The 72089-nt window shown below is 45.0% G+C and overlaps 1 protein-coding gene across 14 annotated transcripts; it reads left to right on the forward strand.

The window, feature by feature from the left end:
• The first annotated feature begins 7309 nt into the window (after window positions 1-7309).
• On the forward strand, window positions 7310-57442 carry LOC123993280 (janus kinase and microtubule-interacting protein 1-like). Of its 14 annotated transcripts, XM_046295223.1 has the most exons (32): window positions 7310-7823; window positions 26689-26992; window positions 27429-27761; window positions 28056-28217; window positions 29028-29237; window positions 29477-29593; window positions 29741-29887; window positions 30714-30866; window positions 31544-31606; window positions 33990-34118; window positions 34420-34479; window positions 34569-34697; window positions 34923-35006; window positions 36071-36133; window positions 36255-36353; window positions 37431-37532; window positions 37617-37670; window positions 37815-37880; window positions 37978-38046; window positions 38195-38272; window positions 41798-42004; window positions 43538-43603; window positions 43778-43853; window positions 43937-44598; window positions 48794-48904; window positions 49187-52088; window positions 52203-53755; window positions 53850-53951; window positions 54318-54333; window positions 54652-54714; window positions 54911-55026; window positions 56738-57442. In XM_046295223.1, the coding sequence occupies exons 2-23, from the start codon at window positions 26837-26839 to the stop codon at window positions 43826-43828; spliced, it is 2598 nt and encodes an 865-aa protein (XP_046151179.1). In that variant the 5' UTR covers window positions 7310-7823; window positions 26689-26836; the 3' UTR covers window positions 43829-43853; window positions 43937-44598; window positions 48794-48904; window positions 49187-52088; window positions 52203-53755; window positions 53850-53951; window positions 54318-54333; window positions 54652-54714; window positions 54911-55026; window positions 56738-57442. The 14 variants fall into 14 exon arrangements, with proteins under 14 accessions (XP_046151179.1, XP_046151182.1, XP_046151181.1 ...); XM_046295226.1 differs by lacking the exon at window positions 54318-54333 and having other exon boundaries at window positions 53850-53988; XM_046295225.1 differs by lacking the exon at window positions 54318-54333 and having other exon boundaries at window positions 52203-52315; window positions 53373-53988.
• Window positions 57443-72089: the final 14647 nt, after the last annotated feature.

Below are 72089 nucleotides of genomic sequence, written 5' to 3' on the forward strand. Positions count from 1 at the left end.
ATGAAACCTTATTTCTATATTAGTGCAATCTAGTTGGAGGGGATGAGGGTATTTCCTGCTGTGGCACTTTCCATTCAAACTGTTAAACACACCCACATACACATTTTTCCATGTATTGGGTAATAATCTCAAGCCCGAGGTTTAGAATAATTTGCTTCTTATGAGGCCAATCCCTTTCATTGTGCTAATCTCCATCAGGGTGTTATTTGCGGGACAGCAGTGCTGGAGTTGGCATCAAGTTAATGGCTCATGGTAGAGATCACAGTCGTGTTTAAGGCCAGACAAAAGAGCTCATAGAAGGGTAAGAGAGTCTCATCCTTTCCTTATCCCTGTCGGGTGGTGACTGATTTAAGATGATAGGACAGGATCAAGCCTCATGTTAGGCAATCACAGTATTGATGTCATCTATTATACAGTTCATTAAGTTCAGTGGTCAGGGAGGACTGGAGGTGAAGAAAAAGATCAGACTATGATAACAGAAATATTACCTTTTTGTTTATATATACAGTACCAGTCAAAAGTTTCGGGACACTTACTCATACAAGGGTTTTTCTTTATTTGTACTATGTTCTACATTGTAGAATAATAGTGAATAGATCAAAACTATGAAATAACACATGAAATAATGTAGTAACCAAAAATATATTTTACATTTGAAATTCTTCAAAGTAGCCTTGATGATAGTTTTGCACACTCTTGGCATTCTCTCAACCAGCTTCATGAGGAATACTTTTCCAATATTCTTGAAGGAGTTCCCACATATGCTGAGTACTTGTTGGCTGCTTTTCCTTCACACATACCATCTCAATTGGGTTGAGGTCAGGTGATTGTGGAGGCCAGGTCATCAAATACAGTACCACCACTCTGCTTATTGATCAAACTACCCAACCCGAAGGTGTGTTTTACCTTTATTTAACTAGGCAAGTCAGTTCAGAACAAATTCTTACTTTACAATGACTACCTACCCCGGCCAAACCCTCCGCTAACCCGGACAACACTGGGCCAATTGTGCACCGCCCTATGGGATTATGATGCAGCCCGGAATAAAACCAGGGTATGTAGGGTCTAGCACTGAGATGCAGTGCCTTAGACCACTGCGCCACTCGGGAGGTCATTGTCCTGTTCGGGGAAAAAATGATAGTCCCACTAAGCGCAAACCAGACGGGATGGCATATCCCCGAAGAATGCTGTGGTAGCCATGCTGGTTCCTTGAATTCCAAATAAATAACTGACAGTATCACCAGCAAAGCACCATCACACCTCCATGCTTCACGGTGGGAACCACACTTGCTGAGTTCATCCGTTCACCTACTCTGCTTCTCACAGAAACACAGCGGTTGGAACCACAAATCTCACATTTAGACATATTTCCAACAGTCTAATGTCTATTTCCAATGTTTCTTGGCCCAAGCAAGTCTCTTCTTCTTATTGGTGTCCTTTAGTAGTGGGTTCTTTGCAGCAATTTGACCATGAAGGCCTGATTCACGCAGTCTCCTCTGAACAGTTGATGTTGAGATGTGTCTGTTACTTGAACTCTGAAGCATTTATTTGGGCTGCAATTTCTGAGGTGCAGTTAACCCTAATGAACTTATCCTCAGCAGCAGAGATAACACTGGGTCTTCCTTTCCTGTGGCAGTCCTCATGCGAGCCAGTTTCATCATAGTGCTTGATGGTTTTGCGACTGCACTTGAGGACACTTCATGTCTTAAAGTAATGATGGACTGTCATTTCTCTTTGCTAATTTGAGCTGTTCTTCCCATAATATGGACTTGATCTTTTACCAAATAGGGCTATCTTCTGTATACCACTCCTACCTTGTCACAATACAACTGATTGGCTGGTTGAGAGAATGCCAGGAGTGTGCAAACATTTCATCAGGGCAAAGGGTGGATACTTTGAAGAATCTCAAATATAAAATATATTTTGATTTGTTTAACATGTTCTTGGTTACTACATGAATCCATATGTGCTATGTCATAGTTTTGATGTCTTCACTATTCTGACTGGTACTGTAAATATATAAAGTGAGTTACGGTATTCACTGTACGGATCTACCAGTACTGATCTCCTCCAGGTAACACGCCTCTAAAGAAACAAGCTCCATCCATTGTTGCCTTGACAAAGTGATGATAAGGAGAGACGCACAGGAAGAAGGGAAACGCAGGTAACCATAGCAACCGACCAGGGTTTGGTGTTAGAGCGGACAGTGACGGGGTAGTTAAATATATGTATCCATTACCAACATTCTAGGGAATGCGCCCCTAGTGTCCACTACCCACCCTTTGAAGTTCCCTTTGTAAGGAAGGGAGCTGTTATTCAGAATGGAACAAAGCCTGGGTGCCACAGCAGCAGTGGTAGCTTGTGACTGAGATGCTGCCTTGATAATGATGGATAGGATTTACATAGTGCTATTCCAAGTGCTCAGAGAGCTTTATATTGTAACCGGACACCCAGCTGAGGCTGTGCGCCAACGTGAGATGTTGCTTGCTGTTAGATCGCCGATGCGGCGAGCAGCCTCACTTCTCCATATTGATCTGCTTCTATTTTTAGGCTCTGGGAGATGTGAGGATGATGATGATGAAGATGAGAATAAAGGATGAAGCCAGGGAAACAGAAGGGCCACACTAAACAAGGGGCCGTCGGTTGGCAGCTTTTCATGTCTGTTTTTTGTTCTGTTTGTAGATTTGAGTGTTTCTTTGTTTCTGGGGCGATTTTGTTTGTTTTGTGCGATGAGTCAGTTCTTGCAGCCAGGGGTCTTTTGTAAACTGTTGCTACACACAAGCTATGTTTGTTGCTAGTGAGTGTGTGCTTTAGAGTGTAGCTTCGTTAGCAGCTAAAAAACATTAAAAACATTATTTCCATGACATAGACTGACCAGGTGAATCCGGGTGAAAGCTATGATCCCTTATTGATGTCACTTGTTAAATCCACTTCAATCGGTGTAGATGAAGGGGAGGATATAGGTTAAAGAAGGATTTTCAAGCCTTGGCACCAATTGAGACATGGATTGTGTATGTGTGCCATTGAGAGGGTAAATGGACAAGACAAAATATTGAAGTGCCTTTGAACGGGACATGGTAGTAGGTGCCAGTGGTGTAAAGTACTTAAGTAAAAATACTTGAAAGTACTACTTATGTAGTTTTTTTTAGGTATCTACTTTACTATTTATATGTTTAACTACTTTTACTTCACTACATTCCTAAAGGAAATGATGTATGTTTTACTCCATACATTTTCCCTTTTGAATGCTTAGCAGGACAGGAAAATGGTCTAATTCACACTCTTATCAAGAGAACAACCCTGGTTATCCCTACTGCCTCTGATCTGGCAGACTCACTTTGTTTGTAAATTATATCTTAGTGTTTGAGCGTGCCCCTGGCTATCTATACATTTTAAAAACAAGAAAATTAAGCGGTGTGGTTTCCTTAACATAAGACATTTTAAATGATTTATACTTTTGATACTTAACTATATTTAGCAATTACGCTTACTTTTGATACTTAAGTATATTTAAAAGCAAATACTTTTACTCAAGTAGTATTTTACTGGGTGACTCACTTTTACTTTAGTCATTTTCTATTAAGGTATCTTTACTTTTGCTCAAGCATGACAATTGGGTACTTTTTACATCACTGGTAGGTGCCAGGAACTGAAACTCTGCTGGGTTTTTCACACTCAACAGTTTCCCGTGTGTATCAAGAATGGTCCACCACCCAAAGGACATCCAGCCAACTTGACACAACTTTGGGAGGCATTGGAGTCAGTGGTAATTTTAGCATATAAATCTTGATGGGGCAAACTCCCAAAATGTTTTTTTAGATGCATGCAAGCAAATCCACAACACAACACTAAACAGTGCATTAATTGCACTATAACAGTGACAAACGGTTCCCACAAACTGTTAGAGCCTACATAAAGCTGTCCCAACAGCAGGCCTTTCTTTTCAGCACCATAGAGGGAATCCTTACAACTGCTACACCTGGCTGTCAGCAGTCTGGCAGTGAAACAGTTCATTCAACCTCATTTACTGCCTTTTCAAAAAACATAGCTGATATAGCAGACTTGCTTAAAAAAGTGTAGTTTCTATTGACAATTGAGATCTACTGTACATAAGGGAATGATGAGCGGATGAGTTAATCCGTCATTTCAATTAAGACATTTATGAGCGAGCTTGGAAGGGCGTAGTCAATATAACTATTTGTTCAGCACTTTTGAAATGTACAGCACGTAATTCAGAACCTGGCCCGGCCTTACAGTATTCTCCTTGTACACCAAGTCAGAACCGTAGGATAAATAAAGGGGGCATATTAACAGACAATGAAAGCTCTTACAATATTTGATGATTACATTTCTCTAAAACAGGCTACAGCCTACATATGCACCACCAAGTCAGAACAGTATACTAAGTTATGAGGGTGAAAAGGACCAAAGCTAGTTTTTTTTCCAGAGTTCCCAGTTGTCTTCAACTCACTGAAGTCTGAGATTTCCCATTTCCGAGTTTTCAGTTGTTTTGAATGCGTCAGAAGTCATGCTGGATTGACAGCATGGCCAATGTATTCAACCTTTTCTGGACCATGGTGTTGCGAGTGACTGTTTATTGTTTTAAGCTTGGAAAAAAGACCCTTAAACCCAGACTAGAATAGTGATTGCTTTACAAAGCTTGCAGTTAGCCACCGATTCCTTCCAATCCACTCATTGTTGAATTTGCAATTTCCAACTTGTTGTGTAATGTTTATGTCCAATGGCCGATGAGCACCGATACATTTAATCTATAATTTCTCTTCATATGATTAGGATTGTAATGATTTGCCAGTATATTGTCGACTTGATTCATGATGATAACTGCTTGTCTAGCTTGCTAGCTAAGATTTTGAAAGTATGATGCTGACATGATTAGTCCAATCAAAGCTACGTGATTTGACGTCATTTTATCTCTGGCCAATGACCTTGAGCCTTCTTGGATGGGCACTTCTAATGTAAATCTATGGCAGAACCCAAGGGGCCTGAATTATCGAGCTCTCCCTATAGATTTTGCGGTGACGTAGTGTCCCCATGAGTGGCAGAACACTTAGCCAATCACGGCTCAACTAGAGAACATTACCAACCCCTACGCTCTGTATTTTCCGCTGGCTGCCCCACCACCACAGAAAGCACTGAGCTCGGCTGAAACATCTGCATTTTGGAGCTGCTTCATTCAAGAAAGCAACTCTATATTCGGACGGTGTTCTCAATGTTTTGTACACTCAGTGTATAGTCTACATAACACAATGTACAGACTGTGTTAAATGTTTGCCTAGTATGCTAATAAACACACTGCAACAGTTGTTTACTTTCCTACAGCTGAAGCAAATATACCCTTTCCATCCTGAGCCCACATTTAGTTCCTTCCTTGCACTGGCCACACAGCAGCTTTTCATCTAGATATTCTGAGTCTGTGTTATGACGCTGGCTGTGGAAGGTATAAAAGTGTATTTGTAAAGTAAAGAACAGTACTGGAATGTGTAATGGAACAGTTCTGTTACCACGGTTCTGTCCTCATCCACCGTTCCTCACAGACAGATATGTTTACATTCCGTCCGGTATTTCAATGGACAGGAACAAATAAATAAATGGCACCCCAACCACTTTCTATACCAATATGTACTCTGTGCAGTGTGTTTTGAGTTATGTTCTGTGTGTGTTTTGGCTGCTGCTTTGGGTAAGGATGTGGAACATCAGACTCACGTAGTCTGTGTAATAGAGGGTGAGTCATGCCTACGAAGGCTCATTTACTACACATGAAGCATTACATCACTACTGGCAGGCTGTGACAGTGTGGGACTAGGATCAACATTGGGAAAAGGCGATGTTTCGGAGCCTGTACTGTACTGCCTGAGAACATGGACATGGACATGAGAGAGAAGAGAGAGAGAGAGAGAGAGAGAGAGAGAGAGAGAGAGAGAGAGAGAGTGGGAAGGGAGGATCACTATCAGTAGCTTCATTTGATGATCTAAATCTCCATATAACTCAATCTCTCGCAGGTCCCATCTGAGCCCTTCAGACTGTCTGTCACTAAAGAAGCTGGTTCCTAATTAGTTTAAATTGTTAATCCTCATGAATATATTTAAGCTCATACTGTCACACACATGAATTCTTAAGCTGGTTATGTAAAGTTTATTAAGACAGAGGCTTGTTTCTACACTCCACTCCTTTCAGTACAGCCATAGGAAAATATAATAGCTATAGCATCCATCACCAATATTTCTACACTGACTACGGCCTCAAACACCCATCCCATCCAACAGCAGACCGATTCATAAAATGATGAAAAGCAACACTCGCTATTAGTCAGTCTCTCTCTGCCTGCCCCGCATTCAAATCATCCCTCCAAAGCCCCTTCCTTATCAGTCTGTTATGCAGCTTTCACCCAGACAGCCCAATTCTGATATTTTTCACTAAGTTATCTTATATACCAATCAGATCAGCTCTGAAGAATATCTGATGTGAAAAGATCTGATGTAACTATTCAAAAGAACGATTAGTGGGGAAAAAAAGATCAGAATTGGTCTGTCTGTGTAAACGCAGACTCATTGTGCTGTTCTCAGCATCAGGCCTAGCCTACCAACCACACTCACCCTCCCAACATCCTATGGCCCTGCAGCGATGGACTACATATGCTGCCACTAACGTGTGCAGTGGAGTCTGTTAGTGTGTCTGTGCTTGTGTATGTCTGTGTGTTGAATGCCACTCAGACAGACCACAGCAGTAGGCAGAGAGAGAGAGAGAGAGAGACAGGCAGCTGGGCGTGAGTAATGCATCCATCCAGGCCCAGGGAATCTGGGTCACAGTCACACTACTGTGGGACTTCAGGCAGACACTATTATTTACTCTCACTAGATACTTATACTGCTGGGTGATGTTCACTAATGCAAACACTCCTCCTATACACGCATACAGATAGTCAGCCCGGTTACTCTGTGGGATGGGTAGTCTATAGCTGCATTGACTGCCCACTCCTGATTGACATTGGAATAAGCATTCACCAGATGGAGGAGCAAAGAATGGACTAGGGAAGGAAGTGGAACAGTGCCTAAGCAAAAACGTTTTTTTTCTCTCACATTTCTCACATTCAGTCCACTTCAAAGGGTCAGAGGTTAATTGGGTATCATCATTATTCAATAGCCTATTATTAGGATAGAGGACTGGTTCTGTGCATTATTAGGCACATCTTAAAGACAAGGGGGATAGCATCATATATGCGTAATTGCATAGCTTATTGCCAGACCACCAGGCGTCCTGCTATGACGGTGCACGCTTCTCCCGCACGCTCTTCCCGTGCGGTGTCATTCCTGAACACGCAGTCAGGTGTCGCGTGTCTTTTGCGTTACCGGCGACGTCCATGATTTTCCCACGTCCACGTAGCGTTGTTTTTTTTATCTCCCATTTTATCACCGGGAGAGCTGAGCTGCTGGATGAAATGTTTTGAGAGAAAACTGACGTCGTGTAGGCGTGGTGTGTGCCAGCGTGCAGAGAGAAGCCCACCGCAGAACCGTTAATCCAGTCCGGACACCACGTTTTAGTGGAATTTAGCCTACATTTGGCCAAACTTTACCATCCGCTGCTATTTATAAAGGGATTCATTCATAGCAGACTATTTGAGAGGATAAGTTTGTAACTCGCCTGCTCGATGGAAAAAAGAGAACGCCCAGCACAGCATCTCACATCGAGGTGAGAGTGCGCTTTATAAACCGACGCCGAGGCACCGCTGCCATAGTGAATGAGAACCAGCAACGTTTAACCAGACCGACAAGAATACCTCTCACTTGATGACTGACACCATTTAAGTAAGTTTATGTTGGCCAGCCCGATAGCTCTGTAGGCAAATTTGTGAATTTGTGTGACGTGCGCAAACTGACAGGCAGGCTGTGGCTTCTGCAACATCCTCTGATATCCGGGTAGCGCTGCCAGTCATCACATAACTCTATACTTCCGTCTTTAAATTGTATCTTCTTTACACGGAGTCCGTGTAACATTGTAATATTGTGTCTAGCCGGCTGATGTTGCAACATGGCCATGACAGATTGCTGATCTTCAGCTTTTTAGAGCCATCTTGGCCGTGCATATGGATGTTGTGGTCTGCGGCAGGGCTGGCCATAGACATTTGGGGGGGCCCTAGACGAAATTTGGTGGTGGTTAAATAGCTGATGTGCTAGGGACATGTCCATCTCCAACATTACATGTCCATCTGACATGGCCATTTACTCTAGCCTACGGTACTGTAATATTGCCTGAGTACTGTAAAATTGCTTGAAACAACTGGACGCATGAACATAATTTCTCCAAGTGGACACAACATATGTGTCCCGCTTACATCACTAATGATGGTGATTAGAAGGTGCGATGCACAGGTGCTTTGGGCACCTAAACCCAGATTTGTCATCAAATGTGACTCTTTGCTAATTGGATCTTTTAGAGCAACAGCTGCCTGGACCATTTGCTCTCTTCACTGCCTCTCCTCCAACCCTCAAACTCCTGACCCCCAACCTCTGCCCTTTTATCCCTGCCCTTCTAATACATTTGGTATGGAGTCTAATGTGTGTCCCACTCCGCCTTGCCTTTCTCACTTTATCTCTCCTTGCTTTCAATGCTGGATCTGTATCCCTCTCCCTTTCTCACCCCTCACCTCTTACCCATCTCACCCCAGACCCCAGCCTTGAGTAGGGTAAGTGTGTTGGAGAAAACAAGAGATGGAGGCAGGTTTAATGAGGATACTGGATGCATTGTCATGTGTGTGAGGGGATGAGAGGCTGCTACTGCTATCGCTTCTGCTGCTACACACACACTCGGGCCAGGGCGATACCGGTATCGCAATTCTCGTTAGTAGCTCGGCTAGGAAACTAAACATGAAGTGGGTTTAACTTTAGGAAAACAGCCTGAATGTTGGAAACAAACATCCCTATGTTGTCATCCATAGTCACATTTGATTTGTTTTCCCAAGCTAAAGCACACAACCTTTTACATACAACAGGTTTTTAAAGAACCAAAGAGTTTGGTCTGCTTCATGTTTTCACTTTGGGAAAAAGCATTGGCACAGTGTTATCGTCCTGGCCCTGAACACACACACACACACACACTGCTGTTTAAATCCCACACATTGCTCTATTAAAATTCAGCATCGTACCATCATCACAGACAGTAGGTAGCAAGCAGTCCTTTTAATAGACTGCAATAGTATACTGTTGAGCCTTCTGTTCCCTCTCTTTACACAACACTGCAGCTCCCATCATGACTTGGACTGTTGTGAATATCGAGTTGTTTGTACTCACTAAAAACAAATGGTTCATTATAGCATATACCTCACGTTGGGTTATTGTAACCCAATGCATTGAGTAGATTCTTCAAAACCCAGCGCGTTGGGTTATTGTAACCCAATGCATTGAGTAGATTCTTCAAAACCCAGCGCGTTGGGTTATTGTAACCCAATGCATTGAGTAGATTCTTCAAAACCCAGCGCGTTGGGTTATCTAATCAACCCACAGTTGGGTTAACTATAACCCAATGTCACTGTGATTATTATGTTAAATCGTTGTATTTAATAACTTTATTTTAAACACATTCACATTGATACACCAAGGCAATCAACCCTTAACAACAACTGATTCCTGTGCGCAAACGATGTGGACGCCGATTTAAGGCAGCAGCCTCGCACCTCTGATTCAGAGGGGTTGGGTTAAATGCGGAAGACACATTTCGGTTGAATGCATTGTTGTGCAACTGACTAGGGTTCCCCTTTCCCTTCCCTTCCCTTTCCACTCAACACCCTCCCTATCAGTGGTGTAAAGTAACTAAGTAAAAAATACTTTGAAATCAAACTACTTCAGTAGTTCTTTCTTCTTCTGTACTTTACTATATATATTTTTGACAACTTTTACTCCAGAACATTCCTGAAGACAATATTTACATTTTTACTCAAATATGTTTTCCCTGACACCCAAAAGTACTCATTACGTTTCAAATGCTCAGGCAGGACGGCAATATTGGTACAATTCATGCACCTATTAATATAACGTGTTATCATCCCTACTGCCTCTGCTCTGGTGGACTCACTAAACACAAATAATGTGTTAGTAAATTGTGTTGGAGTGTGACCCTGACTGTTCGTAAATAGAAAAACAAGGAAATTGTGCCATCTGGTTTGATGTGTCGCGTTTACTTTGACTTTACTTTTGCTCAAGTATGACAATTAAGTACTTTTTCCACCATTGTAAATTAGTGCATTTAAAAACACATATTTTTAGGCTTTTACTCAAGTAGTAATTTACCGGGTGACTTTTACTTGAGTCATTTTCTGTTAAGGTATCTTTACTTTTACTCAAGTATGACAATAGAGTACTTTTTCCAACACTGCTCCCTATCCCTAATACATAAGATGTAAAATAAGTGTTGAAACAAGACCAATACACAGAGTTTCAAATGTCCAGCAAGTGTCCACTATATGCAATTACATTGAACCTTACACAGGTCTGTGAGCAGTGTAGCGTTCCCCCGAGCTGGCGGACAAATGGTTCTTGGCTCTGCCTTCCGGAGGTAGGCTATTGCTTGTTGACTCCAACCTTAAAAGTAACAACAAAGAAAGTTTAGCAGGTCTGTTAGAAATGCCTTTGTCACACCGTCTGGATAAGGGAAGCATTTCTATGCTCTACTGACAGTACAGGTGGACTGCATTGTAGAAATGATCATATTACAGTATGTGTACAGGTTGTGTTAAGGGTATATCATTTCCCCATCCATTTTTTATGACCATGGAGGCATCATGCCAGGAACCACCTTCAGGTCCACTTCGCCAAATGGGTCTATAGGGGAAAACGACATCAAACACATCTCAAATGAGTAAATATGCCTAGTTTTGGGTTGGCACATGCGCTCCAGCCAACATGTTGCAGATAGTGTTGAGTAGGTTAGTTTACATGATGATATTATTATGGATTAGAGCGAGAATATTTTGGTCAAGCATCGATCATCATGTCATCAGAGTAAGACCCTTGACATCTATTGGGAACGAGCATCAAGTGCATACCCTGCACTTTCACCACCCTGTGAAGTTGATCCTAACTTATTTCATCTCTAGCATAATAAACTGCATGGTTTCCTGAGTCGTAGTGGGAGGAGCACATGCCATGTCATCGCGTGACTCCAAGTTTACTTCAACTTGATGGTTATTATATCAATATTTGCGACTTAAAGGTGTTTTTACTGCCATTTCTTCCATAATTAATTTTACTGACTCATGTCAAATGAACACATTTTGTCGGAATTGATAAAATTGTATCGAAACATCCTGTTTCCGTCACAGTCGTTGTGATATTTGTTTCTACGGCATAACTTTACTCGTATACAAACTGTGGATGGAAACGTGGTTAATGTCCAAGAGTGAACAGATGTGTCAAAAACATGATTATTTTTATAGTTCTAGTATATTTGTCACATTGTCTTACCATTAGAAGGGTTTCAGCATCCTCTGCCAGGTCACTTTTCCTCTTCTCCCCCTATGGAAGGTCCAATCCTGGGCCTGGAGGCTGGCCAGACCTGTTCTGTAAGTCCACAATCTGCTCTCTCCCTCTCTGCTGCAGCTTTTATCACAGCACTGCCTGGTGTGTGTGTGTGTGAGTGAGTGAACAGTATGTGAGGAGTGTGCCCCTCTGTGTGTGTCTCCCATCCTTTCAGTGATGGCAAAATTACCCAATTGTCATACTTGAGTAAAAGTAAGATCTTTTCAAATAGAAAATGACTCAAGTGAAAGTCACCCAGTAAAATACTACTTGAGTAAAAGTCTCAAAAGTATTTGGTTTTGAATATACTTAAGTTTAAAAAGTAAATGTAATTGCTCAAATATACTTAAGTATCAAAAGTGAAAGTATAAATCATTTCAAATTCCTTATATTAAGCAAACCAGAAGGCACCATTTATTTTTTTATATATATATTTTTTTACAGATAGCCAGGGGCACACTCCAACACTCAGACATAATTTACAAACGAAACATGTGTTTAGTGAGTCTGCCAGATCAGAGGCTTTTCCTGTCCTGCTAAGCATTCAAAATGTTCCGAGTACTTTTGGGCATCAGGGAAAACTGATGGAGTTTAAAGTACATAATTGTCTTTAGGAATGTAGTGAAGTAAAAGTACTCAAATATAAATAGTAAATTACAGATACCCCAAAAACGACTTAAGTCGTACTGTTAAGTATTTTTACTTAAATACTTTACACCACTGAACCTTTTCATAGGTACATTTTAAACCCAGTCAGTGCGTAGTTAATGGGTGTTCTGTCTCACTTCAGTCACTTTGGTTATATTGATATTTAACCCAGCCGTGTATGTTCATGCGTGTGTGTGGGCTCTGTTGTGCAGACTGGCCTAGAGGTGGTCCATCTGTGTTTGGCTAATGAGCTCTGGACCAGTCTAAAGGCATCTGCCTTTATTGCCACGCTACTTTTGCACTGTTAAGCTGGTACTGCTGCCATATCTGTTCTCTAGCAACGACACCTTTACTACAAAGCACTACAGTACACTGTCAATCATGATGGTACATTGGGGCGGCAGGGTAGCCTAGTGGTTAGAGCATTGGACTAGTAACCGGAAGGTTGCAAGTTCAAATCCCCGAGCTGACAAGGTACAGATCTGTCCCTCTGCCCCTGAACAGGCAGTTAACCTACTGTTCCTCGGCCGTCATTGAAAATAAGAATTTGTTCTTAACTGACTTGCCTAGTTAAATTAAGGGCAAATAAAATAAATGAATAAAACATTGTATTGTACCACAACTAAAGCTCCCTCAGTACAATGTAGTGTGTAAAACAAAGTAAAGTCCTCAGGGACAGGAAACTCCGGAAGGAAGATGTTTGTAATAGTACTACATTTTTTGGCTTAAGTTCAGGTTGGTATTTGGCTGTTCGGAAGGGATTTTTTATAATGTATCACCTTTAGGCTGCTAATGTATTGTACTGTATGGTGGTGAGTGTTGGTGAGAGACTGTTTGGATAGCGATTCTGGTAGTATTGGATATTTGGTTCTGTTTGTTCCTAGTGTTACTGCTACTGAGTGAATCTTCAGGGGAGTTTTAAAGTGGAAGTCTGCCTCCTCTTAGTTGGTTGGTTATGAATCTCCTCAGAAGTATTTCCTCACCATGTCCCATTCTCCTGCTCTGTTGTGTTAATACGCTCTTTGTTGTTTTTGTTACGCAGATTGTCTCAGTGCCACATTTGACTAGCTAGGTCTCTGAGGAGCGGGTTCGTCCTTCACTCTGTTTCCCTTTCATACGACTTGACTGTTCAAACATGGAACTTTTGACCAATATTTCCCAATAGAGAGTGTATACATTTAATTGGGTGTATGAATTGGTTGTGCAGACTAGCGTGACAGTCATGTTAAATATACAGTACCAGTCAAATGTTTGGACACACCTACTCATTCAAGGGATTCTTCTTTTATTTGTACTATTTTCTACATTGTAGAATAATAGTGAAGACATCAAAACTATGGAATCACTTAGTAACCAAAAAAAATGGAATATATTTGAGATGCTTCAAAGTAACAAGAACAGCTCAAATAAGCATAGAGAAACGACAGTCCATCATTACTTCATATCTGCAGTCGCAAAAACTATCAAGCGCTATGATGAATCTGGCTCTTATGAGGACCGCCACAGGAAAGGAAGACCCAGACTTACCTCTGCTGCAGAGGATAACTTTATTAGAGTTAACTGCACCTCAAATTGCAGCCCAAATGAATGCTTCACAGAGTTAAAGTAACAGACATCTCAACATCAACTGTTCAGAGGAGACTGCGTGAATCAGGCCTTCATGGTCGAATTGCTGCAAAGAAACCAATACTAAAGAGCACCAATGATAAGAAGAGACTTGCTTGGGCCAAGAAACATGAACAATGGTGATTAGATCATTGGAAACCTGTTCTTTGGTCTGATGAGTCCAAATTTGCAATTTAAAATAAACATTGAATTTTTACATTTTTGTTACAACCACCGTGTGTGGGGGTGCTTTGCTGGTGACCCTGTCTGTGATTTATTACGAATTCAAGACACCTTTTAACCAGCATGGCTAGCACAGCATTCTACAGCGATACGACATCCCATCTGGTTTAGAGGTTGACCGATTAATTGGAATGGCCGATTAATTAGGGGCGATGTCAAGTTTTCATAACAATCGGTAATCTGCATTTTTGGACACCGATCATGGCCGATTACTTTGCACTCTACGAGGAGACTGCATGGCAGGCTGACTACCTGTTATGCGAGTGCAGCAAGGAGCTACGGTAAGGTGCTAGCTAGCATTAAACGTATCTTGTAAAAAAAACAATCAATCTTAACAATCACTAGTTAACTACACATGGTTGATGATATTACTAGTTTATCTAGCTTGTCCTGCGATGCATATAATCGATGCGGTGCCTGTTAATTTATCATTGAATCACAGCCTACTTCGCTAAATGGGTGATTTAACAAGCGCATTCGTGAAAAAAGCACTGTCGTGACACCAATGTGTACCTAACCATAAACATCAACGCCTTTCTTAAAATCAATACACAAGTATATATTTTTAAACCTGCATATTTAGTTAATATTTCCTGCTAACATGAATTTCTTTTAACTAGGGAAATTGTGTCACTTCTCTTACGTTCTGTGCAACAGAGTCAGGCTATATGCAGCAGTTTGGGCCGCCTGGCTCATTGCAAACTATGTGAAGACAAACTTCGCCAAACGGGGGATGACTTAACAAAAGCGCATTTGCGAAAAAAGCTCAATCGTTGCACGAATGTAACTAACCATAAACATCAATGCCTTTCTTAAAATCAATACAGAGGCAATATTAAAGTAGGGAAATTGTGTCACTTCTCTTGCGTTAATTGCACGCAGAGTCAGGGTGAAAGATTAGTGGAATCTGTGTGGGTTGCTGGACAGGTAGGATGACTGACAGTGAAGGTGAACAGGTGGTCACGTGTCAGGTGACAGAGGAATGTATGAGACTGAGGCAGGAATTCCTTTAACCATAAAGTGGTATATTTACTGGTAGTGTGGATTCATGGACGCACAGAACTTCTGGATCAGATGGATTTAGGGAAGAGAAAGCAGTGAGATCAGGCGATGGCAATTTCCTCCTTTTATAGAGTTGAGATCTGTAGGACATTTTCACCTGACCTAATTAAAGCGCCCCTGGCCCAGCTGAGTAAAATGGCAATTAATTAAAGGAGTATTCCACCAACTCCATGGGCCTTTTCTACAGCCACCCCGGAAATTTGTTAATTTCCACATTCCTCAAAAAGGCTCATTGCTCCCCATCCTCTGTCATCTCAGGGAGAGGAATCAGTCGGGCAACTGGCCGGATATATGTCCGGTTCTTCACCTGGATTTCCACTGATCTAACACGACCATCGGTCCCAGGCATGGTCTTAGTTATACGGCCCACCGGCCAGGAGGCTCGAGGCAGCTGAGGGTCCACCATCATTACTACTTGGCCAGTTTCCAGGCTGGCCATTTCTCTACGCCATTTCCCTCTGTGCTGTAGACTTGGTAGGTAATCCCGAATGAATCGGGCCCAAAAATGGTCAGCTAAGATTTGGCTGTGTCGCCACCGGCGTCTGCCTACGAGGTTGGTATCAGCATACATGGCTTGAGGAAGTGACTCATCTCGGCGTCCCATCAAGAGCATATTCGGTGTAACCGGATCGGGGTCAGCGATGTCTGCAGAGAGATATCCCAAGGGTTTGGAGTTCAGAATCCCTTCCACCTCTATCAGGACAGTCCTCAAGACCGTTTCAGTGACAGTTTGGTCCCCTAGTACGACTCGTAAGGCCGTCTTTACAGATTTGATCTCTCGCTTCCATGTTCCTCCAAAATGAGGAGCGCCTGGAGGGTTAAATTTGAATGAGATTTGTTGGTCCATCAGCTGATCCTGGAGGCTGGGTTCCATGGCTTGGAAGGCTTCCTCCAACCTGGCTTCTCCTGCCTTGAAGTTCGTACCTCTGTCAGCCAGGATCTCGTAGGGTTTCCCCCGTCGGGAGATAAACCGCCGTAGGGCCATGAGGAAGGCTTCCGTATCCAAACTCTCCAGTAGGTCCAGGTGGACACATCTGGTTGTCATACACTTGAATAGAATGCCCCAGCGCTTTTCCACACGACGACCTAACTTGATCATCAAGGGGCCGAAGCAATCTACTCCTGTTGACCAGAAGGGTGGTTTAAGGAGGCGCAAGCGAGCAGGGGGTAAATCTGCCATTTTGGGCACCGTAGCTCCGGCCCGCCATCTCTGACATTCTACGCAGGCGTATTGGTGCTTACGAATGGCTCCTCGTCCTCCAATTATCCAGTACTTCCGCCTCATCTCCCCATAGACCCTCTCTGGCCCTGGGTGGAGAAGCCGCTCATCATAACTCTTGATGAGGAGCCTGGTAAGAGGGTGTCTGGAGTCGAGGATAATTGGGTGGATAGCATCTGGGTCCAAAACCTCCGCTTGGCGCAGCCTCCCTCCGACTCTGATCACTCCAAGGATTGGATCATATTCTGGGGCAAGAGAGAGAAGACGGCTGCCCTTAGCCACTTCCCTACCGGCTTTCAGAGCTTTTAACTCCTCAGGGAAGCTAACTGCTTGTGCTTGCTGGAGGAGTAGTGTCTCTGCCGCGAGGAGGTAGGTATAGAAGCCACCCCATCTGAGGTCTGGTTTGTGGCTGTGATCAGATCCGGCAGTGTTTGGGATTGTGTTAGGTCAGGGAGAGCCGTTGTTGGTTCCGTAGAAATGCTGTAGCATTGGGCAGACTTCCTTAACTCATGAGCTTCAGTCGGTCGCGGAGGGGCCGCACGCCTGGGGGCTGTCGGCCACTCGTTCTCTGGTTGGGACAAGAATGGTGGTCCCAAGCTCCAGCGATGGGGTTTAGCCAATTCCTTAAGGGTTTTACCTCTAGTAATGTCATCAGCAGGATTGTTTATGCTATCAACATACCTCCAGTCCTGGACTTCTGTTAGGTCTTGGATTTCCGCAATGCGAGTCCCGACAAACACCTTATACCTGCAGGACTCCGACTTGAGCCATGTCAATACAGTGGTCGAATCACTCCAGTAGATGATCCTTTGGATTGGCAAGGTGAGCTCGGCTCGCAAGGTAGAGGCCAACTGGGCTCCGGAAAGGGCAGCACTGAGTTCCAGCCTAGGCATTGACAACTGCTTCTTGGGTGCGACCCTGGACCTGGCCATGACAAAGGAGACATGGGTGTGGCCTGCCTTATCCTCCTCTCTGATAGGAAACCGCCCCATAAGCTCGCTCCGAAGCGTCACAGAACACATGCAGTTCCAGGCATGATCCCAGTTGGTCAACACAGGATGGTACATAACATCTTGGCATTTGGACATCAGAGAGCTCCGTTAACTCAGTTTCCCAACAGATCCATCGTTCCACTAGGTCAGCTGGGTGGATTGGTTCATCCCAGTCCCTCTTGGTCTGCCACAGGTCCTGGACTAAGACTTTGGCCCGTGTTGTGTATGGCAGGATATACCCAAGGGGATCGTATTGACTGGCCAGGGTCCGATAGATGGTGCGCAGAGTGGGGGTTTCGGTACTCGGGGATGAGCGGTGCTTATACCCCAGGGTATCCGGTAGGCAGCTCCACCTCAGTCCTAGAGTGGGCTCTTCTGGGTTAGCACCAGACTGCGTTAGCCATAGTTCACTGCTACTGGACCTAGCTTGTGGCGGGAGGTGCTGGATAACCTCCACTCTGTTACTAGCCCACTGTCGGACCTCAAATCCCCCTTTGGACAGGAGATTCCGCACTTTATCAAGGAGTGATTTCGCTTCAGCCGTGGATGGGATGCTTTGTAAGCAGTTATCCACATAGAAGGCATTTTCCACTGAATCCAATACTTCTGGGTCACTGTCTGGATGCTCCCGTGCGTGTCTCTGCAGAGCGTATATGGCACAGCAAGGACTGCAGGTGGTGCCGAATGGGAGTACCTGCCATTCATAGATTGTGGGCTCTGCATCTCGTTCCATATTTCGCCATATGAACCGGAGCAGTGTGGTGTCGGAAGGCAGTAAACGAATCTGATGAAACATGGCTTTGATGTCTCCACTGATGGCTGTAGAGTGCTGCCGGAACCGGAGAAGGACACCGAGCAAGGAAGGACCTAAGGTTGGTCCGGGGAGTAGACAGTCATTCAGGCTTTGACCAGCTGCTTGGAATGAACAGTTGAAGACAAGTCTATACTTCCCACCATGTTGCTGGATAACATGGTGAGGGAGATACCAGGATTCACGGAGTGCGTTTCCCTCTTCATGAGCTGTCACTTCAGTGACGTAGCCTGCCTTCACAAGGTTATGAATCTCTCGGTTATGAACTTCTGCAAGCTCAGGATTCTTCACCAGGCGTCACTCTGTTCCACGCAGTAGTGGGAGTACAGCCCGTGTCGTGGTTGCCAGAGGAGGATGGTTGGGCACCCGTAGCAGTGGGGTTGCATACCTGCGAACGCCATCCATTTCAGTGGTGGTGGTGCTCTTCTCCAGGAGGTCTAATGCATAGGAGTCATTTTTCAAGCGAGTGACCTCCTGTAGCTTCCGGTTGGAGAAGGTGTCCATCTTCCATAGCATCTCAACATTCCGAAGGAGGTCAGTGGCTGCATCTGGATTGCTTCTGGTGAAGAGGACTTGCTGTGACTGTACAGCTTGGGTGGAGAGAAGTAGATGGGATGGACCTTGCACAGCCCAACCCAAGGATGTATGGACAGCAATGGGTCCTCCTTCTGGTCCAGCTCGTATAGGCTCAGTCGGGGTGACGAGATGTGGGTGGTCTGACCCAATCAGGATAAGTGGTGCTACTCTGGCCAGGTTAGGAAGAGGCAATCCTCGTAGATGAGGATATTGTTTCTGTAGAACACTTACCGGGCAGGAGTGCTCTGCGAGATTCAAGCCATCTGCCGTGAAGGCATTGGTGATGTTATAGGCCACGTCCCTGTTTCCTGAAGGTGAAATGCTAAAGGTTACAGCAGAGCCTTTCATTTGGATAACATCATGTCGCACCGTTCTGAGATTAAGGGTCTCGGGCGTCCCTTCCAGGTTAAGCTGACGGGTGGCCGCTGTGAGAATGATTGTTCTTTCTGACCCATCATCTAGAACGGCGAATGTATCAATGCTTCTCCCTTCACTTTGCAGAGTGACCTTGACCATCTTCAACATGACCCTTGGAGACCGGTTCTGCTGGTCGAGATACAGCTCCTTTGCAGCTCCTACCATGAGCATACTCTGCTCCTTCTTTGCTTGGGGAAATAGATCATGCAACACGGTGAGATGGATTTCTTCACAGCGGTTGCAGGGTTTCCTCAATGTGCAGGTCTCCACCTTATGGCTACGGGCACACTTGTAGCATCGCTCGCCTGAAGTGATCCAGGCCTTCAATTGAGTTTGAGTGAGCTTTTTTACTCTGGGGCATGAGCCAAGGAAGTGCCCCTTACTATTGCAATATGGGCAGTAAGGCTGGAATTTGATGTTCTTGCTCTTGAGAGGGGTCTTCTTCCCGGGTTCCTCCCTGGCCTCACTATTTAAGTACATGGTAGTGGGATTTGGTCTTTTCTGTCCCTGCTGGCGTTCAAACTCCTTCCTTCCCCCTGTGGCTATGGCGGAGATTGTGGCCTGGTGAGCGATGCTCTTCACCTTTGCCTTCACCTCCAACCATGTGGCCAGGTCTCTGAGAGCATAGGTGCTTCTCGAGCCCTCTTTCAGGATGCCCTTATTCAAACAATGTTCAATGAAACTGTCTCTGGGGTACACTGGAAGTTTGCTAAGAAGCCTGTCCACGTGGGAGCCACATTTTAGCTCGTTCCCGTCTTCTCCTTCAACGGATTGGAGCATAGAGGTCAGGGATTGGACAGCCAGGGAGAATTCTTGGAAGGCAGCATGGTCTCCCATTTTAATTGGAGACGTGTTCAGGATGTTGTTTAGTTCATTCTGGACTAGCTGACGTGGCTCACCATATCTCGCCTTCAGGGCCTGGAGAGCTGTCGTGTATGGTGTTGCGGAGTGCATAAAGGATTGGGCCAGCCTGTATGCACTTGGAAAACCGCAAATGATCCATTAGTACTTGGTATTTGTAGCGTTCTGACAGATGACCGTGAATACCCAGTAGACTCTCCAATGCCATTTCCAAAAGGACAAATTCACTCTCCTTTCCATTTTCAAAGTATGGCAGTTTGGGTCTGGGAATTCCATAGGCTGAGGCTACTAGAAGTTTCATAATGTTGGCTCCCTCTTCTGGTTGCGTGAAGGATAAACCCGGGACTTCTGATGAGCCCACTGTGGCCTCATTGGGCCGGTCACCTACTGTCCCAGACCCACCATTTGTGGCAGCCGGAATTGGGCGAGAGCCCTCCGACCTGTTGTTTGAGGACTGGCCTGGCCCTGGATGAAAGGAACGATTTGCCTTGGTTGGTAATTGGCGGAAAGGCGAAGGAGTGATGCTTTGTCCAGATGGAGGAATGCTAACTTGTGTCACTGGCATAGAGGGCGTTGGCGGAGCGGCCCGTCTCCCGTGCTCCGTGTTGGCTGTTGACCCCGGAGCCTCCGAGGACTGTGTGCCATGCTGTACCAGAGGGGCAGATTGGGAAAGAAAGGCAGACAGTTCAGGTCCATGTGGAGGGGTGGTCAGGTCAACTCCCTGTTCGTTCCTCTCCAGGAAGGATGAGACCATCCGTGCCTCTTCTAATTCCCTTCTGGCTTGACGGTGCCGTCGCTGCTGTGCCAGGTCCTTGGCAATGGATTCCCTTTCCTTTAGAGCTCTACGGGCCTGCACATCCAATTGGTGACATCGTTCGTCAGCCTGTCGTTCCTCCTCAATCTGACGCTCAATTTCCTCCAAAGCTAATAGTTTCATCCTCTCTTGTAGGACAGTGGTCTGTGAATTGCTGAGGGCTAGTGAATGGCGGCTGCCATGGCCACTTCCAAAGGGGTATCCACTGGTCGAACTCCCACTCCGTCTAGAGTGCTTCGACGATTTCCCATTAGTCAAGGGGTGAGCGGAGCCTGCCTCTGGAAGCTGGTCGACCTGTGCAGTGGGAGTTACCTCTTCCATAGGTTCCTCACGTAGACCACTTTCCTGCTCCAAAGCAGTTTCCGGTCCTTGGCTCAGAGGGGATGGTTGATGGCTGAAACATATAGTTGATCCATCAACTCTTTGAGCTCTGGTGGGCTTGCCCTTTGATGTCGGAACCTCGACCACATAGTCCTTAAGATAACCAGGTGCTTGCCTGGTTCTTCTGGTGCTCCTGGTAGTTGAGGATGAAGCCTTTGTTGCTTTAGGCTTAGCTCCTGGATATTTCCTTTGTTCCAAGACCTTTCCCTCAGCTGCTCTCTCCTCCTCTCTTCTTCCTTCCAGTGGAGACAATTCTTCCCTCTCCGCCTCCATTTCCTTTTCACCTGTCTTTGGTTCAGTCATCATCCGGCTCAAAGGACCATTGAAAGATTAGTGGAATCTGTGTGGGTTGCTGGACAGGTAGGATGACTGACAGTGAAGGTGAACAGGTGGTCACGTGTCAGGTGACAGAGGAATGTATGAGACTGAGGCAGGAATTCCTTTAACCATAAAGTGGTATATTTACTGGTAGTGTGGATTCATGGACGCACAGAACTTCTGGATCAGATGGATTTAGGGAAGAGAAAGCAGCGAGATCAGGCGATGGCAATTTCCTCCTTTTATAGAGTTGAGATCTGTAGGACATTTCCACATGACCTAATTAAAGCGCCCCTGGCCCAGCTGAGTAAATGGCAATTAATTAAAGGAGTATTCCACCAACTCCATGGGCCTTTTCTACACAGGGTATTTGCAACAGTCTGGGCCGCCTGGCTCGTTGCGAACTAATTTGGCAGAATTTTACGTAATTATGACATAACATTGAAGGTTGTGCAATGTAACAGGAATATTTAGACTTATGGATGCCACCCGTTAGATAAAATACGGAACGGTTCCGTATTTCACTGAAAGAATAAATGTTTTATTTTCGAAATGACAGTTTCCAGATTTGACCATATTAATGACATATGGCTTGTATTTCTGTGTGTTATAATTAAGTCTATGATTTGATAGAGCAGTCTGACTGAACGGTGGTAGGCAGCAGCAGGCTCGTAAGCATTCATTCAAACAGCACTTTCGTGCGTTTGCCAGCAGCTCTTCCCTGTGCTTCAAGCATTGAGCTGTTTATGACTTCAAGCCTATCAACTCCCGAGATTAGGCTTGTGTAACCGATGTGAAATGGCTAGCTAGTTAGCGGGGTGCGTGCTAATAGCGTTTCAATTGGTGACGTAACTCGCTCTGAGACCTTGAAGTAGTTGTTTCCTTTGCCCTGCAAGGGCCGCGGCTTTTGTGGAGCGATGTGTAGCGATGCTTCCAGGGTGGCTGTTGTCGACGTGTTCCTCGTTCGAGCCCAGGTAGGGGCGAGGAGAGGGACTGAAGCTATACTGTTACACTGGCAATACAATAAGTGCCTATAAGAACATCCAATAGTCAAAGGTATATGAAATACAAATGGTATAGATAGAAATAGTCCTATAATAACTACAACCTAAAACTTCTTACCTGGGAATATTGAAGACCCTTATTAAAAGAAACCACCAGCTTTCATATGTTCTCATGTTCTGAGCAAGGAACTTAAACGTCTTACATGGCACATATTGCACTTTTACTTTCTTCTCCAACACTTTGTTTTTGCATTATTTCACCCAAATTGACCATGTTTCATTATTTATTTGAGACTAAATTTATTTTATTTATGGATTATATTGAGTTAAAATAAGTGTTTCATTCAGTATTGTAATTGTCATTATTACAAATTAAAATAAAATTGGACGATTTTAATCGGTATCGCCTTTTTTGGTCCCCCAATAATCGGTATCGGCGTTGAAAAATCATAATCGCTCGACCTCTAATCTGGTTTCAGCTTAGTCCCACTATCATTTTGTTTTATATGACCCAAAACACACCTCCAGGCTGTGTATGGGCTATTTAACCAAGAAGGAGAGTGATGGAGTGCTGCATCAGATGACCTGGCCTCCACAGTCACCTGACCTCAACCTAATTGAGAGTGTTTGGGATGAGTTGGACTGCAGAGTGAAGTAAAAGCAGCCAACAAGTGCTCAACATATGTTCGTTTCTTCCCTTGTAAAACAACACAGCTTCCCGTTAATACATTCCTGCTTTTCCCTGGACCAATAACTTCCCCAGACACACGGTGGTGGACGTGGACGTGCACATATGTTCCAGGGATGGCAGATGTGAAGTGGTTGTGTTTGATGCGCTACTGGGCTGGAAGACTAGAGGGGGGTCATGCCGTTCACATTCCAAAAGACAGATTGCAAAATGCATGGAGTTCATATCGACAAATTCACCCTGCAATTGAGCGCTAAATCAAAACTACACCCACAATCACGTATATGAGCTACAAGCTGAGCCATGCTTCTCATCCTGTTGCTATTGATTGCACAATTTAATTATTCTCCAAACATGGTATAACCCTTCGCTGATCGCTCGACACACAACATTTTGAGCATAGCTTGTTGGCAGACTCTGGTTAGGAATGAATGGGTCGGTGTGTGTTTGTAAATAGATGTTAGTAAGAATACAGATGTGGTTTTCTTTGTGTGTGTGTGGCTGTGTGCAATGTCCTCTCCTTTCACTCACTCACTCTGTGTGTGTGTGTGTGTGTGTGTAAATGGGAGAATAGCTTTCCTCTCCACTCTGCTGCGTGACATCATCATAGCAACGGAAAGGATGGAGGTGGGAAAGTAGGGCAGAGTGGGGGGAGGAGGCAGAGGGGGTTCAGTGTGATTGCCCTTCCATCTCTTCCTGTCTTCCTGTTTTCACCCAGTGCCTGCCTGTTCATTCTGTCTGTCGGTGTGGCAGAGCGCTCCCCTGCCCCTCAGCAATGCATTTCTGACTCAGTCATCCTCGTCTGAGAGAGATGGTCTCTCTATAAAGAAATAACGTAGTCTGTGTGTGTTCGGTGTGAGTGCAACACAGGTGTGTGTGTGTGTGTGTGACGAGATGTCTGAAATCCTCCGGGAGACACTTCCCTCTTTCACAGGGTCCTTTAATGTGGGAGGAGTGAAGTTTAAGAGCACGAGTTGCCTTGGTAACAATTGCTGCCATCTGTGTAAGTGGTGTGCGGGCGGGAAAGGATGGCGTAGCCTCCGGTCTTAATGCTTCATCTCCATTTTGAATGATTTATTTATTACTCAGCAGAACGGGAAGGTTACTGGGTTACGTTGGAACACTTCCTTAGCCTTATGAATTGAGAAAGAGACCAAGTCCATTCTCAATGAGGGTACTGTTTATATATTCTGTCATGCTGTCTCATAAACTAACTTCTCACATCTGCAGCGCAACATGGCTACCAACCGCATTATAACTGCAAAGCGGAGGGCAGAAGGTATCTAAGGAGTGGGGATGGATCTGGGGAGGACCGACACGGGTGGGAGGTTTGAGTTGAGGAGAGGAAAGAGGCCAGCAGGGGTCTGAGGATTAGATGTGGACACCCTCGGATGGCTGAAGAGGGCTTTATTTCTTTATTTTTATTTAACCTTTATTTAACGAGGCTTGAGGAGAGACTGAATAATTTGTAGTAGTCCCAGACCATTCAATAGTAGTCCCAGACCATCCAATAGTAGTCCCAGACCATCCAATAGTAGTCCCAGACCATCCAATAGTAGTCGCAGACCATCCAATAGTAGTCGCAGACCATCCAATAGTAGTCCCAGACCATCCAATAGTAGTCGCAGACCATCCAATAGTAGTCCCAGACCATCCAATAGTAGTCCCAGACCATCCAATAGTAGTCCCAGACCATCCAATAGTAGTCCCAGACCATCCAATAGTAGTCCCAGACCATCCAATAGTAGTCCCAGATCATCCAATAGTAGTCCCAGACCATCCAATAGTAGTCCCAGACCATCCAATAGTAGTCCCAGACCATCCAATAGTAGTCCCAGACCATCCAATAGTAGTCGCAGACCATCCAATAGTAGTCGCAGACCATCCAATAGTAGTCGCAGACCATCCAATAGTAGTCGCAGACCATCCAATAGTAGTCGCAGACCATCCAATAGTAGTCGCAGACCATCCAATAGTAGTCGCAGACCATCCAATAGTAGTCGCAGACCATCCAATAGTAGTCGCAGACCATCCAATAGTAGTCCCAGACCATTCAATAGTAGTCCCAGATCATTCAATAGTAGTCCCAGACCATTCAATAGTAGTCCCAGACTATTCAATATAGGGTTCTCTTGGCTGCAGTAGAAGATGGTTCTTGGTTACAGTAGAAGATGGTTCTTGGCTACAGTAGAAGATGGTTCTTGGCTACAGTAGAAGATGGTTCTTGGCTACAGTAGAAGATGGTTCTTGGCTACAGTAGAAGATGGTTCTTGGCTACAGTAGAAGATGGTTCTTGGCTACAGTAGAAGATGGTTCTTGGCTACAGTAGAAGATGGTTCTTGGCTACAGTAGAAGATGGTTCTTGGCTACAGTAGAAGATGGTTCTTGGCTACAGTAGAAGATGGTTCTTGGCTACAGTAGAAGATGGTTCTTGGCTACAGTAGAAGATGGTTCTTGGCTACAGTAGAAGATGGTTCTTGGCTACAGTAGAAGATGGTTCTTGGCTACAGTAGAAGATGGTTCTTGGCTACAGTAGAAGATGGTTCTTGGCTGCAGTAGAAGATGGTTCTTGGCTACAGTAGAAGATGGTTCTTGGCTACAGTAGAAGATGGTTCTTGGCTGCAGTAGAAGATGGTTCTTGGCTGCAGTAGAAGATGGTTCTTGGCTGCAGTAGAAGATGGTTCTTGGCTGCAGTAGAAGATGGTTCTTGGCTGCAGTAGAAGATGGTTCTCTCTGCTGCAGTAGTAGATGGTTCTCTCGGCTGCAGTAGTAGTAGTAGTAGAGGGTTCGGTAGTGGTAGTCGAGGCTCCTCTCGGCTGCGGTGGTAGTAACAGCAGAGGGTTCTCTCGGCTGCGGTGGTAGTAGCAGCAGAGGGTTCTCTCGGCTGCGGTGGTAGTAGCAGCAGAGGGTTCTCTCGGCTGCGGTGGTAGTAGCAGCAGAGGGTTCTCTCGGCTGCGGTGGTAGTAGCAGCAGAGGGTTCTCTCGGCTGCGGTGGTAGTAGCAGCAGAGGGTTCTCTCGGCTGCGGTGGTAGTAGCAGCAGAGGGTTCTCTCGGCTGCGGTGGTAGTAGCAGCAGAGGGTTCTCTCGGCTGCGGTGGTAGTAGCAGCAGAGGGTTCTCTCGGCTGCGGTGGTAGTAGTAGTAGTAGAGTTGTAGTAGTAGTAGTAGTAGAGGGTTCTCTTGGCTGTAGTAGTAGAGGGTTCTCTTGGCTGTAGTAGTAGAATAGGGTTATCTTGGCTGTAGTAGCCCCACTCCCACCCTGCCCTGGCCAGACAGAATTTCATGCACGATGGAGCCTCTAAGCGGATCCCATGGAGAGGAATTGGATTATGATAAATGGCCGGGGAGCTGCCAGTGTGCTCTCTGTGGGTGTTGAAATAGTGTGTGTATCTGTGTGAGCTCTGTGGATGTTGAAAGTGTCTGTGTGAGCATGCGTGGGTGTTTCCAGGTCTCATAATAATAATGCTGGCCTATGATTTTTGTTTTCACATTACTTACCTGTTGTTCTTATCGCTCTCTGCAGGACAGACGGGGATCTTCAGCCAGTGATGTAGACAAGGATGATGAAGTTACATAGGGAAGGCTGTGTGGGGAGGAAGAGCATCGCCTGATTCTCCTCCACTTCCTCATCCCCTCTGAGTCGTGTCCTCTGATTGGGTGGGCGGAGCACAATGTCATCGACCACACCCACCTCAGCCCCGCCTTCCAAGAAGACGCGTGGGAAGGAGAGGACGGAGGTCATGGGCGACTTGCCACAGACAGCCAATGAGGAGCTGAGGAGCAAGCTGATGGATTTCCAGATAGAACTGCAGCAGGAGAAGGGCAAGGTAGGCCCGCCCCCTCTATACAATGATCCACTGTTAATTATAAACTGAGTGGTTCGAGCCCAGAATGTTGATCGGCTGACAGCCGTGGTATATTAGACCATATACCACTGGTATGACAAAACATGTATTTTTACTGCTCTAATTACGTTGGTATCCAGTTTATAATAACAATAAGGCACCTCGGGGGTTTGTGCTATATGGCCAATATACCTCGGCTAAAGTCTGTATCCAGGCACGTTGCGTTGTGCTTAAGAACAGCCCTTATCCGTGGTATGTTGGCCATATACCACACCTCCTTGGGCCTTATCGCTTAATGATACTATTAGGAAATCATTAACACTCTCTCTTTTTCCTATTTCCCCTGCAAACCTCTCCTCCCCTTTGCCTCTCTCCTCCCCTGTCCTCTATCCCATCGTCCTCTCCTTCCGCTGGGTAGGTCTCTAAGCTGAGAGAGCGTCTCCAGGAGCAGAGGCAAGCCAGGGAGCTGGAACAACACAAACACACAGTGGTCCTCACCGACCTCCGCGCCAAACTGCACGAGGAGAAGCTCCGCGAGCTGGCTTCCGCTCGCGAGTCGTTGGCACGGCAACACGAGTTGGAGCTATCGCGTACCATTAAGATCCGCGACGGGGAGGTGCAGCGGCTCCAGGGGCTGGTCCATGCGCTAAGGGACGGGGCGGCTGACAAGCTGAAGAGCGCCCTGCTAGGAGAGGCCCGGGAGGAGGCCAGGAGGGCCTTCGATGGGGAGAGACTCAAACTGCAGCAGGAGGTAGGTTGACCTTGGGAATCAACTTGAATCCAACTTGCATTGTTGTATTAGATATAGTCATTTTTTCCCCCATGGTCAATCAGAATCACATCTTGTTTTCAGTATAAGCAGTTTGACTGTTTTAGTCTGGTTTTGAAAGTTCTTATTTAAAGAAACAGAGCGTCTTCTTTGTTTCTGGACTAGCAGAGTCATATGACATTACTATCTCCTGAATCATCTTAATTGCTTCAGGGTCCCAGTACTTGGAAGTGTATATACACTCTAATTGTGTCTGTTTGTGTGTGTTCCCCTCAGGTCATGAAGCAGGAGACGGCACGGAAGCAGGTTGAGGAGGCTCTGGCTAACGCACTGCAGGCAGACAAGGCCAAAGCAGCCGACCTCCGAACAGCCTACCAGCAGCACCAGGATGAGATCAACCGCATCAAGAGAGACTGCGAGAGAGACATCCGAAGGGTGGTGAGTCGACCGTAACATGGCCGCCACGCCTTAACCCGATCACATAACCCCTGATTGATCCTAACCCACATCAAACAAGACCATGTGAGAGACGACATGGTTGTCTGGTGCCGAGTGACCTGAAAGTTAACCAAATTCCAAACCAACACAAACCATAGTTAAGTGAAACTGGAATTACCCTCAAGCAATAGACTGATTCCTCCGATCCTGTACTGCTGAGTTCCCTGCATGCACTTCCCTGTATGCACTCGATCTGATCAGTGGCTTGAATTGCACTGTGTCCTATGTTGATCTCCAGTTCTATTTCACACGGTGTAGTTTTGCTTTTCAGAGACCCAGGGTAGCACAGGTAACACACAACGACTGTTGACGACTAGACAGAAGAACACAGCATGCTATAGCACAGGGCCGTGAAAGAGGTACCTCTAACCGGTATTACAGCCGGGCCATTTGACTAATATCATTTTACTGGGATAAGGAGAGGGAAAGGAGGCGAGAGTGAGCGGGGCAGTGAGATGAAGACCGGAAGAGAGAAGCGGGAGTGTGAACTAGGATTCATGAATGAATTACACTCGACGGCGTTGGTGTCGCATACCTGTTCGTTCACTCGTCTGTGGTTGGATAAGGATGAGCCGTTGGTGAAGGAAGGGAACAACGGGGTAGAAAGAGAGTGCAGGTCGGGTTAAGGCGGGCGAGTTCCAGAGTGAACGTTTAAGATGACTATGACTCTCTCTCTCTCTCCCCTTCTTTCTTTCTCACATCGCTCTTTGTCTCCCTCTCTCCTCCTCTCTATCCTCCCATCTTTCTTAGATGGATGAGCTGAAGGGGAAGGACCGCGTGGTGTCTGCGTTGGAGAGGGAGCTGGGGTTGCAGGCAGGTTATGCTCAGAAGCTCCAGCTGCAGAAGGAGGCTCTGGACGAGCAGCTGGGCCAAGTCAGGGAGGCAGAGAGGCACCACGGCAGTCCCAAGAGAGAGGTGGTCCCTACCCTGGGGGAAACCCAGGACTATATCAACAACCAGGTGAGGACAGCCCCCTTTTTAAAATACACACACACACAGGCAAGCACACACTTGTGCACAAACACATTTTACTGACATGATATTTTTCAAAAACCTGGTGGTCAACTCATTCACACATTGTCTTTGTCTCTAATCATCTCCCCAATTTCTGTCTCTCTGTCTCTCTGTCTCTCTGTCTCTCTGTCTCTCTGTCTCTGTCTTTCTGCCTCTCTCTCTGTCTTTCTGCCTCTCTCTCTCAGGAGGTGGAAGATCTTCGGGATGCGAGGAGGTTCCAGCTGAAGATAGCTGAGCTCCACTCTGTTACCAGGAAGCTGGAGGACAGGAACACACTGCTGGCAGATGAGAGGAACGAACTGGTGAGGAACACACACGTACACAAACACACACAGACAATAACTTGGTGGATAACTGAACATTGTAGGGACATTATGGGGGCATTGAAGGGATGTTATGACATCTCATCTGTCACTATTTCTCTTGTTTTCTCCCTCCATTTCTGTCAGTTGAAGAGGGTGCGTGAGGCAGAGAGTCAGATGAAGCCCCTGTTAGATAAGTATAAGAGGATGTCGAAGAAGAATGATGACCTCCTGCAGACTCTGCAGCGCATGGAGGAGAAACTCAAGAACCTCAGCAGAGAGAACGCAGAGATGGTGAGAGAATCCTCTTTTGTCTACTTTCCTTGTCATGTCTCCTTCATGATGGGAAGAGGACACCATTTGGAAGTATTTGGATACCATTTGGAAGCCGGATATGAGGGTCCTGGGCTGGCGTGGTTACAAGTGATCTGGGGTTGTGAGGCCGGTTGGACGTACTGCCGAATTCTCTAAAATGATGCTGGTGGCGGATTATGGTAGAGAAATGAACATTAAATTCTCTGGCAACAGCTCTGCTGGACATTCTAGCAGTCAGCATGTCAACTGCAGACATCTGTGGCATTGTGCTATGTGACAAGACTGCACATTTTAGTGGCCTTTTATTGTCCCCAGCATGAGGTGCTCCTATGTAATGATTATTTTTAATCAGCTTCTTGATATGCCACACCTGTCAGGTGGATGGATTATATTGGCAAATGAGAAATGCTCCCTAACAGGAATATAAACTAATTTGTGCACAACATTTTGAGAGAAATAAGCTTTTTGTGCATATGGAACATTTCTGGGATCTTTTATTTCAGCTCATGTAACATGAGCGTTTTTATATTTTTGAACAGTATACATTGTACAGTAGGTACCATGTGAGATTTGTAATTGCTCTGTGAAATGGAGGGAAAGGGAGACCTCCAGTGGACATTGAGAAAAAGCATCAAGATTATTAGGTAGCAGCATCTGTGTGACTGCAGTATTTGCAATTCTCCTTGATTACAAAGTCACATTGCACAACTTAAAGTTGCGTTATGTTTCAGGAAATCCTGTCTCTCTTGACCTCACTGCTCGAGTTGTCTAACCCTGAGAATGTCCCTCCCTCCCTCCCTCTCAGAAGGAGAAGGCGCACTCTCGTTCCCAGCAGCCCCAGCAGCTGAAGAGGCCTACCTCCCTGACAGACCTAAGCCATGCCCACGAGGAACAGGAAGTGGAGTTCCTCAAGCTGCAGGTTGCCGAGCAACGAGGCATCATCGACGAACTCACGCAGGTTAGGGAGACGGACACACAGACATTCACACTGCAGTTTATCTGATCTGTAAATCACCCGAGCTTCCAAATAACAGGGCATTGACAGATCCTTATTGTAGTGAGATTAGTGAATCAGGCAGCCGACTAGCTCATACGCTCATAAACAAAGAGAGGGCCATTTTGTTGAATTTTACCGGAGCACATTGAAACAGTAGGATAAAATGGGTGCCGTTAAGGTCAGTGAACTGTTGGGTAACATGTTGGTCCTCTGTGCACCTGGGCTGCCCTCCAGACCCTCACCAACCAACCACCACCCTCTCTCTCCTTTCTAATCACCTTAAATCAGAGCCTTGCTGAAAATTCACTCATTTGCATGATGTTCTGCTGGCTCCTTGCCTCTGATTTAAGGTGTTGTACACACAACTCTTTGTCATAATCTCTTGACCCTGCTTCTGTTGAGAATCCGACTCGTCTCACTTTTTAACATGGGTGCATTTTGACAAGCCTAAATCACACGTTATTCCGATTCTGTCTCCAGTAATTCACACTCAGGGGATGATGGATGGCCTAGATTAGTACAATTAGTTTGTCAGGTTAAGGATCAGACCCACATCAAACAAAGCATACTCATACGTACACAATGCATGTGGTGTGGAGTCGAAATCCTAAACTGTCCTCTGCTCCTTTTTGGCACAGGAACGTGACAGACTGATGCTCTGCAAAAATAACCGAAGAAAAACCCTCAAACTACCACCTAAAGTAGGACTACTGCTCCCTTTGCCCTTCTGTCTGTGTGTTTGTATGCGTGGGTTTTTTGTTTTCTCGCACTAGGCGTTTCTTTGTTGTGTTCTCTGTCTCTGGTCACACACTGTTGGATCCTGTGGTGTTGTCACTTAGCAACTGTCTCTTCCCATGATGCCGATGCACTGGTTCTGTGTAATTGGGCTCAATGGAGAACTATGTGTTTTTGATTGATTTTGTCTTTGTGTAGTTTGTGTGCGTGCAACTGTGTGTTTATAATTGGGCTCATAGGGGAACGATGACACCTGTTGTTCAGCTCAGAATGATAGGTAGATAAGGTGTTGATGAGGAGGCACGATTAGCGCAATTGGGCTGGGTTCTCAATAGAGTTTGCAGAGTCAGTGTTGTATGTTAAGCGAGAAGGTGATGGAAGATTCTACACACTCCCTGCATCCATAACTGGAGCTATTGGGACTCTCACTCTGAAACGGATAACGGCGACGGGAACGCTCCACTCTCAAACTGGGACGGTCGAGACTATTAACCTCAAACCTCAATTAGGACTCTCAAACTGGGAATGGAACAGAACACACTTATGGAAAGAGTTTGACTGGAATGGAAAAGTATTCCACTGCTACCTATCTTAAAGATCATCCAGTTTTTTAAATTTTCCCGTTGGGAGGAGTGAATGCCAGTTAACACTCCTCTCTCGCTCCGTCTTTGTCTGCGGAGTGCGCGACTGGGACACGGTTGTGCGTCAGAGCTCAGTGCTCGAGGACTGGCACGTACAGTGTAGATCGCCTTGGAAGATACGAGATTTGTCGGGAGGGGGGGGGTTCTAGTATAACAAAAGTATGTATGAGTACTTCCAGCTCATCCTCTACTTCTCCTTCTTTATCGGCCTGTGTGCTATGGTCTGTCTCTACTTCTCTGGTTGTCAGGAGATGACCTACAAACACGATGGTAAGGACTTTATTGTAGTGTAGTATAGTAACCATTTTGAGTTGACTGAGTGGATTGGACCTGAACATAATGGGAAAGATACGGTGCTTTTAGAGAATGTTGTGGAGTCTATGACATCAATGGGAAGGATGAGATTAGCCTTTCTTTTTGGAGAATATTGTGAGGAGAGTTTTGGTTTGTAAATCTGATGGTAAAAGGAATATGGAAGTGATTGTTCCCAGGTTTTTTTGCTTCCGATCTTCACAACCTACTCCACACTTTCAAAGTGAAAGAAAAATATTAGAACAAATGTGTTTCCAAATGTAATAGAAAAAATATGAGTTAATAATTGGTGGAAGCACCTTTGCCAGCTGTGAATAATTTTAAATATACGATTCTACCAACTTTGCACAACTCTTAGGGAAACATACTGTATATCCATTGTTTTTGACAAAATTGCTCAAGTTCAATACATTTGGTTGGGAATCATTGATGGACAGCAATATTTAAACCTCGTCTCTGATTTTTTTTCCAGCAGATCTAAGTCCAGACTGAGATTGGACCATTCTGGAACACTCAACACCTCTTGAAAAGCCATTCTGGTGTGTCTTTGGCATTAAAATACGTGTGATTTTATAGCTGAAACATGTAATTATCTCAGGGTTAGGTTTTCAAAGTTCTACAATGGGTTTTCCTCATTCTTTTTACCTGGGCTTTGCTCCTTTCATATTTATTTTGATCCTGATAAATTCCTCAGGCCCTGCCGGCGACAAGCATACATGATGCTGCCACCACAATACAAGACAATACAGAGGGTTTCACTCTGTTGTGCTATATTGGATTTGAATACCTAATCCTGGGATATAGTTTTTATAGTTTTTAAGGTGAACAATTACACAAAAGTTAATGCCAATGACATAGCTTTCCATGAGGTGTTGAGTGTTCCTGAGTGGTCCAGTCTCAGTCCTGACTTACATTTGCTTGAAAGTCAGAGACAAGCTTTGAATATTGCTGTCCGTCAATGATTCCCAACCAACATTTCCTGAGCCTGAGCATTTTTGACAAAAACAATTGATATACTGTATGTTGCCCTCAGAGTTGTGCAAGGCTGGTAGGATATTATTCAAAAATGATTCACAGCTGTAACGGTTCTTCCACCAAGTATTCATTCTTGTATTGATTGCATTTCTTCCCACTCATCTCCATTTTGTATTAATAAAACAAAATGTCTAACTTTCAAGTATGGAGTATGTTGTGGAGATCTGTAGGAAAATGTCAACCTTCTTAGATTTAATTTTAAGGCAACCGCATCTGATTTAAGGGAAGGGTAGACTTTCAGTAGGCACTATGTGAGTGTTCTATATAAGAATGGGGGTGTGTTTTTTTTTGTGAGTGTGCAAGTCAATATGTTACAGATCCTCTTGCCCCCCCCCCCCCCCCATCTTCTCTCTCTCTCCAGAGGCATGTTGTGGAGACGTATTTTGGATTTGACGAGGAGTCTGTGGACTCTGAAACGTCCTCTCTGACCTCTTACATCACTGACCTCACGGACCGTACCCCCGCTACACCCGAGGAGGACCTGGAAGACGTAAGTGTGTGTCTGTGGCCTTTACTCAATTGGATTTGCTCAACTCCTGCATCCTCTCTCCTCCGTCCTTTCTGGGATCCTTTTGAAATTAAATAACTCTCCTTCTCCAATCGTGCGTAATCAGGCAAATAATTTTTACAGGGTGGAATCCCAAAATACATTTCTAAAGTGATGAATAAATGGTAGCTGGTTGTGCAAGACATTTTGTAGATAAAAAGGATAAGTAGCACATCGTTTTAAAATGTTTGCATGCTTTACTCATTCATGAAAGCAATAGCTGATTTTAAAGGGGGTGTTGCAGATTTCAAAACTCGGGAAGGATACACTTGTGCTTCCTCACGTAAAGGAGGCTATTGAGGAGGTGAGGATAAAGGAGCTGTAAGTGGGTAAACGCTTGCGCAAATTTATTGGTGTTCAGGTGTGTGTTTGACCCTGTCTCTGTTCCTCCAGGGTGTATCTCGTGAAGAGGCAGAACTGAGGTTCAGACAGCTGACCAGAGAGTACCAGGCTCTCCAGCGGGCCTACGCCCTCCTGCAGGAACAGGCTGGGGGGTCGCACGACGCTGAGAGAGAAGCCAGGGTTAGTAGCTTTAACCTTTTGACTCCTACCCCTTTATGACCCCTAACACCTTCCCCTAAAATCTATCCATAAACTCCTGATGTGACCATCACTGTCTCAAAACACGAGTACAATATTTAATATGCTTTGTTCTTGAAGGGCTGCAGGATGTACAGGCTTTTGTTCCAGCCCAGCACTAACTCTATTCAACTAATTTGACTCTGGCCTCTGTTCCTGTTCCCGCAGAACCGTGAGCAGTTGCAGGCGGATCTAATAGGCTGCAAGGCAAAGATTGGCGACCTGGAGAAGGCATTAGCCGAGAGGGGGCAGGTAAAGGAGAAAAAGGGCGGGGAGAAGACTGGGAGGTCTCTTGGCTGCTCCGCTCTCATTGACCCTGCAGCTTGTCTGTCTGGGGGCTTTGCTTTTGGCCTGGTGCTACGCCGACCGGATCTGCTGCAGAATCCTGTGATGTCGCTCTGATGTCACAACTCTGCCCTATTTGCATGCTCCAACCATTGTTGACACTGGAAATGAGACAATCGGCATTAGATCTACTCATGATCAAATTGATGGAATGTTACGTCACGCCAAACAAATCCACCAATCCTACCAAATTATACCATTTACAGACATGACTATGACAGACACAAGGTTGATTAATAAAAAATTAAAAAATCACATGTGGAAATCATCTTACTACATTCCTCTAAAGATATGTCAATTTGATTATTTCCATGTTTTAAGCAATCACATTTGTAAAATCACAGAGTGAAATATATATGTAGTGAAGACTATCTGGATTTGGGGTCAAAACCAATGGATAGCGAATGCAGATCGCATAAGTGTTCAATCTGATTGTTGAATGCTCAGAATGATTTCATTCGATTGAACAGATCTAAGACCGGGCAGCGTTTCACAGAGGTCAGAACTCCTAGCTACCTCCTGTCATTCTCTATTACCTGTTGCATGCGTCACATTGGTTTACTGCGTGTTACCGTTTTGTGCCACTGTGGCCTTGTTGCACTGCTCACACATCTGGGGGGAGGGGGGGGGGCTAAATATTCCTGTTCCTCTGATCTGCATGTTGTTCACTGTAATAATGGTGGTGTCCTTCCTCTCTGTTTTCATTTTTTGTTCAATAAAGCCATGCTACACCACTTTCCTCTGTTTGTCTTATGCTGTTCACGGTTTGAAATCCTTATTTCACTTATTTTGGGCTTGTGAGTCTTTGTTGTAAAGCAGCTCAGGTCGGGGCTGGATCTGTTAGGGTTTTGGTGCTTTATGCATGTTCAGTATCCCTTCTGGGTGGCATGGTTCTCTTTTTCTCCCCTGTGATTCTGTGTTGATGCTTTTGTTTTCTTCTGAGACGTGTGTGACTGTGTATGTTTCTCCAGGACTCTAAGTGGGTGGAGGAGAAGCAGTACCTCATCAGGGCCAATCAGGAACTCCACGACAAGGTAAGACGCCTCCTACTTCCTCTGTCACTCAACACTGTCCTGTGAGCCATCTGGAAGGAAAGAACACGAGGATGTGGCACATTTTTAGTGTATACTTTAATGTGTGTGTGTGTGTTTGTAGATGTGTGTGTTACAGCAGGCTGAGTCGAAGCTGCAGGCAGAGGTGCAGGACTCGAGGGACCAGAATGAGCTGCTGGAATTCAGAGTGCTTGAGCTGGAAGTAAGAGAGTGTATGACCATCAAACTGTCCCCAGGGGGTGACACCGGCCTGCACACCCGACGCAGGACCTACATACAGTGACCAGAATACACACACACACACACACACACACACACACACACACACACACACACACACACACACACACACACACACACACACACACACACACACACACACACACACACACACACACACACACACACACACACACACACACACACACTACTGTGCTTCGACCCATTGTATGTACCCTGTATTTCCTCGTTTTGCTTTCTGACTGCCTTACCATCCCCACTGAACTGGAAGCTTGTATTTTTGAAGTTGAAAGATGTACAAGAATGTTGTCTTAAGTGAGATGAATATAAATTTTTCTGGAATAAAATGTATTTAAGTTCACCATCCACCCCATCTTTGTTCATTTGTCTCCCCTCCCTGCATGTAGTTCTTAAGTTTTCTTTACTTTCATAAACAAATGTACGTTTATTTCAGTTTTATACATGACTTTCAAACCATTAGTCGCACATGTCCTGGATCTTTTTTTAAATGTTCTCAACAGAAGATTTGACTGCATAGCTTTCCACCTTTTCAGGTTTCACTCGTTTCAATCACACTGCCTCCAACAACGGATATAGGATCAGTGTCTTTTGTTATGACATCATAGAATATATACTCTATCACTTCAAGATGAGATCAAATCAACTCATAATACACAGACTCCTAAGGAAGGGTGGACCCATAACGGACCCAAAGATCTTCAGTCACTTACACACTCGTACATTTGAATATGTTTTAAAACCCCATTTGCTTTGGTTTGAGTTGCCTTTAAAAACATGCTTCTCCACCCACCTTATTTGGACAGATTCTGAGCATGCTATCCTCATCATGTAAGTACTGTACATCATTCAGTTCAGTTCCCAACCATGATCCATTCACTTAACACTCACCAACCTACCCAATCAGAATGTTCGTTGGATTGTGCTGTCTCTTTAGGGGGCTGACTTTAGTGGCACACGGATGGGGAGGATTGTGTGTGTGTGTACGAGGGTGGGGTTAACTGTCTGTGTTGTCCAATAGGAGAGGGAACGCAGGTCTCCTGCCATGGGCTTCCACATGACCACCTTCCCAGAGAACACCAACAGCGCTCTGCAGATATACTGTCATCAGGAGGGCATCAAGGTATCTCTCTCTCTCTGTCTGTCTCGCTCTTCCCCTCTCTCTCTCTCTCTCCTTATATGAACTGGATGTGTGAACCCTCTTTAGGATGTGGTTATTCCAGATCTGATGAAGAAGCTGGATATCCTGGGAGATAATGGGGTGAGTTCACATTAGTCTCCACTCTTCCTAATGCTCTTAGTAAAACTCACACGGCTAATTTTACTTCTCAATTAAAACTTTAAATACTTTCATTCTTACACCCCCCCATCCTCTATCCCTTTCTTTTCTCCTCTTCCTCTCCAGAACTTGCGTAATGAGGAGCAGGTTGTCGTCATTCAGGCGAGGACGGTTCTCTCAATGTGTGAGAAGGTCAGTCTCTCTCCTCCTCATCGCCACTCAGCCTGCCTTTACTGACACCTACTGGTCATATTTATTATGTACTGTGGAATACATTCTCTCTCCATAGTGGTTAAAGCAGATAGACAGCACAGAGGCAGCCCTGACCCAGAAGATGATTGACCTGGAGAATGAGAAGGTGAGAGGAAAAAGACTAACTGAACACGCAACAGTGGTTCTTCTACAACCTCCACATACGGTACACGACACCGTTGTCTTGATGTGAAATCCTATCGTGTGATGTCAAATCCTGGGATGTCATATCCTCTGTGCTGTGGCTGTTCCAGGACCTGTTCAGTAAGCAGAAGGGCTTCCTGGAGGAGGAGCTGGACTACAGGAAGCAGGCCCTGGATCAGGCCTACATGGTACGACACAGCAGCACGATGGGACAGGAGGGTTTACTCTACAGCTGTCTCCTGCTTGTAGGAACATGGGTGCTTGTCCTCTGTAGCTCAGTCGGTAGAACATGGTGCCTTTAATGTTACGATAGTGGGTTTGATTCCTGGGACCGCCCGTACGTAAAAATGTATCCACACATGACTAAGTCGCTTTAGATAAAAGCATCTGCTGGATGGCATTTATTGTTCTAATATTATAAAAACCCAATGGTCATTATATTATCGAGCACCAGTTCTAATCAAGATCACATTTAGTTTCGTAAAGTGCGAGCATGTTGTAGGACTTCATCTAGACACGCTGTCAGCCCTATAGCTGATGTAAACCCATCAAACATCACGAACCCAGAGACCAAACCCTGTTTGAGTTTGTGTTGTCGGGATACTGCATCTTTTACCTCAATGAATCCCTGTTTGCACTGGGTACTAAAGGACAGAAAGAGACATGCCCTACTGAGTGGGGAAGTATGGCTGAGCGTTCACTGTTCAGACATATCCCTAGTACTTTAAGACTCAATGCCTGAGGGAAATGTGTGATTCTAATGAGAAGGTGTTTTGGAGGGAACAAACGTAGGCTATAGATGTGTGAACGCCTGAGTACGGAGTAAAGGCATATAAACAGCCCATATGTTTTATGTTCTTCAAATCCCTAACTGGATTCAAGACTCACTTCACCATATAGTGGGGCAAAAAAAGTAATTAGTCAGCCACCAATTGTGCAAGTTCTCCCACTTAAAAAGAGGCCTGTAATTTTCATCATAGGTACACTTCAACTATGACAGACAAAATGAGGGGAAAAAATCCAGAAAATCACATAGTAGGATTTTTTTAGGAATTTATTTGAAAATTATGGTGGAAAATAAGTATTTGGTCACCTACAAACAAGCAAGATTTCTGGCTCACACAGACCTGTAACTTCTTCTTTAAGAGGCTCCTCTGTCCTCCACTCGTTACCTGTATTAATGGCACCTGTTTGAACTTGTTATCAGTATAAAAGACACCTGTCCACAACCTCAAACAGTCACACTCCAAACTCCACTATGGCCAAGACCAACAAGCTATGAAAGGACACCAGAAACAAAATTGTAGACCTGCACCAGGCTGGGAAGACTGAATCTGCAATAGGTAAGCAGCTTGGTTTGAAGAAATCAACTGTGGGAGCAATTATTGGGAAATGGAAGACATACAAGATCATTGATAATCTCCCTCGATCTGTGGCTCCACGCAAGATCTCACTCCGTGGGGTCAAAATAATCACAAGAACGGTGAGCAAAAATCCCAGAACCACACGGGGGGACCTAGTGAATGACCTGCAGAGAGCTGGGACCAAAGTAACAAAGCCTACCATCAGTAACACACTACACCGCCAGGGACTCAAATCCTGCAGTGCCAGACATGCCCCCCTGCTTAAGCCAGTACATGTCCAGGCCCGTCTGAAGTTTGCTAGAGATCATTTGGATGATCTAGAAGAAGATTGGGAGAATGTCATATGGTCAGATGAAACCAAAATATAAATGTTTTGGTAAAAAACTGGAGGACAAAGAATGCTGAGTTGCATCCAAAGAACACCATACCTACTGTGAAGCATGGGGGTGGAAACATCTTGCTTTGGGGCTGTTTTTCTGCAAAGGGACCAGGATGACTGATCCGCGTAAAGGAAAGAATGAATGGGGCCATGTATCGTGAGAATTTGAGTGAAAACCTCCTTCCATCAGCAAGGGCATTGAAGATGAAACGTGGCTGGGTCTTTCAGCATGACAATGATCCCAAACACACCGCCCAGGCAACGAAGGAGTGGCTTCATAAGAAGCATTTCAAGGTCCTGGAGTGGCCTAGCCAGTCTCCAGATCTCAACCCCATAGACAATCTTTGGAGGGAGTTGAAAGTTCATGTTGCCCAGCAACAGCCCCAAAACATCACTGCTCTAGAGGAGATCTGCATGGAGGAATGGGTCAAAATACCAGCAACAGTGTGTGAAAACCTTGTGAAGACTTACAGAGAATGTTTGACCTCTGTCATTGCCAACAAGGGGTATATAACAAAGTATTGAGATAAACTTTTGTTATTGACTAAATACTTATTTTCCACCATAATTTGCAAATAAATAAATAAAAAATACTACAATGTGATTTTCTGGATTGTTTTTCTCATTTTCTCTGTCATAGTTGAAGTGTACCAATGATGAAAATTACAGGCCTCTCATCTTTTTAAGTAGGAGAACTTGCACAATTGGTGGCTGACTAAATGCTTTTTGCCCCACTGTAAGTCAAATCCAATTGTATTGGTCACATACACATGATTCGCAGATTTTAATGCGAGTGTAGCAAAATGCTTGTGCTTCTAGTTCCGACAATGCTCCCTCTGCGGTTTCCTGAAGTCCACGATCATCTCCTTTGTTTTGTTGACGTTGAGTGAGAGGTTATTTTCCTGACATCACACTCCGAGGGCCCTCACCTCCTCCCTGTAGACCGTCTCGTCGTTGTTGGTAATCAAGCCTAAAACTGTAGAGTCTTGAAACTTGATGATTTAGTTGGAACTGTGCTTGGCCACGCAGTCATGGGTGAACAAGGAGTACAGGAGAGGGCTGAGAACGCACCCTTGTAGGGCCCGAGTGTTGAGGATCAGCGGGGTTTCCTGTCTTCACTACCTGGGGGGGTTGTCAGAAAGCCCAGGACCCAGTTGTACAGGGTGGGATTGAGACCCTGGGTCTCGAGCTTAATGACGAGTTTGGAGGGTACCATGGTATTAAATACTGAGCTGTTGTCAATGAACAGCATTCTTACACAGGTATTCCTCTTGTCCAGATGGGATAGGGCAGTGTGCAGTGTCATGGCGATTGCATCGTCAGTGGACCTATTGGGGTGGTAAGCAAATTGAACTGGGTCTAGGGTATCGGGTAGGGTGGAGGTGATATGCTCTCTCAAAGCACTTCATGATGACAGAAGTGAGTGCAAAGGGACGATAGTCATTTAGTCCAGGTACCTGAGCTTTCTTGCGAACAGGAACAATGGTGTCCATCTTGAAGCATGTGGGGACAACCGACCGGGATAGGGAGCGATTGAATATGTCCGTAAACACACCAGCCAGCTGGTCTGCGCATACTCTGAGGACGCGGCTAGGGATGCCGTCTGGGCCAGCAGCCTTGCGAGTGTTAACACTTATAAAGTTAGGCAACAGTAAGAGTATGTAGCATTCACTCCCATTTATACATTTTATTCAGTGTTTTTTTTTTTGGTGTGTATTTGTGTTTTTAGTTCCACTTTATATTGTGTCAGTAGAAGCATGTATTTACATGGTAACTACACTGGCGTAATAAGACAAAGTTGTAAGTACTATGTAACAAAGTGTACTTGGCACCTACACTTTAGTTACTATGCAGTTGCCATGAACAACACATCCTTATAGCAACGCTAGATATAAAGTGGAACAGTGCTTTCCCATCTATGCCATGATCACAGTGGCATGCCTGTGTGTGTGTGTGTGGCTGTATGACAGAGGATCGCGGAGCTGGAGGCTACGCTGTATAACGCTCTGCAGCAGGAGCCCGGGGGGCGTGCGGTGGCAGAGTCTCTGTCCGACAGGCAGAGGGAGGAGCTGGGGCTAGCCGTGGACAAACTGCGGCGGCAGATACTCAGGCAGAGCCGCCAGTATGACAGTCAGATCTTACAGGAGCGCATGGAGCTCCTACAGCAGGCCCAGCAGGTAAGGAAAGGCCTTAACCTGCAGCCGCCACAGAGAAAAGATGCAGTATCCCTCCCTCCCTCTACATGTATGAGTGTTGGTGTATTTGTATAAAGATGCAGTATCACTCCTGCTTTTGTGTGTGTGTGTGTGTGTGTGTGTGTGTGTGTGTGTGTGTGTGTGTGAGTGGTTATGTTTTGTGTATCGCTCCAAATGTCAGCATTTCACAGAAGCCCTATCCAGAATTCTAATCGTCTTCATACGTCTCACCTCGCAACTAAAAATCTTACACTCAACGTAACACGTCTTATCTTAACCTTTTTTGTTATTATTTGAAATGCAACCTTTATTTAACTAGGCAAGTCAGTTTACAATGACGGACTACCCGGGAACAGTGGGTTTAACTCCCTTGTTCAGGGGCAGAACGAAGGACTTTTACCTTGTCAGCTCGGGGATTCGATCTAGCAACCTTTCGGGTTACTGGCCCAACGCTCTAACCACTAGGCTACCTGGCGCCCTGATCTTAACCTTATGCTATCCCATTGCTTCAGAAATGAACTGTCGTCTTTCTAATCTATAACACCATAACAGTTTACGAAAAACATAAATTCTAAAAAAGAACATTCTCTGTAACTGACCTGCAGTTGAGCGAATCTTCCCAGTCAGTGGTCTCCTCCACCAGCTGTTCTGGTTGCAGTTTTAGGATCTCACAGTAATCACAACCCTTAAAACGGCTCTTTTCCAGGCCCTGCCTCCTCTCTGGCTGACTCAGCTGTCTTGTGGTTTTGACCTAAGCAGCTTTTAGCATTCAGGTCAGCCATGCAAATGTGATCAGTGTGCTTCCAGTGTTTCATAACTCTATCAGGAGCATAGAAATGGTATTAAATGACTCTTCGTATTCCTAATTCTATGATCAGGAGTACCTACCAGAGGATTGGGACTGTTAATGGGTCCAGTGAAGGCTCTTGGATTCCACACAGTGTGTTCGTCTCAAATGCCAGTTCTTTCTCATCAGCCTGTAGTGTTTTTAAAGGGGCAATCTGCAGTTGCTACAAACATTTTTAGACTTTTAGTCCCTGTAATCATAGCTCTGTCCATGAGTTTGAGAGTGGCACATTTCTCCAGCACAATCCCTCCTCTGTTATTGTTCGAACTGCAGATTCCCCCCTTTTGAAGGATGGGGAAGTTGTAGAGGGAAGCAAGGCCAGTGTAGCCAATACCAAAGGTTCTAGATTTTTACCGTGAATCTTCTTTCAGTCAACAAATCAGATCCTGGTCTTACAGGACAAAGTTCCACTCGCTCGTTGTCACGGCAGTGGGATTTTATGACTCTGCAACAGCTGCCATGGTAACATGGTAGGAGCACAGGTTTTTGGGAATATGTGGAAACAGACTCTGTTTAGCAACCATAACCATTTTCATTTTCAACTTCAACTGTGAAGACAATGACAGATCGTAAGGCCACACATTATCCATGTGAGCTATCGTATGCTGCCTGTCATAAGTATGACGTTGACCTCCTGAACTCTCGGTTCTGTGTTGTTTGCGTTGCAGAGAATAAGGCAGTTGGAAGACATGATTGAGATGCAAAAGAGACAAGTAAAGGAAATAGAAGAAAAGGTATATATGTCATGTAGAGTTTCTACATTTCATAGTGATGAATGTGGTGGGGCATGAGAGCATGAAGACCGACTTTTTAAAATGTATTTTTATTATTCAAGATAACAGTAACACTTGTCCTCTTTTTTCTCTCCTTTTATCACTATTTTCAATTCTTCTTTTTTTTATTTTTAGTTTTTGTTCCTCTTTTTGTTTTTCTCTCTAGCTTTTATTCTTTGGCCTTAATGACACTGACATGGACCGACAACAGGTAAATGATACACACCTACACAACCGTCATAATACTGTGTCATAACATGTATGATTTTGAGGGCCATTTGTCTGTTTTCACAGGTGCTAAGGCGCTCAGGTGGAGAGTGAGGAAGAGAAACACAACATATTTGTTTTTTTGTCATGCATTTATAGACGGTTCACAAACCTTATATGGCCTTTTTGATACACGTGCACTTTTGTGGAAGACACTTACCTGGAATGCAAAACAAAACCATGACTTTGAAAAGTGAAGAAATATCAGAGACATGTAAAAGAGGTATATCAGAGATTTTTTTTTTTTATAACGGAAATGTCCCCTACCATTTTTGGAAGTGGAACATTTAGCCAAACTCTAACGTGAGTTTTAAAAAGCAAGAACATTGTAACTGGAACTCTGAAGCAGGTCAATAATGGAACAGAGGAACTGAGATGGAGACAGTGCCTCAGATGGATTTAGAGCCAGACAACGAAAGAGTGCAATCGTAGTGGAGGGAGGAGGAGGAAGGAGAAAGAGTTGATTAAAAAAAAGCAGGACGATTTCCTAACAGACGAGCCAAGTCCTGGGCATTCCCAGAAAGCTCAGTGCAGGAGGGTCTCCATGGAAACAGCTGGCGAAACGGCTGTCATGGCCAAAGTTCAATGAGCAAGAAGTGAAAGCTCTGTACTCCGGAGTAGAGCGACACCAGAGGACTACGGGGACAGAATGTGTCACCGGTCTGTGAAACACAAAGAATCCTCAATAGGTAAGTGACTTTATAAACTCAGCAAAAAAAGAAACCTCCTCTCACTGTCAACTGCGTTTAATTTCAGCAAACTTAACATGTGTAAATACACTGCTCAAAAAAATAAAGGGAACACTAAAATAACACATCCTAGATCTGAATGAATGAAATATTCTTATTAAATATTTTTTTCTTTACATAGTTGAATGTGCTGACAACAAAATCACACAAAAATTATCAATGGAAATCAAATTTATCAACCCATGGAGGTCTGGATTTGGAGTCACACTCAAAATTAAAGTGGAAAACCTGTCACGCCCTGGTCGAGGTACAGTGCCTTGCGAAAGTATTCGGCCCCCTTGAAGTTTGCGACCTTTTGCCACATTTCAGGCTTCAAACATAAACATATAAAACTGTCTTTTTTGTGAAGAATCAACAACAAGTGGGACACAATCATGAAGTGGAACGACATTTATTGGATATATCAAACTTTTTTAACAAATCAAAAACTGAAAATTTGGGCGTGCAAAATTATTCAGCCCCTTTACTTTCAGTGCAGCTAACTCTCTCCAGAAGTTCAGTGAGGATCTCTGAATGATCCAATGTTGACCTAAATGACTAATGATGATAAATACAATCCACCTGTGTGTAATCATGTCTCCGTAGAAATGCACCTGCACTGTGATAGTCTCATAGGTCCGTTAAAAGCGCAGAGAGCATCATGAAGAACAAGGAACACACCAGGCAGGTCCGAGATACTGTTGTGAAGAAGTTTAAAGCTGGATTTGGATACAAAAATATTTCCCAAGCTTTAAACATCCCAAGGAGCACTGTGCAAGCGATAATATTGAAATGGAAGGAGTATCAGACCACTGCAAATCTACCAAGACCTGGCCGTCCCTCTAAACTTTCAGCTCATACAAGGAGAAGACTGATCAGAGATGCAGCCAAGAGGCCCATGATCACTCTGGATGAACTGCAGAGATCTACAGCTGAGGTGGGAGACTCTGTCCATAGGACAACAATCAGTCGTATATTGCACAAATCTGGCCTTTATGGAAGAGTGGCAAGAAGAAAGCCATTTCTTAAAGATATCTATAAAAAGTGTTGTTTAAAGTTTTCCACAAGCCACCTGGGAGACACACCAAACATGTGGAAGAAGGTGCTCTGGTCAGATGAAACCAAAATTGAACTTTTTGGCAACAATGCAAAACGTTATGTTTGGCGTAAAAGCAACACAGCTCATCACCCTTACACACCATCCCCACTGTCAAACATGGTGGTGGCAGCATCATGGTTTGGGCCTGCTTTTCTCCAGCAGGGACAGGGAAGATGGTTAAAATTGATGGGAAGATGGATGGAGCCAAATACAGGACCATTCTGGAAGAAAACCTGATGGAGTCTGCAAAAGACCTGAGACTGGGACGGAGATTTGTCTTCCAACAAGACAATGATCCAAAACATAAAGCAAAATCTACAATGGAATGGTTCAAAAATAAACATATCCAGGTGTTAGAATGGCCAAGTCAAAGTCCAGACCTGAATCCAATCGAGAATCTGTGGAAAGAACTGAAAACAGCTGTTCACAAATGCTCTCCATCCAACCTCACTGAGCTCTAGCTGTTTTGCAAGAAGGAATGGGAAAAAATGTCAGTCTCTCGATGTGCAAAACTGATAGAGACATACCCCAAGCGACTTACAGCTGTAATTGCAGCAAAAGGTGGCGCTACAAAGTATTAACTTAAGGGGGCTGAATAATTTTGCACGCCCAATTTATCAGTTTTTGATCCAACTTTGATCCAACAGGCTGATCCAACTTTGATGTAATGTCCTTAAAACAAGTCAAAATGAGGCTCAGTAGTGTGTGTGGCCTCCACGTGCCTGTATGACCTCCCTACAATGCCTGGGCATGCTCCTGTTGAGATGGAGGATGGTCTCCCGAGGGACCTCCTCCCAGACCTGGACTAAAGCATTGGTGGATGGAGTGAGACATGATGTCGAAGATGTGCTCAATTGGATTCAGGTCTGAGGAACGGGCGGGCCAGTCCATAGCATCAATGCCTTCCTCTTGCAGGAACTGCTGACACTCCAGCCACATGAGGTCCAGCATTGTCTTGCATTAGGAGGAACCCAGGGCCAACCGCACCAGCATACGGTCTCACTAGGGGTCTGAGGTTCTCATCTCGGTACCTAATGGCAGTCAGGCTACCTATGGCGAGCACATGGATGGCCCCCAAAAGAAATGTCACCCCACACGATGACTGACCCACCGCCAAACCGATCATGCTGGAGGATGTTGCAGGCAGCAGAACGTTCTCCACAGCGTCTCCAGACTCTGTCACATGTGCTCAGTGTGAACCTGCTCTCATCTGTGAAGAGCACAGTTAAGTACTGCAGTGCATCGCCTCCTCATGGACTGCACCAGATGTGCCAGTTCTTGCTGTGAGATTTTACCCCACTCTTCCACCAAGGCACCTGCAAGTTCCTGGACATTTCTGGGGGGAATGGCCCTAGCCCTCACCCTCCGATCCAACAGGTTCCAGACCTGCTCAATGGGCTCTTCGCTGGCCATGGCAGAACACTGACATTCCTGTCTTGCAGGAAATCACAAACAGAACGAGCCGTATGGCTGGTGGCATTGTCATGCTGGAGGGTCATGTCAGGATGAGCCTACAGGAAGGGTACCACATGAGGGAGGAGGATGTCTTCCCTGTAACGCACAGCGTTGAGATTACCTGCAATGACAACGATGATGCTGTGACACACCACCCCAGACCATGACAGACCTTACACATCTAAATCAATCCCACTCCAGAGTACAGGCCTCGGTGTAACGCTCATTTCTTCGACGATAAACGCAAATCCGACCATCACCCCTGGTGAGACAGAACCGCAACTTATCAGTGAAGAGCACTTTTTGTCAGTCCTGTCTGCTCCAGCGACGGTGGGTTTGTGCACGCCGGTGATGTCTGGTGAGGACCTGCGTTACAACAGGCCTACAAGCCCTCAGTCCAGCCTCTCTCAGCCTTTTGCGGACAGTCTGAGCACTGACGGAGGGATTGTGCGTTCCTGGTGTAACTCGGGCAGGTGTTGTTGCCATCCCGCAGGTGTGATGTTCTGATGTACCAATTCGGTGTTGATACACCTGGTCTGCCACTGTGAGGACGATCAGCTGTCCATCCTGTCTCTCTGTAGCGCTGTCTTAGGCGTCACACAGTATGAACATTGCAATTTATTGCTCTGGCCACATCTGCAGTCCTCATGCCTCCTTGCAGCATGCCTAAGGCACGTTCACGCAGATGAGCAGGGACCCTGGGAATCTTTGCTGTTTTTCAGAGTCAATAGAAAGGCCTCTTTAGTGTCCTAAGTTTTCATTACTGTGACCTTAATTGCCTACCGTCTGTAAGCTGTTAGTGTCTTAACGACCGTTCCACCGGTGCATGTTCATTAATTGTTTATGGTTCATTGAACAAGCATGGGAAACCGTGTTTAAACCCTTTACAATAAAGATCTGTGTAGTTATTCTGATTTTTATTAATCATCTTTGAAAGACCGGGCCCTGAAAAAGAGACGTTTTCATTTTTTACTGAGTTTATTATCACATGACTGTATTTGTCCAACTTCAGTTACCCTGACAAAACAAACCCAACACAAATACTTCCTTCTCCAGCTGTGTTGTGCAGTTGGCACCCCAGACCTCCAGGTTTTGACCCATAGAGTGAACCTTCTAGAGCACAGCCTGAGAGACAATGTCAGCTCCTTTACTGAGTCTGAGAGCTTGCTGCACAACAGGTGCGGAGCAGGTGACAGAGACACAGGGATCTCACATCACACAGCTACAACATATGGCCACAACCATATCACATTGCACACACTGTCGTGCTAACATGCAGTTTATCACACGGAATGCTGACACAGTAAGACTGTTTCTTGCCTTTTAGCATGGTATCACTGTTTGTGGGGTTTATTTCTAACATTGCCGTCAGTAAGGTATATGTGCACACTTCTACTTTCTCTAGGACAGATGACTAGCAAAAATAATTTGACAGTAGGAGGTCTCATCTCTGTTTAATGCTAATGTTATGCTATGCTAATCGTGCGATGCGATGCTAATCGTGCGATGCGATGCTAATTGTGCGATGCGATGCTAATCGTGTGATGGCATGACAATGTCATGTGATCTAATGAGTCATGTTGTCATCCTGTGCTGGAGCAGAGCCTGCTACAGAAGGTGGAGGATCTCACAGCACACTCAGTCCTCCACTGTCCCAGCATGCAGCGACTGGACGAGCGGCTCCACGTACTCAGGGAGGAGGTGCGCGTCATGGTGAGTAGAGACTGTACTGAGCTTTATATTAGCTTCAATGAGACTTACAGAGTGAGAAGTACTCAAATACACATGTCCTGTAAGCTGTACTGTAAATTGTAGTATAAGCCTGTATTTATTGTGTAAGTGTATTGTGAGTGTGTTTTAAATCTAGCATTTCTCAGGTGTAGTGCTATTGTGACTGTAGTCTCCCACTCTGTTGCATTATATGAGATGTGTATGACATTACTCAGATGTGAGGAGTAACTGTGTCATAGTTCTATCATGACCGGTCCTTCCCAGTACCAGGAGAAGGAGCATAGGAATTGTGTGTGTGGAGGGAGAGGCTACAGTGCTGCCACGCCCAGCTCCGGGCTAAAGAGGAGGAGATGGGTTGCCAGTCTCAGTACTTTGAGCACTTTAAGAGCCAGCTGCAGCTCAAGTTTGGCCTGGCCAGAGACGAGGAGCAGGGCCTGCAGACCAGAGTCCACCAGCTGGAGAGACATGTTCTGGAGATATCTGTATCTTCATCCACCAACATAGCCACCGTCAACGCAGCTAGCTTCAACTACCCTGTCATGGTGCCAACGGTACACAGAGTCCGAAAGACTGGCCCACCCAAGGGCGAAAAGAGAGGAGGAGGATGGGGAGCGTGAGGAGGAAAATACACAGTGGAGACGCTACGGACAGCACCTCCAGCAGAAGCAGGGAGAGGATGAAATAGAAATAGAGGAAGAAAGAGAGGGGGAGAGAGAGAGCGTGAGGGAGAGGGGGGTGAGGACAGATGGAGCGGCTTCATCCTCAGCCTCCAGGAGGACCTCACGGCTGTTGGAGAAGGAGGAGCAGGGGCTGGAGGAGCGGAGGGGGCTGTTGGAACAGCTGCAGGATGCGCAGCAGAATGGCCACTTCCTGTCGTGTAAGGTGGAGGAAATGAGGACGGTGGTCCACAGGCTCCAGCTGAATGAGAGCTCCATGACGGTGGAAGGAACTGCAAGAGGAGAACCAAAGACTGTAAGAGGCTCAGCCACACCCTGAGACAGATCAACCACAGCCCGGGCTCTACTGACCCCCGTCTCTACCCCCAGCCCTAGCTCTGGTGCCAGCCCAGGGACTCCAGCCCCAGCCTGGCTACCGCCCTGCCAAACACCCCTGCCCTGGCTCAACCAGTCCCCTGCCACGTGGACAACACTGACTCAGTGAGTGATGACATTGAAGCTAATGTGGAGTTGACTCTTAATCAGTAGTAGATCTTAAGTCTAAATTGTTGAAGAGTTCGGCCTCAAGAATGTAAATGAGTACAATAACAAGCAAATTGTACAATGGATTGTAATGTGGGATTGTCATTTGTTTAGCTGCACAGTGGAATGTTGATCTGATTAACTACAGAGGAACTAAAGAGTGTGGCTGGCTTGTGTGTTTGAGACTGGGAGCCTGGGGGAATGGTGTCTTGGTCCTGGGGGCTTCCCCTCTCTCAACCTGAGAGAGGAGACTGAAGCACTGAGAGAGGCTTACTGGAGCATGGGGGCGACGTGGACTCACTCCGGGACCACAGGGACCAGCTGGAGAGCATGCTCTGACACACACAGGACCAGCTGCACAGGGTGACCGAGGAGAAGGCCCGACTGAAATGTAAACTCGGGAAGCAGGGAGAAACGGGGGGCCTGTGAGGCGGAGCGGGGGTGCTAGCTAGGAGGGAAAAGCATGACAGGAAATGCCCAGGAAAACAGGGTGACAATTCATAACCTAATTCCCCAGGTTAGCAGAAAGCTTACCACAACTCCAACCCAGAATAATACTACCCTAGTCTTAGCCGATAATGACCTAACCCTGTATGCCTTAGCCCTGGATGACCTAGCTCTAACTTTGAACCAGGAGAACCAAGGCATAGGGCAGGCGTATCAAGGAGCCCCTGCCCCACATAGAAACCCGGGATAGTAAGGATAGTGAGAGGAAGCTAGAGAGGGAGAGCTGGAGCAGGAGAACCAGGAGCAGGGAGGTCTTATAACGAGCTAACCAGGAAGACCGAGGATGACCTCAACACTATCATGGAGCTGCAGCAGAGACTGACTGAGAGCGGTCAGCTTGGTCTACAACAGGGTGACCATGGTTCGAGTCAGAGTGTGGTCAAAAGGGTGAGCATGCGGTCGGGTCAGTGTTCGCTCAACAGGCTCAACCCTCGGTAGGGTTCGTGACCAGTCTACAAGGTGATCACACGCCAGGGTCGGTGAATAGTGGTGAACTACAGGTTGACCACACGACCGAGTCAGTTAGGGATCAAATGACAGCCATTTGACCACAGAGTTAGTGTCCATGCTGAGAGAGGAGAGGGGCGAGCGAATTGGGTCTCAGTGATCTCAAAGGGGAAAGGGAACAGGTTTCCCCTCTCACTCAGGTGTCAGACAGGGAAACAACGGCTAACGCGCTCCGTGTGGGTTCTGGAAGAAGAACGTGACCGGGTCAATCAGGAACTCTGCGGTTTAAAAGAAGAGCAAGTACAGTTTACAAGGTCTGAAAGATAAGAGACACGGTGGTATGGTCAATGTGTGGTTTAAAAGAGGAGAGCGACCAGCTAGTTCCGTCAAGGTCTGGACCAGGAGGAGAAAGACCAGCTAGTTCAGTCAATGCCTGTTTTCTACAAGGAGAGAGACCAGCTAGTTCCGTCCAATGTCTGGTTTCCAGGAGGAGAGAGACGAGCTCTCGCAGTCTCTCTTCAGTCAAGAAGATGAGAGACCAACCTAACGAGTCACTCCACAATCTAGAAGAGGAGCGAGACCAGTTGATGCAATCCATGTGGGGTTTAAAGGAACAGAGAGACTAGCTAACACAGACACTCAGCCTTCTGGAGCAGGAGAGAGACAAACTGCCTTCAAACAGAAGACGGAGACCCGGTCAACCAGTTCAAAGAAGAGCGAGAGCAGTTGGTTCAGTCAATGGCTGTTCTGTGCGAACAGAGAGGAGCATCTCACAGCCGAGAGAGAGACCAGTTGCAGATGGACGTCGCTCCTTTACGGAATCAGCTACTGTCACAGGGGCGGAGTCATGACCAGCGGGTACTCTGAGAACCACGTTGGCGTGGCAACACGCATAGAGGGTGTGGCTACAGAGAGCGGGGTCGCTGCGCCAAAATACGGATGATGACGTCGTTCAGAGAAGTCTGGCCACGGTCTACTCCTACAAGACCATCCGCCTGGGGCAGTCTGCACAGGTATGAGCGAATCTTTGTACTTGTGTGAGTTGTGTGGTTATGTATGTTGGCACTGATGAGTTTCTGTCAGTAGTAATTGTAGTAGTAGCATGGCTAACTTATCCCTGTATCCAGGGAACACTTGGAAGAGGTGACAGGTGTAGCAGAGTGAACTGATGGAGGAGATCAAGTCGTTGGGGGCAGAACACAGAAGGTCACGAGACGAACTGGAGAAGAACCAATCGGAGGTGAGCTCTGTTTACTTCCTGTGTCCTCTTGGCCGGTCAGAACAGAATCTGTGTGTGCCGGCTCAGAGGTGGCACCGTGAGCTGAGTGTGTCTGATGTCAGGCGAGAGGAGGCTGAGAGGAGGTCAGCACACGCAGCCAACGAATTGAAGAGGAGGTGGAGGAGACGAAGAGGGAGAACCTCACACTGAGAGCAGAAGTACGAATAGAGAAAGTATCCTTCTCTCACTAACCACAGTAATAATGTCATGTGATAACCCACTGGCTGTGTCTTTTGTTAGGTGAGGGAGGTGAAGAGGAGACCTGAAGGTCTGGAGAGTTACTAATTTAGGTAGAAGTCATCCTTTTGTACAGATCTAGGATCAGCTTAATACCTTCCCCGAATTCCAAGCCTTACCAATACAAAACTGACCAATGTCAAGGAGAAACTTCATTCTAATCTGATAAGACCATAGCTCCCTGGTTAGAGCGCTAGTGACGTTTGTTCAAAGACATGAGGAAAAGTTTTTTATTAGAAGAGAGCTTTTATTACAATCTCTAAAGAGCTGTATTTGTGGTCAGTGCATATCTTTTTTTATTGTAATGTGAGCTGTATTTGTGGTCAGTGCATATCTTTTTTTATTGTAATGTGAGCTGTATTTGTGGTCAGTGCATATCTTTTTTTATTGTAATGTGAGCTGTATTTGTGGTGAGTGTATATCTTTTTGATGGTAATGTGTTTGTTATTTCCAGTCAGTGTATTTTGTTTAATGGCTGTTTGTCTCCTCCTCTCCATTACAATGTTCGTCTGAGAAAGAAGAACCAGAGAGGGTGAATGGAGAATTGTGGGTGTCTGTTGGTTGTTTAGAGCTAATAGAGGATTTATTGTTGGATTTGTTTTGACTGACAGCGGTTGTCCAATGACAGGCTAAGTTGTCATGATTTGGTTTTGATTGACTGATGTTCTGTTCAATGACAAGCGAAGGTTTCATGATTTTACATTTAATATTTTTATTCACAAAGTCCCAATGTAGTCTCCTTACAGATATGTCACCCCCCCTTTTCCCCTTTTCTCCCTAGGATCTCCCTTCCAAGACCAGACACCAGGTTTACTCCAGTCCCCCACCAGGTCAGGGAAACTATCCAGGTTACCCCAAACCTTGCTGCCCTCAACCGACCCAAGCATACCCCCATAACAGCTACCCCTTCTACTACTACTACTACTACTACTACTACTGCCCCCGCTCGGACTGTTAAAGCACGAAGTACCACTACCTCGTTGAAAACTGCCCCTCCAACAATTACCCTTAAAACTACAGCCCTCACTAAAGCTGCCCCCTCCACCTCTGCTCTGCCCCCCACTGAGAGGACATGGCTGCCTGATGAGGACCATTGTGTCAAGAAGCTCCTCTCCAACTGCCAACCTGAACAAGCTAAAGCAACCAAACCCAGAGCTGAGCCGGGTAGAGTAGCCCAGACAACATACACTGTTTACTGTACACTTGATGGAAAACATGGGTGTCTGAACATGGGTGTCTTTTTGTCCCGCCCCTTTAGAACCTCCAGCTGAGGTGGGCTCTGTTGAGGTCATCGGGATGGTGGGACAGAGCAGCCTCATGATTGGCTGGATGAGCTGGGCTGCAGCAACGGAACCTTTATGTATGGTTACTGCTTCTCACCTGGGATACAGTAGAATGTAAATAAATGGGTTTTGGTGTTGTCCATTCTATACAGTCCAATGTCTCCGTATGCTGTGCTCATCTCGCGCTCTCTCTTTCTGTCTTTCTCTCTCTTTGTCTTTCTCTCACCCTCTCTTCCTCCCCATTTTTCTCTCTCTCTCCCCCTCCCCTTTCTCTCTCTCTCTTTCTGTCTCTCTCTCTCTTTGTCTTTCTCTCACCATCGCTTCCTCCCCATTTTCTCTCTCTCTCTCTCTCTCTCTCTCTCTATCTCTCTATCTCTCTATCTCTCTATCTCTCTATCTCTCTATCTATCTAAATACTGGACTCCGCCCACACACCGAAACAGTGGCTCCACCCAACCAGTGAGTTCTACAGACATGCATGTGTACTTAATGTTTTGTACACTCAGTTTACCACCCTGGTGAGAGCAGAGGTAGGACTAGCTGGCCAATCAGAGGCTAGAAGCAGTGCATGCACAAGGGTGAGGGTGCATGGCTATCACCCGATTGGCCAGGGCCGCAGCCTGGTGACCTCTCACAAGAGTGGTGAGAATGGGTTAGAACGGGTGAGACCAAGCAACAGGTAATCAAGTTGCAATGTCTGTGACGTCTAGGAGGAGTAATTCTTTACAGCAACACTACCCTGACCCAACCATTTCATCTTTCAATGTTTTACTGCAGATTTTCAGCCGCACTGTCCAGTTGAAACCTTTCTCACCAGATTCAGAAGCTCAAACGGTAATGGTGTGTGCCTTTTTCAGTTACTGTGTTTCATTGAAATTTGCATGACGAAATAATGAAATGTGATGCATTTGTGATTTTCTATATTAACAGTCACCTCTTCTAAGCTTCTGTATTAATGTGTGTGTGTGTTTGTGTTTGCTTGCTTGTGACCTGTGTGTTCTCTCTGTGTATGCGTATGTGCATGATTGGCATGCAGCTACAGTCCTCTGGTGGACAGCCCTAACCTCCACCCTAGAAGAGCTGGCCCAGAGAGAGGGAGATACTGTCACGTTGCTAGGCAACCCCCGCAACGACGGCTTCTGTGAGGCCGAGGTGAGCCAATCCCAGCCAGCCGTCATTTACCAATGAACATGCAGCAATCAGCTTGTAGCTTGCACCTTTTTTATACCAGACCAGCAGCTGTTTTGGGTGTACAGTCGTGGCCAAAAGTTTTGAGAATGACACAAATATTAATTTCCACAAAGTTTGCTTCTTCAGTGTCTTTAGATATTTTTGTCAGATGTTACTATGGAATACTGAAGTATAATTACAAGCATTTCATAAGTGTCAAAGGCTTTTATTGACAATTACATGAAGCTGAATCAACGAGTCAATGTTTGCAGTGTTGACCCTTCTTTTTCAAGACCTCTGCAATCCGTCCTGGCTTGAAGTTTGTCCGAATTTGTGGGTTTTTTGTTTGTCCACCTACCTCTTGAGGATTGACCACAAGTTCTCAATGGGATTAAGGTCTGGGGAGTTTCCTGGCCATGGACCCAAAATATCAATGTTTTGTTCCCCGAGCCACTTAGTTATCACTTTTGCCTTATGGCAAGGTGCTCCATCCTGCTGGAAAAAGGCATTGTTCGTCACCAAACTGTTTCTGGATGGTTGAGAGAAGTTGCTCTCGGAGGATGTGTTGGTACCATTCTTTATTCATGGCTGTGTTCTTAGGCAAAATTGTGAGTGAGCCCACACCCTTGGCTGAGAAGCAACCCCACACATGAATGTTCTCAGGATGCTTTACTGTTGGCATGACACAGGACTGATGGTAGCACTCACCTTGTCTTCTCCGGACAAGCTTTTTTCCGGATGCCCCAAACAATTGGAAAGGGGTTTCATCGGAGAAAATGACTTTACCCCAGTCCTCAGCAGACCAATCTCTGTACCTTTTGCAGAATATCAGTCTGTCCCTGATGTTTTTCCTGGAGAGAAGTGGCTTCTTTGCTGTTCTTCTTGACACCAGTCCATCCTCAAAGTCTTCGCCTCACTGTGCTTGCAGATGCACTCACACCTGCTTGTTGCCATTCCTGAGCAAGCTCTGTACTGGTGGTGCCCCGATCTCGCAACTGAATCAACTTTAGGAGATGGTCCTGGCGCTTGCTGGACTTTCTTGGGTGCCCTGAAGCCGCCTTCAGAACAATTGAACCGTTCTCCTTGAAGTTCTTGATGATCCGATAAATGGTTGATTTAGGTGCATTCTTACTGGCAGCAATATCCTTGCCTGTGAAGCACTTTTTGTGCAAAGCAATGATGACGGCACGTTTCCTTGCAGGTAACCATGTTTTACAGAAGAAGAACAATGATTCCAAGCACCACCCTCCTTTTGAAGCTTCCAGTCTGTTATTCAAACTCAATCAGCATGACAGAGTGATCTCCAGCCCTGTCCTCATCAACACTCACCTGTGTTAATGAGAGAATCACTGACATGATGTCAGCTGGTCCTTTTGGGGCAGGGCTGAAATGCAGTGGAAATGGTTTTTGAGGATTCAGTTCATTTGCAATGCAAAGAGGGACTTTGCAATTAATTGCAATTCATCTGATCACTCTTCAAAACATTCTGGAGTATATGCAAATTGCCATCATACAAACTGAGGCAGCAGACTTTGTGAAAATTAATATTTGTGTCAGTCTCAAAACCTTTGGACACGACTGTAGATACTTTGAGTGGATCTGTGTCCCATGTATCTAAATGAGACTACAACCGTGTGTTTCAAGTGAGGGCAGGTGTACTGTAGATAACGTACTGAGTGACTGTGTGTTTCAGGTGAATGGCAGACAAGGTCTGGCTCCTGTTGCCTTCCTAGAGGAAGTTCTTGATCCAGACAGATATGTAAGCCCCGAAGCAACAGATGATAGACCACTGTGACTGCCAATCAGAGAGAGGACAAGATGATGAGCCACTGTGACTGCCAATCAACTGATGCTTCCCTACAGAGAGATTATAGTGGCCAACATTAATGACGTCATCAAACGCTGCCTGCCCGTGACAAAAACATTCATAAGTGCTCACAAGCCTAAAGTCATCTGAAATGGAAAGCTACACTAAAGCAGTAGCTGAAATGTGGGTGTGTTTGTGTGTATGGCCCAGTTTGACATTGTGCTTCTCTAAGCGGATGCTTTTAACCTGCATCCTGCTCATTGAGATCGTGTCAAAACACCCCTGTTCTTCAAAATCCCCCGCTTTTTTGTGTCTAATCTCTCGTGGACAGACGCACTTAACTGGTATCCTAGTGCCTGTCAGCAGGCTGTGGGATGCGACGACGAACGAGGAACTTTGATTCCGGTGCACAGATTTTTCGTCGCTGATTATTTTGGACAAATCACGATTTTACCGCCTTCCATTTTTGGAAGAGGACGGGATATTTGGACCATGGACTTGCCTGTAAATTGCAACTGGAGAGGAGTTAACGGCCTGCGGCCCCTCCGCGTTCTAGTGTTTTTCTAACACATCTGCCCCCAGAACATAATCTCTAACAATTACACAAGATTTTAGTTTTGGGTTTCCGAGATTATTCTGTATGTGACAAGTGTCAAAAACAAAGGTGGGCCTGAATGATGTGACAACCTGTCTGTCTGACAACCTGTCTAACAATCTATCCGAAAGCCTCTCTAACATGTTGGTGATATCAAGTGATAATGTTTTACGTGATGGTAAAACGAAGTCGTTTTCACAAGGCCATTTTACTTGATCTTTAGACATCGAGCCAAATATGAAAACAAAGCTCCATCCCAAAGACTTAGATATTTCTGTTCCTCGTCGTGACTTTTACAGAAAACATTTTTTTTTTGTCGATCCAAGTCAAATCATGAAGTCAATTGTCTGAGCTGTTCTTCCACTGTAGAATCGACTCAATCTATGAAGTCATGCCATTCAGATGGATGGACGTTTGTGACTGATATCTTTTGTAGAGATGATTAAATAACCTGAGGTATGCAAAGGCTGAGTACTTTTATGTGTGGCTTTCATCTCCTCATTCTCTGTCTACAGGTCTAACTGACGTGTAGCTTTTACATTCTGACCTGATTCTCTAAAGGCTTCTCAAGTGAAATGGAGATAATACACACATTCTGTTTACTGGATACTTGTCTTTAACTGATTCTGATGTACGGTTGGGGGAATGGCCATGCTGCCACAAATATATTCTATATATCATTCTGTGTTAGATGTAAATTTGATTTCCTAATGATTCCTTAGGCTGTATAAAGAGCATAAATGTTGATAGGACACATCACATACGATGGCATGTAATTGTGTCTCGAGGATTTACACTGTCATATGCAACCTTGGTTTTACCACTAGGTGGCAGTCATCGCAACCCCTGTCAGCCTGTTACTCTCAATAGACAAATACATCCCACTGGGCACAGACGTCAATTCAACGTCTATTCCACATTGGTTTAATGTAATTTCATTGAAATTTACGTGGGAACAACGTTGACTCAAACAGTGTGTGCCCAGTGGGGTACTACACATCATAGAAATTCTGTACATTATATTTGTCTGTGCTTTTGACAGGTTTATTGTGATAGATGCCGTTAAGATGCATGGGATGCAGATCATTGTGTTTGGACTCAAAACTCCTACTGTGTGGTGTGTACAAACACCTAAATGTAGATTTGTTTGGTAATAACACACATGCACGCGGGTGTAGGAGCGCACACACACACACACACATGCACATACACACACACAGAGGGATAGAAGCAATGAAGGCAAAAGTGGCTTAATAATCACCTGCTGTGGTCTGCTGCGGTGTAAAACTCCTCGGCTCAGCAGAAAGGAAGTGTGTGTGTTAGACAGAGAGTTTGTGTGTGTGTCTACGGGGAAGATATGGAGAGGGGCTCAATCGTTCCTAAACAGAGAAGAGATAAGAACACGTGTACCATCATCCTCACACACACACACACACACACACACACACACACACACACACACACACACACACACACACACACACACACACACACACACACACACACACACACACACACACACACACACACACACACACACACACACACACACACACACACACACACACGCACGCAGAGTCGGACAACCACATAGAAAAGAGAAAACCTTGGTGAATGTGGTCATGGTGTTGGTCATACTAAGGAGTCCTACGAGGTCCTGCTGCACCAGTACTAGCAGGCCTTAAAAGGGCAAGTCGCAGTTGCTGACATACATTTTTGGACTTGTGAATTAATGATATATACCCATTTGATTCTAGAAGAATGTAATTGATAAATGCCTCATGAGCTTAGTTCAAGACCAGTGCAGCTGTCTGTGGAGCTGCCACTCCACTGTTGCAGCCCATCGAGAGACCACAGTCCCCGGAGACACTTATCAGAAACACATTGCTTGGACAGGAATTTGACTCTGTGAAATGGTGCAGTTAGACAGACAATAATCAGACAGACAAACAGAACATATGGACATATTATATCGACAGAGAATATACGGTGCATTCGGAAAGTATTCAGTCCCCTTGACCTTGTCCACATTTTGCTACATTACAGCCATATTCTAAAATTGATTAAATGTTGTTTGTTCCCCTCATCAATCTACACATAATACCTCTTAATGACAAAGAAAAAACAGTTTAGAAATGTTTGCTAATTTATGAAATAAAAAGAAATACGGAAATATTACTTTCACATAATTATTCAGACCCTTTCCTCAGTACTTTGTTGAAGCACCTTTGGCAGCAATTACAGCCTCGAGTCTTCTCGGGTATGATGCTACAAGCTTGGCACACCTGTAGTTGTGGAGTTTCTCCCATTCTTCTCTGCAGATCCTCTCAAGCTCTGTCAGGTTGGATGGGGAGCGCCGCTGCACAGCTATTTTCAGGTCTCTCTAGTGATGTTCGATCGGATTCAAGTCCGGGCTCTGGCTGGGTCACTCCAGGACTTACAGACACATGTCCCAAAGGCACTCCTGCATTGTCTTGGCTGTGTTCTTAGGGCTGTTGTTCTGTTGGAAGGTGAACCTTTGCCCCAGTCCGAGGTCCTGAGTGCTCTGGAGCAGAATTTCATAAAAATCTCTCTGTACTTAGCTCCATTCATCTTTCCCGCGATCCAGACTAGTCTCCCAGTCCTTGCCGCTGAAAAACATCACCACAGCATGATGCTGCCACCACCATGCTTCACCGTTGGGATGGTGCCAGGTTTCCTCCAGATGTGATGCTTGGCATTCAGGCCAAAGAGTTCAATATTGGTTTCATCAGACCAGATAATCTTGTTTCTCATGGTCTGCATCCTTTAGTTGCCTTTTTGCAAACTCCAAGTGGACTGTCATGTGCTTTTACTGAGGAGTGGCTTCCATCTGGCAACTCTACCATAAAGGCCTGATTGGTGGATTGCTGCAGAGATGGTTGTCCTTCTGGAAGGTTCTCCCATCTCCACAGAGGAACACAGGAGCTCTATCAGAGTGACCATCAGCTTCTTGGTCACCTCCCTGACCAAGGCCCTTATCCCCCGATTGCTCAGTTTGGCCGGGTGGCCAGCTTTAGGAAGAGTCTAGGTGGTTCCAAACTTCCTCCATTTAAGAATGATTGAAGCCACTGTGTTCTTGGGGACTTTCAAGGCAGCAGCCATTTTTTGGTACCCTTCCCCAGATCTGTGCCTCGACACAATCCTGTCTCGGAGCTCTACGGACAATTCCTTCGACCTCGTGGCTTGGTTTTTGCTCTGACTTACATTGTCAACTGTGGGACCTTATATAGACAAGTGTGTGCTTTTCCAAAAAGAAATGTCTCAAGGATGATCAATTTCAAGTCTCATAGCAAAGCGTCTGAATACTTATGTAAATACAGTGGGGCAAAATAGTATTTAGTCAGCCACCAATTGTGCAAGTTCTCCCACTTAAAAAGATGAGAGGCCTGTAATTTTCATCATAGGTACACTTCAACTATGACAGACAAAATGAGAAAAAGAAATCTAGAAAATCACATTGTAGGATTTTTAATGAATTTATTTGCAAATTATAAACACTGTAAGCTACATCATAACTATACGTGGAGAGATAAACTAATAAAACACATTGAAAATAAACACTTTAACAGGATGATGTGCAGTGGGGGAAATATACGGTATATGTGGGAGTCAGTCTGGGGCAGTGTGAAGAGCATTGTGCAGATGAAGTGCAGGATGCATTGTCTGATGCTGAATAGTCTATAATCTGGAATATCATCGTGGAACAGGTGGCTGGTTGGTAAGGGCCACGGCGTGGGGGGAAAAGCTGTTCAGGTGGCAGGAGTTTTTGGTCGTGATTGGCCTGAACTGTTTCCCAGAGGGCGTGAAAGGGGTAAGCGAGGATCTTTCCTGCACGCTACCAGCTCAGCATTCAACACCATAGCATCCACGAAGCTCATCACTAAGCAAAGGACTCTGGGACTAAACACCTCCCTCTGCAACTGGATCCTGGACTTCCTGACGGGCTGCCCCCAGGTGGTAAGAGTAGGCATCAACACGTCTGCCACGCTGATCCTCAACACTGGGGACCCTCAGGGGTGTATACTTAGTCCCCTTCTGTACTCCCTGTCACCCATGACTGTGTGGCCAAGAAACAACTCCAAAACCAGCATTAAGTTTGCTGACGACACAACAGTCGTAGGCTTGATCACCGAAAACGATGAGACAGCCTATAGGGAGGTGTTCAGAGGACTGGCAGTGTGGTGCCAGGACAACAACCTCTCCCTCAATGTGAGCAAGACAAAGGAGCTGATCGTGGACGACAGGAAAAGGTGGGCCGAACAGGCCCCCATTAACATTGACGGGGCTGTAGTGGAGCGGGTCGAGAGTTTCAAGTTCCTTTGTGTCCACATCACTAACGAACTATCATGTTCCAAACACACCAAGACAGTCGTGAAGAGTGCATGACAAAACCTTTTCCCATCAGGAGAATGAAAAGATTTGGCCAAATGTCCCCAGTTCCTCAAGAAGTTCTACAGCTGCACCATCGAGAGGATCCTGACCGGTTGCATCCCCACCTGGTATGGCATCTGCTTGGCATCTGACCGTAAGGCACTACAGAGGGTAGTGTGTACGGCCCAGTACATCACTGGTGCCAAGCTTCCTGCCATCACGGACCTATATAATAGGCTGTGTCAAAGCCCATAAAATTGTCAGAGACTCCAGTCACCCAAGTCATCGACTGTTTTCTCTGCTACCGCACGGCAAGCGGTGCCGGAGCGCCAAGTCTAGGACCAAAAGGCTCCTTAAAAGCTTCTACCTCCAAGCCATAAGACTGATGAACAATTAATCAAATGGTCACTGGACTATTACATTGACCCCCCCCCCCTCCATTTGTTTTGTACACTGCTGCTACTGGCTGTTTTATCTATGCATAGTCACTTCACCCCTACCTACATGTACAAATGACCTCAACTAACCCCCGCACACTGACGGTACTGGTACCCCCTGTATATAGCCTCCACACTGACGGTACTGGTACCCCCTGTATATAGCCTCCACACTGACTGTACTGGTACCACCTGTATATAGCCTCCACACTGACGGTACTGGTAGGCCCTGTATATAGCCTCCACACTGACGGTACTGGTAGTCCCTGTATATAGCCTCCACACTGACGGTACTGGTAGCCCCTGTATATAGCCTCCACACTGACGGTACTGGTAGCCCCTGTATATAGCCTCCACACTGACGGTACTGGTACCCCCTGTATATAGCCTCCACACTGACTTGGTACTGGTAGCCCCTGTATATAGCCTCCACACTGACGGTACTGGTACCCCCTGTATATAGCCTCCACACTGACGGTACTGGTACCCCCTGTATATAGCCTCCACACTGACGGTACTGGTACCCCCTGTATATAGCCTCCACACTGACTTGGTACTGGTAGCCCCTGTATATAGCCTCCACACTGACGGTACTGGTACCCCCTGTATATAGCCTTGTTATTTTATTGTTTTACTTTTATTTTTTACTTTAGTTTATTTGGTAAATATTTTCTTCTTGAACTGCACTGTTGGTTAAGGGCTTGTAAAGTAAGCATTCACAGTAAGGTCTACACTTGTTGTATTCGGCACGTGACAAATAGTTTGATTTAATTTGCCCTCGAGTCGTGCATGACTTTAATGAAGGGCAGGTTACAGATGATGATCTTCTCAGCAGACCGGACAATCCATTGCAGTTTTCCCTTAGACGATGTAGACGCATTCCCGAACTAGACAGTGATCGAGGAGGTGAGGATGGACTTGATGATGGCCGGGTAGAACCGGATCAGTATTGTCTGTGAGAGTCTGAATTTCTTCAGCTGGCGCAAGAAGTACATCTGCTGGTGTGCCTTCTTCGTGACTGCTATTATGTTGTCCTCCCACTTGGGAGATTATGGTCCCCAGGAATTTGAATGACTCTGTCGTTCTTACAGCTGAGCCATTGATTTCAAGGGGAAGAGGTGGTGAGGGATGCTTCCTGAAGTCAGCTCCAGGTTATTGTGACCTCACCAGGCCACCATCCTGTCAACCTCTCTCCAGTACATGGACTCATAACCGTTGGAGATGAGACTGACCAGGGTGACGTCATCAGCAAATCATTTCAAATTCCTTATATTAAGCAAACGAGATAGCACAATTTAATTACATTTGTATTTACAGATAGCCGAGGGCACACTTCAACACTCAGACATAATTTACAAGTGAAGCATCACTGTTCAGTGAGTCCACCAGATCAGAGTATCTCTAGATGACCAAGGATGTTCTCTTGAAAAGTGTGTGAATTGGACCATTTTCCTGTCCTGCTAAGTATTAAAATGTAACGAGTACTTTTGGGTGTCAGGGACAATGTATGGAGTAAAAAGTACATTATATTGTAATGTACAGATACTTGAAAGTACTACTTAAGTAGTTTTTTGGGGTATTTTTACTTAAGTACTTTATTGTTTGACAGATACATTGTTGGAGGTGCAGTCATTGGTGTAGAGTTAGTAGAGGATGGGGGAGAGTACGCAACCCTGCGGCGCTCCTGTGCTGAGGGACAAAGAGTCCAACAGAGAGGTGTTGGTCAGGAAGTCTGTGATCCACAGACAGATTGAGTCAGATATGTTCAGCTGGGTACGTTTGTCTTGCAGCAGCTCTGGGATGAGGGTATCCACAAACAGTATCCTTACATATGTTCTTGGGTTGTCGGTGCGAAAGGATGTAGTGGAGGCTGCTGAAGGGAGGACGGCTCATAATGATGGCTGGAATGGTAAAAGGAATAGTATCAAACACGTGGTTTCCATGTGGTTGATATCATTCCATTGATTCCATTCCAGCCATTATTATGAGCCGTCCTCCCCTCAGCATCCTCTACTGTTGGAGACTCATTTTGATAGCGTCGTCCACAGACCTGTTGCCGCTGTAGGTGAACTGCAAGAGGTCAAGGAGGAGCTTGAAGGTCTTCATAATGTCTTATGAGGAGCTTGAAGATCTTCATGATGTCTTATGTGAGTGCAAGAGGTCTGTAGTGATTCATGCAGGATATTTTCTTCACACACACAACTGACCTGACATCCCACACTCCTAGCACTCAACCTGGTCTCAGAGCATTTTGTATTATTCTTTACCTAAATCCAAGACACTCCATTGAATATGATATGTTACGTTTTGTGTGGTTAGATAAGACAGATGGTTGGTTACTTAACGCAAAAACAAATGTAGGATGGTTGGATGGTGGGGCGTATACCGCGACCAAAGGTTGCGAGTTCGAGTCTCATCAGGGACAACTTTCACATTTGAGCTAGTTAGCAACTTTTCAACCCCTTATTACTTTTTAGCTACTTTGCAACTACTTAGCATGTTGGCTAACCCTAACCCAGTGGTCGAGACCCCACGTGCCTGATATGAAAATGGGGTCGCAGTAGAATTTCCCATATCCTGAAGAAAACAAATATTAAAAAAATATATATATAAAATGTACGCTTTGTATGATAAACCGAGAGCAAGTAACGGCAAAAGAGCTGAGCACAGAACTACATTAAACCACATCCGGAAAATGTCAAGAACTTTGAAAGTTTCTTCAAGTGCAGTCGCAAAAACCATCGAGCGCTATGAAACTGGCTCCCATGAGGACCGCGACAGGATAGGAAGCCCCAGAGATACCTCTGCTGCAGAGGATCAGTTCATTAGAAGAACTGCACCTCAGATTGCAGCCCAAATAAATGCTTCACAGAGTTCAAGTAACAGCCACATCTTAACATCAACTGTTCAGAGGAAACTTTGTGAATCAGGCCTTCATGGCTGAATTGTTGCAAAGAAACCACTACTGAAGGACACCAATAAGAAGAACTTGGAGACTTGCTTGGGCCAAGAAACATGAGCAATGGCCATTAGACCAGTGAAAATATGTCCTTCGGTCTGATGAGTTCAAATTTGAGATGTCTGGCTCCAACCGCCGTCTTCGTGAGACCGAGTAGGTGTACGGATGATCTCCGCATGTGTGGTTCCCACCGTGAAACATGGAGGAGGTGGTGTGATGGTGTGGAAGTGCTTTGCTGGTGTCTGTCATTTATTTAGAATTCTTAACCAGCTTGGCTTCCACAGCATTCTGCAGAGATACGCCATCCCATCTGGTTTGAGCTTAGTGGGACTATCATTTGTATTTCAACAGGACAATGACCCATAACAACCCTCCAGGCTGTGTAAGGGCAAATGGTTTGGGATGAGTTGGACTGTAGAGTGAAGGAAAAGCAGCCAACAAGTGCTCAGCATGTGGCGAAATCTGCTCGGAGCCTTCACCGTGCGCTGCCACTTTAAGAGGGCATGAGCAGTAAGGAATGAGGAAATAAAGAGAGCTCGTTCAGCTCTTTGGGGAGGAGCTCTTGGGTGGCGGACAGTTTGATTGTGTGTGCTGCAGAAGTTTTGTTTGTTTTCAGCGTTTGTAGTTTATAAAGTATTTAACTCAATCATCGGTGTGATCGCTTTAGATCGTGGTTGTTTTTGTTTGGGACCGCGCCCGTTATGGATCGCATGGATTAGTAGCAACATTGTTGCGAAGCTTTAACAAACAAACCAACAAACCATCGGACAGTCAGACACCGGCAGGCCTGAAGACCACAGCTAAGATGGATCTTTTTCTCTCTTTCTCTTCGCTCTCATTCCAGTGCTTTACCCTGCAACAGACTCTCTATTTGTGAAATGCACTGCCCATTGAAGTTCATTAGAGCTGGACTATTATTTCCCTGCCAGAAGTATTTGGATGGACATTTTAGTAGGTTACTTGCAAGTTGTATATTATGTGAACTGTATTGAGGTGGTTGTACTAATGACATGAGGCCGAGAAGACTGTGGATATTTTTAAGGCCTTTGTTGTGTCGATGAACACCCCCCACATTCATACCCTCTGCACTCATCCACTAGAAAATAATACAGATTATTGCAAATCCTATGTTGATGACTGGGTTCGTTCTTGTATGAAGTTGCTGTTGAATTGCTCTGCCATTATTAGTATTATTGTATGAGGTATTAGTGTTTGGGTTACCCCTGTGCTGTGATGTGGGTTTTATATGGTGTGTATTCTTTTTTCTCTCCACTGGCTATCTGGTAAACAGGCTACACTCTAGGCAGTCTCTTCTGCTGATGTGTGTGGGTCTGGTAGTGGTACTCTCTCTATTCTACTCTTTTCCTTTCGGCAGGGTTAATACCTGCCCGGCGCCCGAACAAAATCTTTCTTTACCCCTCTCTTAATAAATACCGCTACAAGCATATGTGGGAACTCTTTCAAGACTGTAGGAAAAGCATTCCAGGTGAAGCTGGTTGAGAGAATGTCATGAGTGTGCAAAGCTGTCATCAAGGCAAATGGTGGCTATTTTGAAGAATCTCAAATATAAAATATATTTTCATTTGTTTAACACTTTAGTTTACTACATGTTTCCATATGTTATTTCATGGTGTTGATGTCTTCACTGTTATTATACAATGTAGAAAATAGTAAAAATAAAGAAAAACCCTTTAACGAGTGTGTGTCCAAACATTTGACTGGTACTGTATATATATTTGATGGGATGTGTAGACATTATGGACAGTATGTGGATAGAATATGTACAGTTGAAGTCGGAAAGTTTACATACACCTTAGCCAAATACATTTACTCAGTTTTTCACAATTTAATCCAAGTACAAATTCCCTGTCTTAGGTCAGTTAGGATCACCACCTTATTTTAAGAATGTGAAATGTCAAAATAATAGTAGAGTGATTTATTAGCTAACATTAACCCTATCATTAACCCTTTACCCTAACTCCTAAACGTAACCCTAACTTTAACCCCTAGCCTAGTTAATGTTAGCGAGCTAGCTAATGTTAGCCACCTAGCTAGAATTTGTAACATATATTATTCGTAACATATTTCACATTTAGAAAATGTGCAACTTATCATTGGAATTGGAATTCATAACATATCTTACTAAATTGGGTGAATTGGATTTATGTACAGAATAATACAAAATGCTCTGAGACCAGGTTGTAGCACAGCATGTGTTTGTTGTCTGTTTGAAGGGTGTATCTTCTCTGTATGGAGAGCTGGTGAAGACTTGTGGGTTGTAACGTTATCTTTATAAAACACACCAGGCACCATAGAGCAGTGTAGAACTCTCCTCTACAGGAGATAATTACCTCCATATTACTGTAATTAAGATTAGGCTGATTAATGAAGCTCTTGTTGTTATTCAGTCTCCATGTGGGTCAGTTTATCTTGACTGTTCTAGAGATAAAGTTGCAGGAAGGTAGAGACAGATATGAGATTGCTATGGAAAAATTGGTGGTGATATGAATGAATTGATTTTTGTATGCTTCCCTACTCTTGCAAAACAGTGTGTGTTTGTGTGTCTGTGTTTCTGCTTGTCAGTGACGGCAACACATGGGCCCCGGCCCCACTACGGATTCTGGGACACTGCATGACGCAGACAGACACCTCTGGAACCTTCCTCACAGCGTGTGTGTTTATCTGCACATGTGTGATTGTATGAGAGAGATCATATCTTTGTCAATTACAGTGTGTGTATGTGTAGCAGTGCAGACAGACAGCTGTCAGCAGGGTGCCCTTGGGAGGGCAGGAGAAGGAAGAAGAGGGAGATGAGGAGAAGAGTAGATACAGTTGAAGTCGGAAGATTACATACACCTTAGCCAAATACATTTAAACTCGTTTTTTTTTTTTTTATTTTTTTACAATTCCTGACATTTAATCCTAGTAAGAATTCCCTGTCTTAGGTCAGTTAGGATCACCACTTAATTTTAAGAATGTGAATAGTCAGAATAATAGTAGAGGGGGGTTTATTTCAGCTTTGATTTCTTTCATCAGATTTCCAGTGGGTCAGAAGTTTACATACACTCAATTAGTATTTGCTAGCATTGCCTTTAAATTGTTTAATTTGGGTCAAATGTTTTGGGTAGCCTTCCACAAGCTTCCCACAATAAGTTGGGTGAATTTTGTCCCATTCCTCCTGACAGAGCTGGTGTAACTGAGTCAGGTTTGTAGGCCTCCTAGCACACACACGCTTTTTCAGTTCTGCCCACAAATTGTCTATAGGATTGAGGTAAGGGCTTTGTGAGGGCCACTCCAATATCTTGACTTTTGTCCTTAAGCCATTTTGCCACAGCATTGGAAGTATGCTTGGGGTCATTGTCCATTTGGAAGAACCATTTGCGACCAAGCTTTTACTTCCTGACTGATGTCTTGAGATATTGCTTCAATATATCCACATAATTTTCCCTCCCTCATGATGCCATCTATTTTGTGAAGTGCACCAGTCCCTCCTGCAGCAAAGCACCACCTCAACATGATGCTGCCACCCCGTGTTTCACGGTTGGGATGGTGTTCTTCGGCTTGCAAGCCTCCCCTTTTCCCTCCAAACATAACGATTTTCATTATGGCCAAACAGTTCTATTTTTGTTTCATCAGACCAGCGGAAATTTCTCCAAAAAAGTACGATCTTTGTCCCCATACGCAGTTGCAAACCACAGTTTGGCTTTTTTATGGTGGTGTTGGAGCAGTGTCTTCTTCCTTGCTGAGCGGCCTTTCAGGTTATGCCGACATAGGACTCTTTTTACTGTGGATATAGATACTTTTGGACCTGTTTCCTCCAGCATCTTCACAATGTCCTTTGCTGTTGTTCTGGGATTGATTTGCACTTTTCACACTTTTCTCTAGGAGACAGAACGCGTCTCCTTCCTGAGCGGTATGACGGCTGCGTGGTCCCATGGTGTTTATGCTGGAGTACTATTGTAAGCAATTGTTGGAAAAATGACTTGTGTCATGCACAAAGTAGATGTCCTAACCGATTTGCCAAAACTATAGTTTGTTAACAGAAATTTGAGGAGTGGTTGAAAAACTAGTTTCAATGACCCCAACCTAAGTGGATGTAAACTTCTGACTTCAACTGTGTTTTTTTTTAGGGGATAGATCAGCTATGAACTTAGAATAGATTTGGAGTTTATCAAATAACATTAGTTGAAACATGTATTATGCCCCATGTATATGATAAATATATACATGGAGTGTTTAACACATTGTGAACACTTTCCTAATATTGAGTTGCACCTCCTCAGAACAGCCTCAATTAGTCGGGGCATGGATTCTACAAGGTGTCTAAAGCGTTCCACAGGGATGCTGACCCATGTTGACTCCAATGCTTCCCACAGTTGTGTCAAGTTGGCTGGATGTCCTTTGGGTGGTGGACCATTCTTGATACACACAGGAAACTGTTGAGCGTGAAAAACCCAGCAGCGTTGCCATTCTTGACACTCTCAAACCAGTGTGCCTGGCACCTACTACCATACCCCGTTCAAAGGCACTTCACTATTTTGTCTTGCATATTCACCCTCTGAATGGCATGCATACATAATCCATGTATCAATTGTCTCAAGGCTTAAAAATCCTTCTTAACCTGTCTCCTCCCCTTCATCCATACAGATTGAAGTGGATTTAGGTGACATCAACAAGGGATCACAATTTATACTATATGTAATTGACAAATACTGTATTTAAGTATATTTCCAAATCGCACTGGACTCCAAGTGTATTGGCCAATCAACCAATCATTCCTATCTTAATTCTAACCCTCAATGTCCACAGACTAACCTATTTCCTTTTGCAATACATCCTTCTATTTTTCTATTGAGGTTGCCCTAAAAATAAATACTTTAACTAAGAGTATAATGATACTATAATAATATTACCCATTGATTGACCGTGGTTTTTCAGTTCTCCTATAACAGTGCTGTTTATAGGTCCATCTGAAGACAGCCAATATGACTTAACAACAACTCCTGGACCTGACTCTCAATGTGAGCCACTGAAGGACAGTACCAAAAGTTTATCAACCCGATTCCATGGTATTGGGACATCAAAAAATCTGTTCCCAACTATCTTGAATTGTATGCTGCATAGTTGTCAAACCTCTCGACCTTATGTGAAACTGATTTATTTGACAATTTACTGTATACTAATCATTTTAAGCCATGTACTGTATGTTTTGTTTATTGGAGACAGACAAACCAATTTATTCCTTTCTCTTTTGAGTGATTTGCCTCTTCCATTTCTGTGGCAGAGCTGCGATGTTAGCTTTGGTGTTTTAATTGTGGAGGTCCCACAGGGACACTGTCACTCCATCAAACCCACAGTGATGCGTCCCGAGGGGGATATGGAGACTGGGTGTCTGGAGTTGCAGTTCCAACCCTCCAGGCAGAGCTCACTGCTCACACCCCACTGTCGAGCTCCAAAAATGGGCTTCTCCCTCCAGCATGTCTGGGCCACCCAGCTGGAGAGATGTTGGAGTCTTTTATGACAGAACCTGTTAATGAACATGATGTTTCATGTTACTGATGTATTGTGCTCCATGCAGGGGGTCAAAATCAAAGGCAAATGGGTTTTCTGATGTTGTTTTCACTGAAGCAATAATTTATTTTGTGTGTGTGTGTGTGTTCATGCTCGCATGTGTGTGCGTGTACTTGTCAACGATGGCAACATCTGGGCCTCGGCCCCACCACGGATTCTGGAACATACTGTATGACGCAGACAGACACCTCTGGAACTTTCCTCACTGTGTGTGTGTTTGTATGAGAGAGGGCATATCTTTGTCAGATACAGTATAGTGTGTGTGTGTGTGTGTGTGTGTGTGTGTGTGTGTGTGTGTGTGTGTGTGTGTGTGTGTGTGTGTGTGTGTGTGTGTGTGTGTGTGTGTGTGTGTGTGTGTGTGTGGCAGTGCACACAGGCATCTGCCAACAGGGTGCTCTAGTAGGGCAGGAGAAGGAAGAAGAGGGGAATGAGTAGGAGGGAGGGATATAATTGGAGTCAATCAAATAACATTAATTGCATAATTTCTAATACACTTTCTATACTGATAGATACAGTCTGGTGTTTTCTGTAATGACCTTAATGATGACTGTTTTACAGCATGTGTTCGTAATGGCTGCTCAGTGAAACGACCTGTCCTGATTTGTTATAGCCGCTTGCTAAAACACCTTAATGAGCAAGCTTTCCTTCATGAACTTGGCCTCTGTAAAATTGTATAGAATCAGCTTGGTCCCCTCTGTCGAAGACACTTGGACCTTATTTTTTAATATTTTCAGGGGTATTGTTAACAAACACGCCCCATAAAGAAAATTAGACTTGAAAACAGGTTCAGACCCTAGTTCGACCATGATCTGGCAGAGTTACTCCACCTCAAGTATTGCATTTAGCGAAATGCTCGTCACACGCGTACTCAGGCTGACTGGTTCTCATTTAGGCAAATGAGAAAAAAGTTCACTCAGACTATCCTGAATGCCAAAGTTTGTTACTTTAAGGAACAGTTCTCTCTCTATGGGTCTAACCCCAAGAAGATCTGGAAAACAGTTAAAGACCTGGAGAATAAACCATCCTCCTCGCAGCTGCCCATGTCCCTTAATGTTGATGATGGGGTTGTTACTGACAAGAAGCACATGTCTGAGATCTTTAATCACCACTTCATTAACCTGTTACTCCTACCCCCTACTTTTTTGAACATTCTGTAAAAAATCGCGCAACATTTCAGCGCCCTGCTGCTCATGCCAGGTATATATTATATGCATATGATTAGTATGTGTGGATAGAAAACACTCAGACGTTTATAAAACTGGTTAAATCACGGCTGTGACTATA

Source organism: Oncorhynchus gorbuscha, linkage group LG13 (genome assembly GCF_021184085.1).
Source record: "Oncorhynchus gorbuscha isolate QuinsamMale2020 ecotype Even-year linkage group LG13, OgorEven_v1.0, whole genome shotgun sequence".
Lineage (NCBI taxonomy): Eukaryota > Metazoa > Chordata > Actinopteri > Salmoniformes > Salmonidae > Oncorhynchus > Oncorhynchus gorbuscha.

Coding starts and splice junctions, on each gene's coding strand:
- LOC123993280 (XM_046295227.1), top strand. CDS start 26,837: ATGTCATCGACCACACCCACCTCAGCCCCGCCTTCCAAGAAGACGCGT. Junction 34,480..34,568: donor TAAAGGAGGCTATTGAGGAG/GTGAGGATAAAG, acceptor CTGTTCCTCCAG/GGTGTATCTCGTGAAGAGGC. Junction 34,698..34,922: donor ACGCTGAGAGAGAAGCCAGG/GTTAGTAGCTTT, acceptor CTGTTCCCGCAG/AACCGTGAGCAGTTGCAGGC.